General features: G+C 36.5%; 3 long non-coding RNA genes across 4 annotated transcripts; all 3 read right to left on the bottom strand.

Moving 5' to 3' along the window:
- Nucleotides 1-18209: 18209 nt before the first annotated feature.
- Nucleotides 18210-24111, bottom strand: LOC140891268 (uncharacterized). Of its 2 annotated transcripts, XR_012152475.1 has the most exons (5): nt 23975-24111; nt 21939-22031; nt 21396-21480; nt 20189-20836; nt 18210-18452 (listed from the first exon to the last, which is right to left on the bottom strand). It is a non-coding gene; the product is annotated as an uncharacterized lncRNA (long non-coding RNA). The 2 variants fall into 2 exon arrangements; XR_012152474.1 differs by lacking the exon at nt 20189-20836.
- A 17326-nt stretch (nt 24112-41437) lies between these two features.
- LOC140892532 (uncharacterized) lies at nt 41438-60658 on the bottom strand. The gene is made up of 3 exons (XR_012152849.1): nt 60401-60658; nt 54709-54827; nt 41438-41612 (listed from the first exon to the last, which is right to left on the bottom strand). It is a non-coding gene; the product is annotated as an uncharacterized lncRNA (long non-coding RNA).
- A 1345-nt stretch (nt 60659-62003) lies between these two features.
- On the bottom strand, nt 62004-65526 carry LOC140893518 (uncharacterized). The gene is made up of 4 exons (XR_012153173.1): nt 65297-65526; nt 64989-65039; nt 63313-63393; nt 62004-62380 (listed from the first exon to the last, which is right to left on the bottom strand). It is a non-coding gene; the product is annotated as an uncharacterized lncRNA (long non-coding RNA).
- Between the last annotated feature and the right edge of the window lie 6563 nt (nt 65527-72089).

Raw genomic sequence — 72089 nt, 5'->3', positions numbered from 1 at the left:
GACCCCTATTTATAGGCAAAGTTCAGAGCCTCCGAACTCGACTTCCGATCCCCCGAACTGGTTCGGATCCCCCGTTCCTAACTTCGGAGCCTCCGATCCTGACTTTGGATCCCCCGAAGTCCCATCAATGATGTCATCAATGACGTATTTTTCTCGAACAGCTGGCCATGCAGTTCAGAGCCTCCGATCATAGGTTCGGATCCTCCGAACCCGTTCGGAGCCTCCTAACCTGGTTCGGACACTCCGAACCCGCCGAACCCTCGGAACCTTCCAGGCCATTTTTGAGTGTCCTGGATCCATTTTTGGACTCCATTAACCCATTTGAAATTTCTTTAATCATGTTTTACTTAATCTAAACATGATTACATGATTAATTACTCATTAATTTGTAATTCTAGATACGGGTTACTACAGCCCTTCGCCTCAAACTTCGCTAGCCATTTCACACAACCTAGGAACTACCATGTGAGCTACGGTCTTACCCATGGTAGCCCCTAATTCACCATCCAAACAACAAGAAAAAACTTGAATCAACACGTACTCAGACTCAATGCAAGACTATCGAAACAGGGGATGCAACAATAACCGATACTCGCAAATAAATGCCCAATCAACACCAAAAAACAATGTATATCGATCAATAGAATGAGCAACACCCCAAATGGAATCTGAAACTCTCAATCAGCTATTCACGCGGAGAACAAAAACTCGAATAACCAAACAAATAACCAAAAAATTGGGGAAACTTCTATAAATCCAAAAAAAATCGAAATGTAAGCAAGAAATACAACACACGACGTAATAATCTACTTGGTGGCCAAATAAACTCATAATCTTGCCTCACGCTAAAAATATCAAAAATGGGAGCTCGGCGGCTGGAAATCGAGCTGAAGAAGTGGAGGTGAAGCTTAATAAGTGCATTTTGTATGCATTAGTTCGTGATATTTTTATGTTTATTTTTGTGTGCATTCATATTATTTTGTGTGTTAATATGTGTTTTATTGCATTTGTGTGCATTTCATTCTCCGGGTTTTATTTGTAGGAAAAATGAAATTTAAAAGAGTTTTGAAGAGAGGAGAAGATAAGAGAAGAGAAAAGAAAAAGAAAAAAAAATAAAAAGAAGCGTGTTTGCACAACAATCTTGTGCAAACGAATTTGTTTGAACTACATGTTGTGCAAACGCACAACAATGTAGTGCAAACAAGCATGAAGAGGCGCTAACGTGCAACAAGTTGATCTTTAGCGCACGGAAGAGTGAGTTTATCGCCTAAAGCAGCGCAATCGCGCAAGGGCTGTACTGTGATTAGTTTTTCGGGCAGAAACATGCTCGCTTGTGCTCGCTCGAGCGAGAAATACAGGAGCAAAAATCTTCAGAACAGAGAGTCTCTCGCTCGAGCGAGAGGAAGGTTGTTCTCGCTCGAGCAAGACGTCGGGATCACGAAAAAATTAAAATTTTCAGAATTAAAATCTCTTATTTTTCGGGCTTTCTTTCTTGGGTTTTTTTAGAACATATAAATAGGAGATAAAAGCCGCACAACGGAGAATTCATCAGGGATTTTTGGACGCACAACCAGAGCAAGGCGGCTGGATAAGAGAAGAGATTTCTGCACTTTCTCTTTTCTTTTTCTTTTAATTTTTTTTTAATTTTAGTTTTAATTATTGAGTAGTTTATTTTCAACCAAGACGGCGTGATTGGGCCGAACAAATTCATGTAGAAAACTTGGATGTTTGTTTGGGATTTTTCAAAGTTGATTTTATTTTATTGATTGTCAGATTTATATTTGTCTTGTGAATAGTCTGATCAACTGTTTGTTTGCGTGTTAATTGATTCCAAGTCGACAGAGGAGGTTTCAATTTTGATCACTTTGAAAATCAACATATTGTAAAACCGAATAGAAATAGAATTCGGTTTCATTGTGCGATTTGGGTGTAAACTGAATTTTCACAAATATTTAATGCATTCAAATTTGATTAGAATTACGAAAGATTAATCCGTCAATATTTTAATAGGTTTGATTGTTCTAGAAATAGTCCTTTGAACAAATTAGGAGAATTCCCATGAATTAAGATTAAATCTATGTCCTGAATCGACTACATGTTACATGATTTGTTCGGTACCTACGTGTGTCTTGGTTGTCTTTGTTTTAATTATTTTTATCTTTAGCTATTTTTATTCTTATTTCTTAAGCAATTTTTATTTTTTATTCTTATTTTATTTAATTCAAAATCCTTTCTATTATTTTGTCTAGATTAAGTAAAATAATTAAATCTTGAGAATTGACTACAGTCCCTGTGGGATCGATACTTGGACTCTCAGTCCACTTTACTATTACTTGACCTATTGCACTTGCTAGTAAATACCGAATTAAGCGGTCAAGTTTTTGGCGCCGTTGCCGGGGATTGTTCAGTTAATATTAGGATAGATTATTTGCTTGAGACTAGACATTTTTTTTCTTGCATTATTTTTTTTATTTTTAATTATTAATTTTTTTTTTCTTACTTGTGAGGTACTTGTAGATGGATCATCGACAGGTGTTCACAAGGTTTGGCCAACAATACTCGGATCCCTTCTATGCTGCTTGGAGGAGATTCAATGATTTGGCTAACAGGTTTAGAGGTCATGATTTTTCGAACTACACTTTAGTTCAAATTTTGTATGGTGGTTTGGATGAGCTAACAAGACGTTGGGTAGATTATGGAGCTTTGGCCACTGACAGTCACTTGTTCGGCAGAGATGAAAACAGTGCGATGCATTTGTTAAATGATATGGTAGATTTCGACTACTATTGGCATTATGATCCTTCACTGCAGGGTTTGAGTCACCAATATCCTCCAAATATCGACTCTAAAAATTTTTCGAATCAACCACCGGAGCGTCAAGAAGAGTGTGTAGGGTATTTTGAGGATCATGCGGCTCAGTTGGAGAATCTTTTGCAGAAACAGACAGAGACAAATCAATTCTTAGAAAGTCGTATCAAGTCTTGGGGTCTTTTGGATGAACAGATTGCGCTTCTTAGAGAACCAAATTTGGAGATCTGCCAAGAGAGTGAAGTAACTGAGCCAGTGCATGAAAAAATAATTTTTGAGGAATTTTCTTGTGAAGAAGAGCCAATAGTGGACTTGGAGGAGGAAGAAACATACAAGGCTACATATTTTACCTCGTCAATGGTCGTTCCATGTACACCGTTAGAAGATTCTTTCTTGACATTGACGCCACCTCTAGCATATTCCATCCTCTATGAGCTTCAGCCTAGATTTGGAGTCTCCTTCCAAAAGAAAAATTTCAGACTAAGTGTTGTTGGACCGACGAGCTTACAAAGTATATATCACGCCAAGCTTGAGGGCGAAGAAAATCAAGACCCATACGTAGAGTCGCATGATTCTTACTATGGGCGGCAGCCGCTCTTTGATGGTGGCTTCTGCATAGTCGGGCTATAGACTATAATTTTAGCGTTGACTGGGAGGCAACCCAATGTTCTCTTTTCATTTATTTATTTATTTTTATTATTTTATTTTGTAATCCACCGCCTTACCCGTCGCTTTTTGATAAGTGTATTTTATACACTTAATTTATATATGATTTTAATTATTAATTATTTGTTTCGAGCAGATTTATGTGGGTGTTTTGTTATTTTTGTGAGTGTAGGGAATTATTGATTTTATGTGAAAAAGGGAGGAAAAAGAAGAGAAGAAAATAAAATAAAGAGAAAAGAAGTAAAAGGAAAAGAAACGATCAGACAAGGAGAAAGAAAGTTATTGGGTTTTTCATTGGGCCAGAGATTAGCGTTTCTTGTTAGCGCTTAAACTAGAGCAATCGCGCAATGCTATGTTTCTGAGAGAATTGAAATCGAGACTAAGGCGCGCCCGCGCCTTCACTTGGAGCGTCCGCCCCGATCGTGATTTGGAAATTTTATTATTTCGGGCAATTAATTCGTGGGCTTGATTTTGTGGGCTTTTGCTGAGAGATATAAAAGGATTTTTATTTGACAAATTTAGGGGGTCGCCACAATCAAAATTACAGAATATCAGAGTTGATCGTGTGATTTTTTTGGAGGATTTTCTGGAGCTTATCTGAAGAACAAAGACGGAGTTCGATAGACCGGACACGGCGTCTACGACGGATTTGTTTTTTTATCTTTTATTTATTTAATTATGAATATGTTTGGATTTTTGAACATGTTTTGGTTTATTCATAATTTTATTATGAACTAAATTTTTAGAGTCTAGAGGTCAGATGGAACCTGGTGTAGACGCTTTCATGAATTTTTGATTTTATTGAATTGAGTTTCTTCTAGATTAATTGTTGTTTCTAGAATTGATTGTCTTTTCAATTATCTGATCAATAATTGATTTGTTATATTTATTTGAAATCATTGCTCGGGAGAGGGAATTTTGAATAGGACATTAGAAACTACACTGTTAATTATCTATACAGCTCGGGAGAGTGTATGATTTTAACAAAGCTTTTAAAAAGAACATTTTTTTGTGATAGATCACTGCGATAAATTCTTAATAGGAATATTGGAATTGAATTGTAGTTGATAAACATTATTTGTTTCTCGGGAGAGGGAAATAATAAACTTAAGTGTTCTTGACTATTAATTGACTGAAATTCATGAAGATTAATTATTTAGGATTGACTGTTGTTGAAACCAGGTGAAATCTATACCTCTAGAACAATTTTCTCTGATTGATTATATCTGCAAGTTGTGTGCGTGCTATCAAAAACATCCTGTTTATTTTTATTTATTGCAAATTTCTCAAATATTAATTTTCTAGATAAAGTTTAGACTATTTTAATTACAAGCACTGAATATTTTCATTTTACTCCCTGTGGGATCGATATCTGATTTTATCACTATATTAAAACTTGACACTCGTACGCTTGCGAGAATTTTCACAAAAGGTTTTTGGCGTCATTGTCGGGGAGTAATTTTGATTATTTTTTTTAGTCTTGTTACCAATTAGTCTAGATTTTAATTTAGAGTTTTTTTTATTTTATTTTGAAGTTACTAATTAAATTCTTCTTAATTTTAATTGCAGTTTATGCGACGATCTCAAAGTGCGAATCCTCTACTTTTTGATCCGGAGATCGATCGAACTGCACGTGCTTTGAGAAGAGCGAGAAGAGAAGAAATTAATAACATGGCTGAAGAGAATGTGAATCAAGCTCCCCTGGTGCCTATCAGAGATTACTTCAGGCCGACGATCCAGGCTCACTACTCTGGAATAGCTCGAGGAATAATCAATGCCAACAATTTTGAGCTAAAGCCAGCCTTGATCAACATGGTTCAATCGAACCAATTTAATGGGAGTGCCACAGCTGATCCTCACTTGCATCTCAAGACCTTTTTAGAAATTACTGATACGGTAAAATTTAACGGTGTTCCTGAGGATATTATTCGTTTACGCTTGTTTCTGTTGTCTCTCAGGGATCAAGCCAGAAGTTGGTTGCAATCACTGCCGCTTGGAAGCATCACTACTTGGGAGGGGATGGCAGAAAAATTTCTTGCTAAATATTTTCCACCTGCCAAGTCCACCCAGTTAAAGATCGAGATCAGCACTTTCAGGCAGATGGATTCTGAACAGCTCTACGAGGCATGGGAAAGGTACAAAGAACTACTTAGACGTTGTCCTAACCACAATTTTGCAGATTGGGAACAGATCGAGTGGTTTTACAATGGACTGAATGCGCCTACGAGGATGAACGTGGATTCTGCTTCTGGAGGAACTATTTTTGCAAAGGACCCCGTTCAAGCCTATGATATGCTGGAACAGATGACGATAAACAGTTTTCAATGGTCATCTAAGCGTGTGGGAGTCAAGAAGCCAGCTGGAGTGTATGCAGTAGATCCTCTCACATCTATCACGGCCCAATTATCTGCACTGACTACACAGGTAGCTTCTTTGAATAAGATCACTGTTGCAGATTCCATTGGAGTTGAAGGATCACATAACCCAGATAAAGTAAATTATATCCATCCTAATGGCTACCGAGGTTATGGATCTTACAGAGGTAATCCTATTCCCAATACTTTTCACCCTAATTTGCGGAATAATGAAAATTTTTCATATGCTAACAATACTAATAAGGGTGATGGTAAGCCATCTTTGGAGGATGTGGTTAGTACTTTTGTGCAGGAATCAGGTAAGAGGATGACGAGAACTGAGTCTCGCCTTGACAGTTTGGAGACCCACATGGCCAACATGGGCGCGGTGTTGCAATCCATGGAGACTAGCATTGGGAAGTTGGCGAATGCACTGAAGGATAATAACAGAGTCCATTTTCCGAGCAACACTGAGGTAAATCCCAAAGAGCAGTGCAATTCCATAGAGTTGCGGAGTGGAAAAGAAGTTGAAGTCCAAGAACCTGCGGTTGAAGAGAAGGAAGTCGAGAAGAAAGAGCCTGAACTGGAGCCGAAACCGATGTACAAGCCTCCACTTCCCTACCCGCAAAGGTTCAAGAAGAAGGCATTGGATGAGCAGTTCTCCAAGTTCTTGGAGATTTTCAAGAAAATTCACATCAACATCCCCTTTGCTGATGCGCTGGAACAAATGCCAAACTATGCAAAGTTTATCAAAGAGGTGATGTCCAAGAAGAGGAGGCTTCTAGAGAACGAGGTGGTGAGCTTAACTGAAGAGTGCAGTGCCGTGCTTCAAAAGAAGATGCCACAAAATTTGAACGATCCAGGGAGTTTTACTATTTCTTGAACAATTGGTTCTTTTTATTTTAATAATGCACTTTGCGATATAGGAGCTAGCATTAATCTCATGCCTTTGTCTGTTTTCAGGAGCTTAGGACTTGGTGAGGTGAAGCCCACAATGATTGCGTTGCAGTTGGCTGATAGATCTATCACATATCCTCTTGGAATCATTGAAGATGTTCTGGTAAAAGTAGATAAATTTATTTTTCCTGCGGATTTTGTTGTGTTAGATATGAAGGAGGATGCAAATATGCCCCTAATATTGGGGAGACCTTTCTTGTCCACTGCCGATGCCAAGATAGAGGTGAAGAAGGGTGCGTTGTCGATGGGTGTGGATGGTGAGAGTGTAATTTTTAATATATTCATGAAGTCATCTAACACCCCTATTGAAAAATTGTGCTTGATAGAGCCGATTATGAAACTAGAGGGATGTCAAAGAGCCGATATTGAGGTTGTAGCAAAGAGTAAAGTACCAAGTTCAACAAAGAAGACCACAAAAAAGAGAGCAAAATTTAAAAGGCGGTTCGTAGAATTTATATGGCGCGTGAAAGAGAAAGGAAATACTTAACACCGGTGAAAGTCGGGCTGACGACTTTAAACCAAGCGCTACATGGGAGGCAACCCAAGCTTTTTCTTTTATTTTAGTTTTAATTGCTTTTATTTTCATTTTTAGTAAATTTTTGTTATTTATTTAATTTTTTAAGTATTTTGCTATCATTTTTTTTAAAGCCTAATTCTTATTAATTTTCAAATTTTTTCAGGCTCCAGAAACTCAAATTCGAGCAAGAGGCGCGCCCGCCCCGTTAATCTGAGCGCCCGCACTACACAAGGGAAGAAAATAATGTTGAAGTGCGAACTTAAAGCGCGCCCGCGCCATTCCTATCGAGCGCCCACGCTCACTCTTCGATACAATGATGAAACATTAGCGCAAACAAATCTCTAACTGTGCAACACCCTAGCGCAAATGCGCACATTGTTAGCGCAACACAAAGCGCAAACGAGTTTCTTGTCAGCGCACGTTCTAGCGCAATCGCGCAGCTAATCAGCGCAATCCAGGTGCAAATAAGAGATTCCCATCTGCGCGTCCTAAAGCGCAATCGCGCAACAATAAAGCGCAAACGCGCATATGGAACGCGCAAATCTTGCGCAAACGGGATCCTGAGCATATTAAAAATTGCATCACAGCTCTTGTTCACGGAAGTCACTGTCTCTCTCTCAAATTCTCCTATTCGCGCACCAATTGCCTCCGAAAATCCTCCTATCATCCAAATTAATAGCATTTTTTTTGGGATTTCATCTTGATAACAGAGAATCTCCGATTTCATCTCCGATTTCTCCTTCATTCTCGCACAGAAACAGGAGGTTCATCGAGGGGTTGTGCAAATTTCTTGAATCGGTAATAAGCTATATTTTTTCTCGTAAATTTGATCCGTGTTGTATCAATTGTGATTGGAGGCGGGTTGTTTTGTATGAATTGCGGTAATGGGAGTAGTTGATGTCGTGTAATTGAATGGCATTGAAGTAGTGCATGAGACGTGTTTGATGAATTGTCTGGGCTAAAATCTTGTCAAAGTTGTAGCTCTATGTATTTGAAATTGTGATCAATTCACAGTGGCATTGGATTTGTGTTGAATTATTGTTATTGAGTTATAATATCGCCAAAGACTAAGGGTAAGGGAGCACTGTCTTCATCCTCCACTGCCTCATATGATCGCCATCGGTTTTGGAATGCTACAGCCGAATCTTATTATGTTGAGTTGAGTGAGAAGGGAATGCAAAAAGAAAGAGGAATGAGCCAGACAGAGCTTGATGCTCCGGCACTAATTGAAGCAAGAAGAAGAGGATGGGAAATGTTTGTTAAGAGTCCGTCAGAGGTCGTTATATCTTTGTTTTGTGAGTTTTATGTCAATCTAATGGTAAAAGATGTGAATTTCAAGGTTAGAGTTAGAGGTAAATTTGTGGCGTTTGATAGTCGCACAATTAATGATCTTTATGACATGCCAAACATTGAAGATGATGAGTATCAGGCATTCAAAAATGTGTCATTTCCCGATGATCTAGTACTTCAGACTTTATGTCATGAGGGAGCGGAATGGAAGAAAAATGCAAGGCACGAGCCTGTTACATTATCATCTATTTTTCTGCGACGAGAAGCGAATAACTGGCATGAGTTTGTAGCTGCCAGGATGTTGCCATCTGGGCATACATAAATGTGACAAAGGCCAAGGCTAATCTTGTTTACTGCATTGTGACCGGAAAATCTGTTGATGCTGGGAGGGTAATTCAAGAGTCTATCATTGCTGCTGCTAGGGGATCTTTGACTATCAGTTTACCCCATTCATCTTTGATTACTGAGCTTTGTCAGAATGCCGGTGTTGTGTGGGATGATACTGAGCATATTCTTCAGATACGGGGTCCTATAAAAATTACTGGTGCATTGAAACGAGATAAGAAGAAGAAAGCAGCCAGTACTTCTGAACAGTCAGTTGAAGCACCGCAGCCCTCTGAGCCACTACCACACTTTGATCCAGCACCTTCCCATGTGGAAGTACCTATGTCACTATCGACGCATCCGGCCACTGAGTATTCTACTCGTGATGATTCTACGGCCGTGCTTACTCAGATGAAGAAGCAGTGGAAGATGATGCGAGCACATATGACATACATGCATGATTTCACTGCCGCTCTTGCACAGAATTATCCTCCCACTGTTGTGCCTTATCCACCTCCTCCGCAGTGGTCTTCTGATGATACTGCTGCTACTGCACCTTCTTTCCATGGAAATGATGAGGATGATGCTGAGTCCTAATGCTCGGTGTCGAAGGTACGCGTCCCTCGTTCATTTTATTGTTTTTAATCATTAGGGACAATGATTACATTAAGTTTGGGGGGGGGGGAGGGGTGAATCAATGTTTGATTTAGTTGGTTGGTTGAGTAGTTGAATTTTATTGTTATCTTCATAGATTAAATTTTTGTTGAGTTTTATTGAGTTGAATTTAAAAGAAGTTGAGAAATATGTGGATGCATGGCTGAAAAATTTTTGTTTTGTGCTATAACTGAAATCCATGATTGTCTGCCTATCTGACAAATATTTTTGAGAAAATGGAACCAATTGAATGAACAATTTCCTATATACTCTGTGATTAATACTTGAATCTGAGTTGTGAAACATACAGACATAGATATGATTGAGGCATTGTTTGAAATTTTTAGGCCTAATTTTCATTGAACAAATTTATCCTTAGTTGCCATTTGAGCCTACACGTTTATTAGTACTTTGAGGTACGAGAAAATTCTGAAATTTGTGAAAATCATCATTTACTGCTGATGATTATTTTTCTGCATTGATTGAATTTGTATGATTTAATTGTGGATTGAGACTTGTCTAGAACTAGTTCAAACACTCTTCGAGGCAAAATACGGGCAAAACTGTGATTAGGAATGATTTAGGCAATTTTTCTGAATTCGTTTGAGCCTTTCAAGCTACCTACTATTTTATATGTATCCCTAGTACCTTGTTTGAGCCTAATTGAAAATCGAATGGCATGCGTGTAAACGTGTGATTAAACCCCCATTCGTAATTATTTCAAGGTCCTACATTGACTACCTGAATAGCTTATACACTAATTCCTACCTTTAAGGGAGTAGTTTGAATGCTAAAATGTTGTATGCTCCTAGTTTTATTTGTGAAAAAAGGATTGGTGTGGTGGTGAATTGAAAAGAAAAAATGAAAAAGGTAGTAGAAAAAAAAAATGATGAAAGTTGAAAAGAGTTGTGAAAGAAGATGAAGTTGAGAAAAAATTAATGAAGTGAATTGAAGAGAAAAAGTGTGAAATTGTGAATGAAAAAGGAGTTGTAATTAGAGTTTGATAAATATGAATTACTCATTATTTGAATTTTTATCCTTCATTTGTAGCCATGAGCCAGGCCTTACATTATAAGCTAATTAAGTCTTATTGACCGAGTCTCAGTTGCCCTATATACTAGTGGAGAAGAGTTGCGAGAATTTAGCCTATGGACTGTTGATTGATGCTTTTAATGATTATGAATTTTGATCGAAACACGCACACACTATTATTCTTTGCATTTACCTAATTGTGAGTGTTTTTGATTGTATATCCTTTTTTTGATCCTATGCCTTCTTGAAAAGTCCTCATGATCTATGAATGTTTGAATTGAACTTGGAGAATGGTGTTTTGAACTTGAGTTGCGGAGATTGTGAGTTTATGCGGTTATTTTGTTATGACTGAAACTTTCAAATGTTAGTAGGTTGGATGAGATTAGATTTGAAAATTCTTTGAAATCATTGTCGAGGCCATTGCTCCATAATATTTCTTGACTATTCTTGTTGGTTTATAGAATGAGTTTTTGGAATTTAATTATTTTGCTCGGGACTAGCAAAAGTCTAAGTTTGGGGGTATTTGATAAGTGTATTTTATACACTTAATTTATATATAATTTTAATTATTAATTGTTTGTTTCGAGCAGATTTATGTGGGTGTTTTGTTGTTTTTGTGAGTGTAGGGAATTATTGATTTTATGCGAAAAAGGGAGGAAAAAGAAGAGAAGAAAATAAAATAAAGAGAAACGAAGTAAAAGGAAAAGAAACGATCAGACAAGGAGAAAGAAAGTTATTGGGCTTTTCATTGGGCCAAAGATTAGCGTTTCTTGTTAGCGCTTAAACTAGAGCAATCGCGCAATGCTATGTTTTTGAGAGAATTGAAATCGAGACTAAGGCGCGCCCGCGCCTTCACTTGGAGCGCCCGCCCCGATCGTTATTTGGAAATTTTATTATTTCGGGCAATTAATTTTTGGGCTTGATTTTGTGGGCTTTTGCTGAGCGATATAAAAGGATTTTTATCTGACAAATTTAGGGGGCCGCCACAATCAGAATTACAGAATATCAGAGTTGATCGTGTGATTTTTTTGGAGGATTTTCTGGAGCTTATCTGAAGAACAAAGACGGAGTTCGATAGACCGGACACGGCGTCGACGACGGATTTGTTTCTTTTATCTTTTATTTATTTAATTCTGAATATGTTTGGATTTTTGAACATGTTTTGGTTTATTCATAATTTTATTATGAACTAAATTTTAGAGTCTAGAGGTCAGATGGAACCTGGTGTAGACGCTTTCATGAATTTTTGATTTTATTGAATTGAGTTTCTTCTAGATTAATTGTTGTTTCTAGAATTGATTGTCTTTTCAATTATCTGATCAATAATTGATTTGTTATATTTATTTGAAATCATTGCTCGGGAGAGGGGATTTTGAATAGGACATTAGAAACTACACTGTTAATTATTTATACAGCTCGGGAGAGTGTATGATTTTAACAGAGCTTTTAAAAAAAACATTGTTTTGTGATAGATCACTGCGATAAATTCTTAATAGGAATATTGGAATTTAATTGTAGTTGATAAACATTATTTGTTGCTCGGGAGAGGGAAATAATAAACTTAAGTGTTCTTGGCTATTAATTGACTGAAATTCATGAAGATTAATTATTTAGGATTGACTGTTGTTGAAACCAGGTGAAATTTATACCTCTAGACCAATTTTCTCTGATTGATTATATCTGCAAGTTGTGTGCGTGCTATCAAAAACATCCTGATTATTTTTGTTTATTGCAAATTTCTCAAATATTGATTTTCTAGATAAAGTTTAGACTATTTTAATTACAAGCACTGAATATTTTCATTTTACTCCTTGTGGGATCGATATCTGATTTTATCACTATATTAAAACTTGACACTCGTATGCTTGCGAGAATTTTCACAACACTTTTATTTGTGCAGTATATTGCCCCGATAAGTGAAGTTTCTATGGAGTTTGCAGATGGAGGAAGAGAAAGAATCGAAAACCAGGGGAGTGTTATTTTTGTTTTCATTGTGTTTTTGTTTGTCCTGCATTTGTGTGTTTGTTGCATTCTGTTCATTGTTCTGAAGCATTGAGGGCAATGCTTTGGATAAGTATGGGGGGTAGACTAGTATATTGCATTGTTTGTTATGTTTTTTTGCATTTAGTTTGTTTTTGTTGTTGTTTGCATTGTTATGAGTAGGATGAGCCATAATAGCCAATGATGATGAAGTTTATTTGAAAAATGGATTTTTGAAAAAAATTTGCTCTTGACTTGACATGAGAAACTGTAGGTTGAACCGTGAATATTTTTAAGCACTAATGTTAGACCAGTGAATTGTTGCGAAATATTTGATGAAGTTTCTGTCTGTTTGACCATTGCACGACAATAGGTGGTTTGTGGATCTTGATTGTGTTCTATGAATTTTGATGAGGTTCTAGTTTATACTTATGATCTTGGGCGCACCTAGAAAAAAAAATATTTATTTACAATTTCATACGGGCCTTGAAAGGATTAAAATCCTATAAAAGATTAAATTTAAGGCTAAGTATGCGGGTTAAATGGGATTGATGCTCCATCCGGGCTATAGACGAGAGGATTAGAAAGAAAAAATAGAATGATTTTTCGTATCCTAGCAAGTTATCGCTAAGTCAGCGGGTAATTATTGGGGCTAAAGCAATACCGGGTGTAAAATCCGGAGGTGTGTAATTCATTATCTCAAGGGAGGTGGGTTTACTCTAGAGGTCGTTGGAAGGAATGGGCACTTGTTGTGAAATTTCCTCGCAAGTGTACGAGTGTCAAGTTTTAATTTACTGCACTAGATTGTGATACTTGCACTGATTTGTCATAGGTCCCTAAATAGATTTGAGACGAATTCGATCAAAGTTGCATGAAACCGGAATAAAATTTCACACACACACGTTCACGTTAAACCGAAAGTGTATTATGAAAAGTTGAGAGCATGTCTGTGTTTTTTTGTTTTGTGATTGAACTTCTCGGAGGCTGTGCACATTTATGAATCATCCTTACTTATGTTGTTGTGTGCATATTGTTTTTGCATGTCTTGCTCGAGGGCGAGCAAGGTTTAAGTATGGGGTGTTGATAAGTGCATTTTGTATGCATTAGTTCGTGATATTTTTATGTTTATTTTGTGTGCATTCATATTATTTTGTTTGTTAATATGTGTTTTATTGCATTTGTGTGCATTTCATTCTCCAGGTTCTATTTGTAGGAAAAATGAAATTTAAAAGAGTTTTGAAGAGAGGAGAAGATAAGAGAATAGAAAAGAAAAAGAAAAAAAAATAAAAAGAAGCGTGTTTGCACAACATTGTTGTGCAAACGAATTTGTTTGCACTACATGTTGTGCAAACGCACAACAATTTAGTGCAAACAAGCATGAAGAGGCGCTAACGCGCAACAAGTTGATCTTTAGCGCATGGAAGAGAGAGTTTAGCGCCTAAAGCAGCGCAATCGCGCAAGGGCTGTACTGTGATTAGTTTTTCGGGCAGAAACATGCTCGCTCGAGCGAGAGCTTGTGCTCGCTCGAGCGAGAAATACGGGAGCAAAAATCTTCGGAACAGAGAGTCTCTCGCTCGAGCGAGAGGAAGGTTGTTCTCGCTCGAGCGAGACGTCGGGATCACGAAAAAATTAGAATTTTCAGAATTAAAATCTCTTATTTTTCGGGCTTTCTTTCTTGGGTTTTTTAGAACATATAAATAGGATATAAAAGCCGCACAACGGGGTATTCATCAGGGATTTTTGGACGCACAACCATAGCAATGCGGCTGGAGAAGAGAAGAGATTTCTGCACTTTCTCTTTTCTTTTTCTTTTAATTTTTTTTTAATTCTAGTTTTAATTATTGATTAGTTTATTTTCAACCAATACGGCGTGATTGGGCCGAACAAATTCATGTAGAAAACTTGGATGTTTGTTTGGGATTTTTCAGAGTTGATTTTATTTTATTGATTGTCAGATTTATATTTGTCTTGTGAATAGTCTGATCAACTGTTTTCTTGCATGTTAATTGATTCCAAGTCGACAGAGGAGGTTTCGATTTTGATCACTTTGATAATCAACATATTGTAAAACCGACTAGAAATAGAATTCGGTTTCAGTGTGCGGTTTGGGTGTAAACTGAATTTTCACAAATATTTAATGCATTCAAATTTGATTAGAATTACGAAAGATTAATCCGTAAATATTTTAATAGGTTTGATTGTTCTAGAAATAGTCCTTTGAACAAATTAGGAGAATTCTCGTGAATAGATTAAATCTGAGTCCTGAATCGACTACATGTTACATGATTTATTCGATACCTACGTGTGTCTTGGTTGTCTTTGTTTTAATTATTTTTATCTTTAGCTATTTTTATTCTTATTTCTTAAGCAGTTTTTATTTTTTATTCTTATTTTATTTAATTCAAAATCCTTTTTATTATTTTGTCTAGATTAAGTAAAATAATTAAATCTTGAGAATTGACTGCAGTTCCTGTGGGATCGATACTTGGACTCTCAGTCCACTTTACTATTATTTGACCTAGTGCACTTGCTAGTAAATACCGAATTAAGCGGTCAATGCTCGTGCAGCTCGCCTGAAGGATAGCCTCACCGGGAAAATGCCCTGTTGAGACGGTCGAAAACTGGTAATGGAAGGTAAAAATCTGAGGATGCCGATCGCGAAAGAGATGGAGAGGAAATGGGAAGTGAGCTATCGGCTACTTGGAGAAGGGGAAAGAAAAGAGGCCGAGTAATTGATTAAGTGTAAACCCTTAATGGGTCGTAACTGGGTTAGGGAAAAATAGAAATTGGGCCGAGAAAGCATATACATTTTTAAGTGGGTAAGAAAAATAATGCATAACATATAATAGGTAGTATTTTAAATGGTGTGCATAAAAGTGTTAGCCCCAAATTTCCCGCAAACTCTCTAAGTTTGAAAATTCAAGAATTAAATACCTAAATTTCATTCGTCGGGTTTGAAAATGCTAATTTTCAAAAAAGTTTAAAAATATGCTCAAAATTGTGATAAAATAGATTTTTGACACCAGAAAAATTCTAAAATAACATTTCATCTATTTTCCTCAATTCTCATAAAAATTATCTCTTGATATAATATCTAGGAATTTACCGCCAAAAACCACCATCGCCGAAAGCCGGTACCGGAAGCCGGTGAACTCAAAAATCCCATGAATAATTAACTTAAAATATTTGAGCAACTATACTTTAAAAGGAATTTAAAGCAACTAGATCCAAGAAATTAAAATCAATACTTAAATATTTAGATGTCGCAGCAATAAATAAAATATTTAAATAATAAACAGAACGATTAAAAAAATTTAAACAAACTTGACAAACGATTAAAAGTCATTTAAATAAATACACAAACAGAATAAAACCTTTAAAATGACTCAGACAGTTAAAAGATTTTAATTAGATAAGCTACATATTTAAAATAATTTAAAGTGACTAACCGCTAAACATAAGTTATTTAAAATAAATAAATTGGACAATCAAAATATTTAAATAAATAAGTTTAATAGTTAAAATCATTTAAATAACTATCCAACAACTCAAGTAATTTTTTAAATAAGTAAACGAAATAGTTAATATCATTTAAATAAGCAGACTTAAACTTTTAAAATCTTTGAAACAAATAAGTAGTATAATAAAATAATTTAAATGAGTAAACTTAAACAATTAAAAGAATTAATTTAATAGTCAGTAAAATAAAATCCTTTAAATAAATATTTAATATTTTTAAACACGTAATTAAAATAAAGAATTTAAATCAATTAAACTTAAAAATAATAAATTCTAATATTTATTAAATTTAATGCATGCGATTTAGTAGATTTTAGGTACTACAAACTGTCTTTGCATGGACATTGTTCAACAACAATTCCGCTAATTCAAGTGCATATCCCCAAAAGGATGGCGGAAACTCCGTGAACTCTATCATAGACCAAACCATATCCATCAATGTCCCGTTACGATGTTCTGAAACACCATTCAACTAAGGTGTGGCAGGCGGAGTCCATTGTGAGAGAATCTCATTCTCCCTAAGATACTCTTGGAATTTAGCACTCAATTACTCACGCCTCGGTCCAATCGAAGCGCCTTGATGCTTTGTCCCAATTGTTTCTCTATTTCATTTCTAAATTCTTTGAACCTTTCAAAATCTTCAGATTTGTATTTCATCAAATACACATACCTATACCCTGACAAATCATCAGTAAAGGTGATGAAGTAGGCATGTCCATGTTTAGTGGTGATGCTAAGTGGACCGCACACATCTGTATGGATCAAATCCAATAGTCCTTTGGCTCGCTCCACATGGCCCTTAAAGGAAATCTTTGCCATATTTCCTTTTAGACAGGGTTTACAAGTAGTGTGAGAATTAATATCAGACATATCAAACATATCTTCTCCCACTTACTTATTCATCCTTCTTACGGAAATACCTAATCGAGCATGACACAAGGGTGCCATATTCAGAGTTTTTTTTTTGTTTTGGCTTGTATGTTGTTGTTATTTCTTGGACATTATTCAATGGATATCTATCAATTTTAAATTATAGAGATTGTTTTTCAATTTAATTACATGTACCAATTAAACATTCATTCTTGTAAATATTGCAAACATCTTTGTCAAATAAACAAGAATATCCATCTTTATCAAGCATAGAAATGGAAACAATGTTTTCACAAAATCTGGTAATAATAAAACATCTCTTAACACTAATTTAAAATCATTTTTCAACAATAAGTAAACATATCACACAGCTTTGGCAGAAAATCTAGCCCCATTGCCCATCCTCAAGAAGATCTCACCTTCCCTGAGTCTCCTACTTCTTGTCATCACCTAAAAATCATTAAAGAGATATGAGCCAAATCTGGTATCCAATACCCGAGAATCATAATTAATTGAAATGTTTACTTCAATGTAGAACATACTCTTTTCGTAACCATTCTAGGTAAGATATTCTTTGCCGTTAAGCCTCCAATGTCAAGGTTTCTTGCAGTAATGACAGATGTCACTAGTCTTGTCAGCCGTTACTGGTGTGGCTGCCACAATAGGACTCAGAGCTTGCCTCTTTGAGGGAACGTTCTTCTAGGGAGGATAGGTAGAACGCTTCTTTCCCTTCCCATTTGATCTATTCTTCGCACCAAATGAAGAACCCACATAAAGAATCTGGTTATCCTTCTTGATTGTGGACTCATACGTAATATGTGTACCAACTCCTCAAGGTATTGTTCCATCTTATTCATGTTGAAGTTGAACACAAAAGAATCAAACGAGCTCGGCAGTGACAAGAGCAACACATCCTTGGTCAACTCGGATGGCAACACAAGATCATGCCAAAGAGCTTGTCCACAAGCCCAATCATCCTCGGGGCATGCTCATGGACCGAAGCCCCATCTCGCATGCGCAAAGTGATAAGCTCCTTGATTGTCGAATGTCTATGAAACGACCCAACCTCTAAAATTAATTAAATAATAAAATAAAATACGGATTTTTTTAAAAAAAAAAAAATTGTCATGACTTGTTTGTAAGTAGACAAGCCAACCTGTCTCAAGCAACCATACAAGCATAAAAGACAAGAAGAAGACGTAGAAGAAAAGAAGGTTTCAAACTACGACAGTCATCCATAAAGAAAATAAAGGAAACCCCACACGGTTGCAATAATATCGATAACAGACTTTAAAAACAAAAAAACTCCAAACACAGGGAAAACACATCATGGCTATCACCAAAAGTACTTAAGTTTAAACTCATTATTACAATCATAAACTAATGCGAAAACATGAAATAACAACGGTCGTAGGGCCTCGCTCCGCCGGAGACCTCCCCTCAAGGACCCTGCCCCTCAGTCCCTACAAACTCCTCCTCACCTGGCAATCAAACAAGCATAGTGAGTCTAATGATCCAGCAAGTATAAACAGTGTAATAACAAGGGTTTAAAATAACTGCAGTAATACTAAAAATACAATACATAATATACTTGAAACATAAGCTGTAAAGATGCGCATGCTACAAAAGAATGAGACAACATATAAACGATGAACACACGTCAACTCAAGCTATGAAACTCTGGAACTTTCTTAACTTTATTGAAACTCATGCATGACTGAAAACTAAATGAAATAAGACGAGTCAAACTTATACTGAAAGTGAAACTGTAAACTTAGATCCTTGAATTGTGACCCTCTGTTTTGATCGATCAATGGCTGCAGTGCACTATGCCGGCAAGACGCCGAGATTTCTCCCGACTGACGTTGCCCCATTATGGCAAGGACACCGAAATTTCTCCCGGCCCCACATTGCCCTCCTTGGCAAGGATACCGAGATTTCTCCGGCCCCACATTGCCCTTCTGTTTTGGTAGGGATCCCGGGATGTCTCCCGATCTCGATCTACCCGTCTATGGCAAGTGAGTGAGGCATCCCCTACCCATCAATACTCTGTCCCGTCACAATCAAATCACTTCGTTCAAAAATATTTTTATTTTTTTTTCCTTCTTTGACTCGGCATTAAAATACTTAGCATGCATGAAAGAGCCTTTCTTTGTAACCTTTTTGCTTGACCCATGACCAAGGCTTAAAGACACATGTATGCATTTATATGAATGAATACTCAACACATAAATGTGGGTATTAGGTGAGTAAGTTGCTGCCCCTCGGTGCTAACCCAACCTTAACTCAAAATTCTCAGATACAAGGCACAACCCGAGCAATTGCACCGAAAATCGCTTAACTCTATCTTCCTTTAACCAAATTTGACACTGCTCAAACCGACACTCTCCAAACACTACAAACTAATCATAGGACCTGTTTTCAACCTCATTTGACAGTCTATGCAACCTGAACAAAAACCCATTCCGGACAGCCCACTTTTGCCCTCTAAAATTCTGCATCGACACCTTAACTAAAAAAATCCATAACTTATTGAAATCTTACCCGAAACAAGCCCATTTTATACCGACGCGGCCACAACATCATTAACTTGACCTAGGACCAGCCGTAACCACGCCCAGACCTCATATGACACCTCCCCTGCCCCAAACTCAGACTGCTCTGCCCAATGCCAACCTCATCTTTCCACACTTCTACTTGGAGGAAACACCACCAAGCCCTACTCCCTTTCCCCCCCACCTACTTCCAAACCACCAAACACACTCAAAACCATTTCTTAGGACTTAGCACAAGCACCTTGGCAGCCCCTTACCACACTTCAACTCCACAATTCAAAAATAACAAGATTATGCACCAAAAAGCCTTCAATCTTTGTACAATCAATGGAACCAAATTCCAAACCACAAAATGCATACTCAACCTTCAATTTCAGCCCTAACATCATGCAAAATACGAAATTTAAAGGGCATGAACTTCTGAATTTTCGAAAATTATCAAATGCAACCAAGACCCCTCATGCTTTCAATCACAAACCATCATGCAACTCCTTAAAATCTATAGCAATTCCAATTTCGAAAATTACACATGAACCATACTGAAATTATGCAAAAATTCGAACCCTACAAGCATATAATATCAAGCATTTTCGAAAATTAAAGGAGATTATGAGCAAGAACATATATAGCTTGAATGAGCCCAACAAATTGCCTATACTTGCCTTAGCTAACTTTTACCCACAAAATCGAAGAGAAGGAGGGGAAAGTGGCTGGAGACTCTTGACCAACACCTAGAACAACCTCCTTAAAGGGTCTTCCGATGACGGCGGCGGCGGCAGGAGGCGGCGGCGGCGGCGGCGGCAGCTGGAGCTGAAGGAGAGGGAACAGCCGATGGAGGGGTAGAAAAGAGTGAGAGAGATCGGGTAGTGAGGGGTTTGGGTGGCTAGGGTTCCAATTAAAATAATTTATGTGTTAAAAAACTTGAGTGTGTTGTGTGCACATGTGTGTGTATGTATAGGTGTAAGTAATTAAAAGTAGGTGTGTGTGTGTTGCTTTTAAAAGTACAACTTTATAGTACAACTTTACCTACTAACTTACCCTAATAAAATTCCTAAGTTTAAAAACCCCAAATTTAAAATAATAAATTGGGTTTTACTAATCCGGGTTTATGAAAATTCTAACTTTTGAAAAAGTTAAATAATAAGCCCAATATTGCAATAACAATAAAAATTATTTCTGATACCCGAAAATTCCTAACTTTTGAACTCTCATCTAAATTTCCTCCTACCTCCCTACTAAGCTTTTAAAATAACAAATCTTGGAATTCACCGCCGAAATCCACCATCGCCATACACCGGAACCGGAAGCCACTGTCTCAAAAATTTTAATAATAAATAACTTAAATATTTGAGCACTTAAACTTTAAAGGAAACATAAGCAATTAATTCAAAGCAATTAAAATCATAATTATAAAAAAAAAAAAAAATTAGGCACTATCTTAGGAATTAAAATCAACACTTTAAATATTTTGATGTCACTGAAATAAATGGAATATTTAAATAATAGCAAAGCGATTAAAATAATTTAAACAACTAGACGAACGTTTAAAATTAATTTAAATAAATACACAAGCAGCATAAAAACCTTTAAAATGATTTGGACAAATAAAATAATTTAACTAAATAAGCTAGACATTTAAAATCATTTAAATAAGCAATTTTATACCTTTAAAATATTTAAAATAAATAAGTTGCACAATAAAATCATTTGAATAAATAAATGATATTCTATTAACACATAATTCAAATAAAGAATTTAAATCAATTAAACTTAAAAAAAATAATAATCATAATATTTATTTAATTTAATATATGTGAATTAGTAGATTGGATTTTAAGTACTACATTCTAAGTAGGTGTGCTTGCTCACCTAAAAGCTCTTTGAGATTCATATGACTCTCAGCAGCATTCTTAGCATCCTCAAAATGCCTCTACACCTCATCAGACATAGAAGCCTGCATATAAAACTTGGCTCTCAAGTCATGGTCACAACAATCTTTAAACTTTTGTAGCTCCTCATGAATGCAACCAGCCGAAGCCTCAACAGAGAGTGGCTTCTCAAGTGTATATGATATCTGAAACGCCCGAAAACTCGAAGAAATTTTTTTTTTTTAAATATAGATTTAAATACCACATATATGCACATACATATATGCGTCATTACTAAAAATAATTTTATTCAACGTGATATAATATATAATAAATTGATTGAACTCTAGCAGTTTAAATTGTTCGAATAATTTAAAATAATGTAAGCGCGAGAAATACGATATCGCAAAATGCGAAAATACATAGTTTAAAAATACTCGAACATGGTAAAATCATAACGTGAAAGGTAAAAATAGCAAACATGCACTGTAAATAGTTCAATACAATCCTCAGAATAATCTCATAAAAGTGCGAAAATAAATACTGCAATGGTCATGGGCAAGCAAGCTAACAGTAGATGCTCAGAGATCCTCGCCGCCAGTCGGGACCACATCATCAGCTACGGAATCAGACTCACCTGCACCATTTAAATCTAGTGAGCCTAGAGGGCCAGCATGTTCTATAATATACATAACGAATACTACTAAATAAAACCACATGCAAGCACGACGCATATAAAATAACATGAGGATTTAATGCATGCATGAACGTAAAATCATATGCATAATAATAAATCGTAACATAATCATATCATAATTACATAACATAAATATGGCATGTCATAGTCATAAAAATCTTTGCTGTAGGTCATATCAGTGAAGTGTAACCTAATTCGATTGATCGATCTAAATCCATCGTACGTGGTGGCGGCCTGTGGGGTGTAACCCCTAACGCCCTATGCCACTTCACCCAACCTTTGGGGATCCATAGGCTCATAATCGTAAGTGAAAAGGTCATCGGGCCCGGTATCCCGACTAGGGGTGCAAACGAACCGAACCTATTCGTGAGCTTTACGAGCCCGCTCGATAAATATTTGATTCGTATTCGAGCTTATCGAACTCGAGCCGAATTCGAACATATTCGAACATTTTTTCGAGCCGAGCTCGAGCATAAATTACTCCGTTCGATAGTTCGCGAATAGTTCGCGAGCCTTAATATTTAATTAATATAATATAATTATATAATAATATATATACATTTCGAGCTTTCGAACCATAATATCCGAAAAATTCACGAATAGGTTCGAATATTTCGAACCGAACTCGAACTCGAACTTCATTTCGAGCCGAACTCAAGCCAAAATATTTGAAATTATCGAACTTCGAATCGAGCTCGAACTCGAATATATTCTTATCGAGCCGAATTCGAACCTTAAAATTTACCATTATTCGGCTAGATTCGATTCGTTTGCACCTCTAATCCCGACCTCCAGTCCCGTGTTTGTCACAAATCACATCAATTTTCCCAAAAATTATTTTTCTTCACATGCCATCAATTTAACGTACATCATATGCATGAATCGTGAATTAAAATATTAATTTTCCTTGAAAACTTTGCCCGTAAATACATATTTAAATTCTTTTTATAAAAATAATATTCATATCAAAATATTACATATACTTCTATTAAATATATATTTACGGACTATTATTTTATCACGGCTGATTCGAGTTGTTGCCCCTTAACTTAAGACCTGAAACTAAGTCTAGCCCAATAACCAAATTTATTTCCTCCGGCCCAATTAAAAATTTAACTTAAGTCCTAATAATACCTTAGGCCCCAAATACTTATTTAATCCCAAATAAAATTAACTTAACTCCTAATATTATCCTAAGCCCAATTATTTAATTAAACCCACTGCAACAACCTAGGCCCAAATAATAATTAAACCCATGACTTGAACCACTAACCCAAAACCGGCCCGACTTGGACCCGAACTTGACCCGGACCAGCCCACTATGACCCAGACCAAATCCTAGCCCAACAGAAAAGCCTAGCCCACGTCTCACCCCCATCTCCCTTGCGCCACCCCGGCCGATCACCTCTAGACTCTCCTTCTCACCCCCTGCTCCGACCACCCATGGCCGGAGCCCGGCCGGCAGGACCATTACGCACAAGCCCTGGCTCAAACCATGCTAACCATGGCTGGGCCGAGGGCTTCATTCCCAGCCCAACACACCACGGCTTTCACACCCCTGCAACCCACCGCTCAACCAAACTCCATCGGCCCCCTTTCACCCTAATCCTTACCTGACCACCACCATCTCAAAACATGATCCTAAGAGGTCTAGCCCTTTAGCAAAATGGGGAAAATAGGCTCGAATCAGTCATGAGCCGTAACAAACGAAGGAAAAGAGAAAAAAAAAACAGAAAAGAGTGGCCATGACGCAAAACGTGAGCCGTGCGGTGAGTATGCTAATTCTTGAGCTCCAAAACCAAATACAAATGCAAACACATATTTTTCCACATCAAAACAGTGAGTATACGAACTAAATGTCGAGAAAAGAAATCGAATCATGCCTCAAACCGGAAAATAAAGGTATAGAAACGAAGATCAGGGCGTGGTGATCAATAATCCGCAAAAATCTTGAAATTTGATAAAGATTTCGTGTGAGGTGTGTGCTAGTGAGAAGAAACGGCGCAAGGTTCCCCTTCTCAGACAGAAAGATCGAGTGAAGGAGATGAAGGTAGTGTTAGGGCTTTTATCGGGCTTTAAAACGCCATAGACTTTGGGCCCAATGAGTATTTTGGTTAAAGATTATGGGCTCAGAAAATAATTAAGGGGTTAGCCCAACACTAACATTTTGAATCCTAAATAAAATGGTAAGTTTTCGGATTTATTAAAAGCCCTTTTTAAAAAGTGCCCTAAAAGTCCATAAAATGGCCCGATTAGGTGAAAAATGAATTTTAAAATATTTATATATATAAAACTGAAATTTTTCAATAAAATAGATCTTAAAATAATTATATTAGACTCTTAAAATCCTTAGACAAAAATATCGATAAAACATTTATCTCGATCGGTCGCCGTCCCGTCAACTAGCTCAAAATAATATTTTCCTAAAAAATTTCATAACTCCTAAAATACCCGGATTAAAAATCCTAAATAAATTTAAAACAGCTAATCATGATAAATGAAAGTCGTTTAAACCTTTAATTTAAATTATTATATTATTCTATTTAAAATATTAATTATCCTAATTATGCATACGGTTTATGTAATAGGAAATTCTAGGCGTTACAATTCTCTCCCCCTTAAAAGAAATTTCGCCCTCGAAATCGAGATACGTACCGAAAAGATCCGGATAACGCGTCTGCATGTCGGTCTCAGCCTCCCAGGAGGCCTCCTCCTCAGAATGATTTAGCCACCGGACCTTGACCATGGGAATATCTCGCGTCCTCAGTCTCCGCTCCTCACGTGGCAAAAACTGCACCGGTCGCTCATCGAACGACAAATCTGACGCCAGACGTAGAGGTTCAAAATCCAGAATATGCGAGGTGTTGGAGATATACTTTCTCAGCATCGAGACATGGAATACATTATGCACCGCTGCAAGACTAGGAGGCAGTGCTACACGAAAAGCCAAGGTACCAATCCTATCCAAAATCTCAAATGGACCGATAAACCTCGGATTGAGCTTGCCCTTTTTACCAAAACGCATCACGCAGTTCATGGGCGCGCTTCTCACAAATACATGGTCTCCTACGGCAAACTCAAGGTCGCGTCGTCGTCGATCAGCATAACTCTTCTGACGAATCCATGCGGTCCTCATCCTGTCTTGAATCCGCAACACAATATCTGCAGTCTGCTGCACCAACTCTGGCCCTAAGAGAATCCGCTCGCCAACCTCATCTCAGTGCACGGAAGATCTACACCTTCTCCCATAAAGAGCCTCATAAGGAGCCATACCTATAGACGCTTGATAACTGTTGTTATAGGTAAACTCTACTAGAGGTAGCCTCGACTCCCATGAGCCCTGAAAGTCGATCACACAGGCTCTCAACAAATCCTCAAGGACCTGAATAACCCGCTCCGACTGTCCATCAGTCTGGGGGTGAAAAGCAGTGCTGAACTGCAGCTTCGTCCCTAAAGCTGCATGTAGACTCTTCCAGAAAGAAGAAGTAAACCTCGGATCTCTGTCTGACACAATCGAAACTGAAATCCCATGAAGTCTGACAATCTCTTGGATATACAGCTCTGCATACTGAATCATGGTGAAATTAGTCCTCACCGGCAAGAAATGCGCCGACTTGGTGAGTCTATCGACATTCACCCAGATCGCGGTGCATCCTCTAGCACTCCTCAGCAATCCAACCACAAAATCCATAGTAATGTTCTCCCATTTCCACTCAGGGATAGGGAGTGGTCGAAGCAACCCTGCTGGTCGCTGATGCTCTGCTTTGACCTGTTGACAGGTCAAACACTCGGATACGAAGCGCCTAATGTCTTGCTTCATCCCTGGCCATCAATACAATGACAGCAAGTCTAGGTACATCTTCGTACTCCCAGGATGGATGGAGTACGGAGACGCGTGCACCTCGGTCATGATCTCAGTCCTCAACTATCCCAAACTCGGCACCCACATCCGACCTCTATACCGTACAATGCCATCATCGACTATATAAAGTAGGCCTCCCTTGGCCTCATCCCTCTGCCTCATAAGAACCAACTGCTCATCAGAAAACTGTCCATCTCTAATCCGATCTCGTAAGGTAGGTTGTACTGTTAAAGCGGATAAACTCGGCGTGAGACCACACAAGTAGACCTCCAAATCAAACCTCTCTATCTCCGCCTGGAGAGGCCGTTGCACCGACAAACAAGCCACTACTGAAGTTTTCCGACTCAAAGCGTCAGCCACCACATTAGCCTTACCCGGATGGTAGCTAATGTCACAGTCGTAGTCCTTCACTAACTCCAACCATCTGCGTTGCCTCATATTCAACTCCTTCTGCGTGAAGAAGTATTTGAGGCTTTTGTGATCAGTGAAAATCTTACACTTCTCACCATACAAGTAGTGCATCCATATCTTGAGTGCAAACACTACTGCAGTAAGCTCTAAATCATGCGTCGGATAATTTTGCTCATGAATCTTCAGCTGTCTCGACGCATAGGCAATCACCCTGTCACACTGCATAAAACATGATCCTAAGAGGTCTAGCCCTTTAGCAAAATGGGGAAAATAGGCTCGAATCAGTCATGAGCCGTAACAAACGAAGGAAAAGAGAAAAAAAAAACAGAAAAGAGTGGCCATGACGCAAAACGTGAGCCGTGCGGTGAGTATGCTAATTCTTGAGCTCCAAAACCAAATACAAATGCAAACACATATTTTTCCACATCAAAACAGTGAGTATACGAACTAAATGTCGAGAAAAGAAATCGAATCATGCCTCAAACCGGAAAATAAAGGTATAGAAACGAAGATCAGGGCGTGGTGATCAATAATCCGCAAAAATCTTGAAATTTGATAAAGATTTCGTGTGAGGTGTGTGCTAGTGAGAAAAAACGGCGCAAGGTTCCCCTTCTCAGACAGAAAGATCGAGTGAAGGAGATGAAGGTAGTGTTAGGGCTTTTATCGGGCTTTAAAACGCCATAGACTTTGGGCCCAATGAGTATTTTGGTTAAAGATTATGGGCTCAGAAAATAATTAAGGGGTTAGCCCAACACTAACATTTTGAATCCTAAATAAAATGGTAAGTTTTCGGATTTATTAAAAGCCCTTTTTAAAAAGTGCCCTAAAAGTCCATAAAATGGCCCGATTAGGTGAAAAATGAATTTTAAAATATTTATATATATAAAACTGAAATTTTTCAATAAAATAGATCTTAAAATAATTATATTAGACTCTTAAAATCCTTAGACAAAAATATCGATAAAACATTTATCTCGATCGGTCGCCGTCCCGTCAACTAGCTCAAAATAATATTTTCCTAAAAAATTTCATAACTCCTAAAATACCCGGATTAAAAATCCTAAATAAATTTAAAACAGCTAATCATGATAAATGAAAGTCGTTTAAACCTTTAATTTAAATTATTATATTATTCTATTTAAAATATTAATTATCCTAATTATGCATACGGTTTATGTAAGAGGAAATTCTAGGTGTTACAATATCCTTTCCGAATTCAAGACGATTTTCATATTTATTAGCCAATTGAGGTAATTCGGACCGGTCAGTACATGTTTGTTGAGTATTGCAGACAATGATTGTGAATCGATGACATGTCAAAAAATTTGTACCGAAAAATAATAATAGATAAATGTTAATTACTATTTTAAAATATTTAATAAGATATAAATTATGGACTTTTACTTCATAAATTTGTGCTCTTACAGTTTTTGACATTTTCACTACCCTCTAGCGAAAAACGGGAAACTCGTTTCCTCAGTAGGTATGTAAGGTTGAATTAGCCAATCATGATCCCGACTAATATCAGCTAATCATAATTCCTAAAAGGTAGTTTTTAATTGTATCTCCTTGCAACCCTCTACGTAAATTTTTGCCTCAATCTTGATGAGGACCCAATAATATAACGTCGATCATATTTACGTGTCAAGCCTTACCCATCGATGTCGAACCTTAATGGACGGTCGTCATGAGTTTCCCAAAAAATATGAGCTGAAATCATGGGAGTTCCACGAAGTTCTCATCACCGTGTCAATGGATGTCACAACTTTCCGACATCCATGCACCCTAATAATATGAGCCGAGCACTAACCGCGCATAGCATTCATCATGCATTCATCGTCGATGAAAAACACGAAAATTATAAACATCTTTATAATTGCCCTTTTCGGGCTTGATATTAATTTTGAATCTTATTCAAATGAGGGTTTTTCATTTTGAAATGGTCTCATCATTAATTTAAAAACTAATCATGTTTGTTCGTATGATTGCCGAATTCATGCAACTTTGTTATTATAAAATAATAACGCACATAATCATTATTTATAATATATCATGCATATATTATAAATAGTAAACTAACAAGGATGATCAATCGTCCCAACACCATTTGACTAGTGTGAGCCAAACACGGGCCTAGGTGCAATACTAAAAAATGCATAGGATACAAATACACAATTACATAAGCTTCCAATATTTACATGTCTTGAATCTTCATAATTCATCATTGCCCATTATCTTCCAATCTTGATCTTCAACTATAAAATATTTTAAAATAAAATATCCATGAAAAATAGGATACATATCATGGGATGGGAACGGGCTATAAACTAAGCCCATTTTTTAAATTTGAAATGGTCTCATCATTAATTAAACACTAGTCATGCTTGTTCGTATGATTGTCGGATTCATACAACTTTATTATTATAAAATAATAGCGTACATACTCATTATTTATAATATATCATGCATATATTATAAATAATAAACTAACAAGGATGATTAATCTCCCTAACACTATTTGGCCCGTATGAGCCAAACACGGGTCTAGGTCCAATCCTAAAAAATGCATGGGATGCAAATGCACAATTACATAAGAGTCCAATATTTACATGTCTTGGATCTTCATAATTCATCATGGCACACCATCTTTCAATCTTGATCTTCCACTATAAAATATTTTATAATAAAATATCCATGGCAAATAAAATACATTTCATGGGATGAGAATTGGATATAAACCAATCCCACTTTAAATTTGATAATTATTACAACTCATTCAACATAAAATATCCTAGCATACACCTCAAAAATTACGCTTAGGATTTTGATCATCTTTCATGCATAATATCCCATATCATACACCATCAATTAATCAATTGATCAAATATTATATATCTTGGTCCAATCACTAACCGTCACTATTATAAATTAAATTAACAAAATAAACAAACTCCTTTGTTTACTTTCCAATTAAATTATTTATAACCGAATTTCTTATAAATAAACATTTACTATAAATAATCAAAGTCCCATTATAATAATTTATTTCATGAGAAAATGCATATATTTTATAAATTTTGAATTTTCATAATAAATCAACTACTTCAATGGCTCAACAACTTAGAACTCATAACACTTAGATATTCCAAAACATCTTTTAGAAACCCTAGTCGTCATAGTCGTTTCCGGAGCTCCGTCTCCAGATTCCGGCCTACAAAAAAAAATTTCTTAAAATGTGCAGCCCGTAGGCTGCCTTTGCTTCCCAAAGGGAATCTTGAAACGCGGAGCAACATTTTTCCAAAAAAAATGAAAAACAACCCCTAATTTTTGTAGATTCGGTTTTTTCATGCGGTTAGAAATTGACCTCAATACAATATTCAACACATGCTATACAATAAAGAGAAACCATGGCTCTGATACCACTGTTGGATCTCGGATCTCTTGTGCCCAAAAACGCGGCGGAAGTTTAAAATATTATGTAAAAATCGAGCACTTGTGTAGCATTGAAAATCATAAACATATATAGGGTGTTTAAGAACTTATACCTATCAATCTTAAAAGATTGATGATGGCTCCAACCAAAGTGTAAAAAACTTAGTTCTTGAAATTCTAGGCCACCTCTACAAGCTTCCAAGAGCACGCCTTGCTCAAAAATGGAACAAGCTTCCAAGAGCACACCTTGCTCAAAAATGGCTTCTGCTTCAAATTAGGTTCACGACTAGTCAAAATAGATCCACCCTATATATGCACTAGAATATATAAATAATTTTTCATTGAGAATCCATTGCCTAAACTTCATAAGATGAAAGGAAAAAATTAGAGAATAAGTGAACAGGGTGTTCGGCCATATGGTGTAGAGCAGAGAGGGAGGAGAGTTTTTTTGTTCTTGGAGAAGTGTGTTATGAAAAAAGTTCAAGCATGAATTTTACATTGTGCATCTTGTCTTGTAACCCTTATTCTACTCTCTCACATGTATTGTATGTATTTTTGGTCAAACATATACATACAAGGACCATAAACTTAACATTTAATTAATTAAAAAAACTCAAACCCATTTAAGTCCAATAAATTAATTAAATTCTATTTGAACTCATTGAAGACTACTAGTAGAATAATTATTCAACATTATTTTCATTTGGGCTCTATAAGACCCAATAGTCTTTAATTAATCCAACACTTGAATTAATTTTTTTATTTGGACTCTACAAGGTCCACTAGTTTATAATTAATTCTAGAATTAATTTAATCAAGTTCATAATTATAGGTTTGAAAATCACCATGTTCAAAAACGAATTATTTATTAAGTCAACTTTTAATCTTGGAACACTTTCACAAATTAAAAGTTACTTCCTCTTTATTCTCATTTAGAAGTCATAATTCTAATTTATCTCGCTTATAAACTCTTTTATAAGCCGTTCAACTCATTAAACTAATTTCATTCGGATCTTGAAAACTAGTACTTGTGTGAATCTCAATGGTTCAATGATACAACTAGCAGTGAGTTCACATCTCCATGTTATTCGGGACCATCAAGTCCCTATATGAGCTTACCCTATTGTAGTGAAATTTTCTCGCAAGCGTACGAGTGTCAAGTTTTAATATAGTGATAAAATCAAGTATCGATCCCTCAGGGAGTAAAATGAAACTAATAGTGCTTGTAATTAGAATAATCCAAACTTTATCTAGAAAATCAATAATCAAGAATTTTGCAATTAAAATAAATAATCAGTTGATTTTAGATAGCACGCAAACAACTTTCAGGAGTAATCAATCAGAGAAAATGGTCTAGAGGTATAGATTTCACCTGGTTTCAACAACAATCAATCCTAATTAATTAATCTTCATGAAATTTCAAAGAATTAATAGCCAAGAACACTTACGTATATTATTCCCTCTCCCGAGTGCCGAATAAAATATATCAACTACAATTTAATTCCAATATCCCTATTAAGAATTTACTTGCAGTGATCAATTCAAAACAATGTTCTCTTTAAAAGCTCTGTTAAAATTATAAGCTCTCCCGAGTCAGATAAACAATTAACAGTGTATTTTCCAATGGTCCTATTCAAAATCTCCTCTCCCGAGTGCCAGATTTCAAATAAATATTACAAATCAATTATTGATCAGATAATTGAAAAGACAATCAATTCTAGAAAAAACAATTAATCTAGAAGAAATTCAATTCAATAAAATCAAAAATTCAAGAGATTGTCTACACCAGGTTCCATCCGACCTCTAGACTCTAAAAATTTAGTTCATAATAAAATTCTGAATAAAACAATAATCCATAAATTCAAACATATTCAGAATAAAATAAAAGATTAAAGAAACAAATCCGTCGTCGACGCCGTGTCCGGTCGATCAAACTCCGTCTTCGTTCTTCACGATGAAGCTCCAGAAAATCCCAGGAAAATCTCTCGATCAAACCTCTCTGATATATCGTATAATCTGTTGTGGCGGCTCCCTCTTAGTCTGATGAAAAATTTCCTTTTATAGTGTCTCACAAAGCCCACTCAAAAGCCCAAGAAATTATAAAAATTTCCTTCCGAATAAAAATTTCCAAGTTCAGAATTTAACGACAAGCGCCCGCTCCAGAAATCACGCGCCCGCGCATAGGCCTCTGTTCTCAAGTTTCTCCTTCATGTGTATCTTGCGCGTTAGCTCTTTCTCTTCCATTCTTTAGTGCTTCATCACGCGCTAACTTAGGCCCAATAATATGGCCCATCACTGTTCCTTTCTTTTTAGTCTGTACGTTTCTTTTCTTTTCTTTTCTTCTTTCTTCTTTTCTTTTCCTTTCTCTTCTAAACTTCTTATTTTTTCTCCTCAAAATTCCATAATTCACAAAATCTCAATAATTCCTTACAATCACAAAAACAAAACAATACCCACATAAATCTGCTCGAAACAAATATTTAACAATTAAAATCATATATAAATTAAGTGTATAAAATACACTTATCAAATACCCCCAAACTTAGACTTTTGCTAGTCCCGAGCAAAACTATTAAATTCCAAAAACTCATTCTATCAAAAAAACAACAAGAATAGTCAAGAAATATTATGGAGCAATGGCCTCAACAATGATTTCAAAAATATCAAATCCAATCATATCACACCCAACTAACACTTGAAAGTTTCAATCATAACAAAATAACCGCATAAACTCACAATCTCCGCAACTCACGTTTCAAAACACCATTCTTGTCCAAATTCAATTCACACATTAATAGATCATGAGGTCTTTTCAAGGTAGCAATAGGATCAAAAATAAGATACTAATCAAAAACACTCACAATCAGGTAAATGCAACGAATAATAGTGTGTAAGTGTTTAGATCAAAATTCATAATCATTAAAAGCATCAATGAACAGTCCATATGCTAAATTCTCGCAACTCTTCTCCACTAGTATATTGGGCAACTGAGACTCGGTCAATAGGACTTAATTGGCTCATAATGTAAGGCCTGGCTCACGGCTACAAATGAAGGATAAGAATTCAAAATAAGGAGTAATTCATATTCATGCTCATTCTAACTTCAACTCCTTTTTCATTCACAATTTCACATCCTTTCTTCCTTCATTTCATTTCTCAACTTTTTCACAACTCTCTCACAAATTTTTTCTTTCTTTCACAACTTTTTCAACCACATTTTTCAACTCTTTTTTCTACTGCCTTTTTTTCATCTTTTCAATTCATCCACCACACCAATCCTTTTTTTCACAAATAAAGCTAGGAGCATACAACATTTTAGCATTCAAATACTCCCTTAAAGGTAGGAAATAGTGTTTAGGCTAATTAGGTAGTCAATGTAGGATCTTGAAATAATGACGAATGGGGGTATAATCACACATTTACATGCATGCCATTCGATTTTTAATAAAGCTCAAACAAGGTACTAGGGATAAAATAGTAATAGGGTAGCTTGAAAGGCTCAAACGAATTCAGAAAAATCGCCTAAATCATTCCTAATCTCAGTTTTGCCCGTATTTCGCCTCGAAGAGTGTTTGAACTAGTTCTAGACAAGTCTCAATCCACAATTAAATCATACAAATTCAATCAGTGCAGAAAAAGAATAATCATCAGCAGTTAAAGATGATTTTCACAACAAATTCAGAATTTTCGTACCTCAATGTACTAATATACAAGTGTAGCTCAAATGGGCAACTAAGGATAAATTCAATGAAAATTAGGCCCAAAAATTTCAAACAATGCCTCAATCATATCTATGTCTGTATGTCTCAAACATCAGATTCAAGTATTAATCACAAAGTATATAGGAAATTGTTCATCTAATTGGTTCCATTTTTTCAAAAATATTTGTCAGATAAGTAGACAATCATGGATTTCAGTTATAGCACAAAAATATTTTCATCAGCCATGCATCCATTTCTTTCTCAACTCAATTCAACTCAACTCAACAAAAACAACAATTAAAAATTTTATCTATAAAGCACACAATAAAATTCAACTACTCAAATATCAACCAAACAACCAAATCACTAAATCAAAAACTAATTCTCCCCCCAAACTTAATGTAATCATTGTCCCTAATGATTAAAAATCAATAAAAAGAACAAGGGACTCATACCTTCGACACCGAGCATCAGGACTCGGCGTCATCATCATCATCTCCATGGAACGAAGGTGCAGCAGCAGCAGTATCATCAGAAGACCACTGCGGAGGAGCTGGATAAGGCACAACAGTGGGCGGATAATTCTGGGCAAGAGCGGCAGTGAAGTCATGCATGTATGTCATATGTGCTCGCATCATCTTCCACTGCTTCTTCATCTGAGTAAGCACGGCCGTAGAATCATCACGAGTAGAATACTCAGTGGCCGGATGCGTCGGTAGTGACATAGGTCCTTCCAAATAGGAAGGAGCTGGCTCAAAGTGTGGTAATGGCTCCGAGGGTTGCGGTGGTTCAGCTGCCTGTTCAGAAGTACTGGCCGCTTTCTTCTTCTTGTCCCGTCTCAATGCACCAGTAATTCTTATAGGACCTCGAATTGGAAGAATCTGCTCTGTATCATCCCACACAACACCAGCTAACCGGCAAAGTTGAGTAATCAAAGACGAGTGGGGTAAACTGATAGTCGAGGAACCCCTAACTGCAGCAATAATAGACTCCTGAATTACTCTCCCAGCATCAACGGATTTCCCTGTCACAATGCAGTACACCAGTCCAGCTCTAACCTTAGTCACATCGGATGTATGCCCAGATGGCAACATCCTGGCAGCCACAAACTCATGCCAATTATTCGCTTCTCGTCGAAGAAATATGGATGGAAATGTAACAACTTCATCCTTCGCATTCCTCTTCCATTCCGCCCCATCCTCACACAAGGTCTGAAGTACAATGTTATTTGGATATGACTGATTCTTGAATACCTCATACTCATCATCTGCAATGTCCAAATCTGGCATTTCATAAAGGCTGTTAATTGTACTCTTATCAAAAGGCACCAATTTTCCTCGAACTCGAACTTTCAGATTCACATCTTTGACCATCAATTTTGCATAAAACTCATGAATCAATGATATAACAGCATCTGGTGGACTCCTAACAAATGTCTCCCAACCTCTTCTCTTAGCTTCAATTAACGCCAGCGCACTATGCTCTCTCAAACTCATTCCTCTTTCTTTGTGCATCCCTCGCTCCATTACATCAAAACAATACTCCTCTGCTGTGGCATTCCAAAATCTGTGTCTATCATAAGAAGCAGCAGAGGACGAAGAAATTGCTCCTTTCCCTTTGGTTTTCGGTGGCATTGTAACTCAATAATTCAACTCAATTCAAATCAAATGCCTCAAACAATGTCTCAAACAATGTAATAAACTCCCAACAATTCCAGCAACCATGTTCAAATATAACCCAAGCAATTCAACAAACACTTGGTAGGCACTAATACAATGATATAGAATTTCACTGCATCAAACGTACTCCACTCCACAACTCAGACAACCCAATAGCCTCAAATCACAACATTTATCAAAAATCAAATGTAAGAGATAAACTTTCAGCTTTTGTACCGTTCACGAATACATTTTCCAAATTCTTCAAATTCCCAGAAACAAGCGAATTCCCAGAAACAAGCGTAGATGGAGCAAGACCAATTCTGAGAATCTCTGCCTTGTAATTAAGATCACAATCCTTGAGATGATGATATTTTGTTGAGCCGAAGATTTACGATGATCACGCCAGTGGGTGAGATTTAGAGATGGACTTGAACGAGGGATCGTGATTTAAGTCTGGGAGGAGTAGACTCTGGAGTGGGCCTTTAAACTCTTGAAGTCATGCATGCGCGATAGCGCTGTTCAATCGCGCGTTAGCGCTTGATGTTGCGCTAGTGAAGAGCGCGATAGCGCCTAATGATGTGGTATTACGGAGCGCGATAGCGCCTGATTTGGAGGGGTGAAGGAGCGCGTTAGCGCTTGGAGCAGCGCCGATGGTGGTGCTTGTTAGCACAAGGTATTGATGCGCGATAGCGCTTAGGAAGCGCGGTTGAACAGCGCGATAGCGCTTAGGGAAGCGCTATTGGCATGGCTTCGGTGTGTGGAGTGCGCGCGGGCGCGCATGAGCCTCTGGTATGAACTCCAAAATCTTGAGCGGGCACCCTCAACTCTTGAGAGAGCGCGCATAAGCTACTGCCACAAGTCAAAATCCTGAAAAATTTAAAATTTTATAATATCAAGCTCCAAAATTATCAATACTAATTTCAAAGTCAAAAATAAAAAATAATGAACAAAAATAAAATTAAAGCATAAACTGAATAAAAAAAAATATAACTAAAAAAAAAAAACAAAAATTTTGGGTTGCCTCCCAAAAAGCGCTTGGTTTATAGTCGTCAGCCCGACTTTCACCGGATTAATTCTTCCCTTTCTCTTTCACTCGCCAAATAAATTCCGCGAACCATCTTTTAAATTTTGCTTTCTTGTTCTTCGTGGCTATCTTTGGTAGTAAATTTGGCGGTTTCTCCTTCGATGAATCAACTGCTAAATCAGCTCTTTGACAACACTCCAACGTCATAACCGGTTCAATTGAGCACAAATCTTCGATGGGTGGATTAGGTGATTTCGTAAATAAGTTGAAGATTACCCGTTCACACTCCACACCCATTGACAACTCCCCTTTCATCACTTCAATTTTTGCATCTGCCGTGGCCAAGAATGGTCTCCCAAAAATGAGCGGAGCACCATGATCTGCTTCTATATCCAATACCACAAAATCCGCTGGGAAGATGAATTTATCCACCTTGACTAGAACATCTTCAACAATTCCTAGTGGATATTTAATGCTCCGATCCGCCAATTGCAATGAAATCTTAGTCGATTTCATGTCTCCCAACTCCAAGGCCTGTAAATAGATAATGGCATTAAATTAATACTGGCCCCTAAATCACAAAGTGCATTATTAAAATAAAAAGAGCCAATAGAACAAGGAATAATAAAACTCCCTGGATCCTTAAGCTTTTGTGGCATCTTCTTTTGCAGCACCGCACTACACTCTTCATTCAAATTGACCACCTCGTTCTCTAGCAGTCTCTTTTTCTTGGACATCATCTCCTTGATAATTTTCGTGTAGTTCGGCATTTGCTCCAAAGCATCCTCAAAGGGGATGTTGATGTGAATTTTCTTGAAAATCTCCAAGAATTTGGAGAACTGCTCGTCCAATGCTTTCTTCTTGAACCTCTGCGGGTAGGGAAGTGGAAGCTTATACATCGGTTTTGGCTCCGGTTTTGGCTCCTTCTCCTCAACTTTTTCCTCAAATTTCTTCTCTTCAACAGCAGGTTCTTGAACTCCAACTTCTTTTCCACTTCTCAACTCTATGGAATTGCACTGTTCCTTGGGATTTACCTCAGTATTGCTAGGGAACTGGCCGCGGTTGTTGTCCTTCAGTGCATTCGCCAACTGCCCTATGCTGGTTTTCATGGACTGCAACACAGCACCCATGTTGGTCATGTGCGTCTCCAAACTGTCAAGTCGAGACTCAGTTCTTGCCATCCTCTTACCTGATTCCTGCACAAAAGTACTAACCACATCCTCCAACGACTGCTTGCCCTCATCCTTGTTTGTATTGAATCCCGAAGAATTCAGCACATTTTTATTGTTAGCATACGAAAAATTTTCATGATTACGCAAGCTAGGATGATAAGTATTTGGGACAGGGTTACCTCTATAGCCTCCATATCCTCGGTAGCCATTTGGATTTATATAATTGACTTGCTCTATGGTCGGTGATCCTTCAACTCCATTTGAATCTGCAACATTAATTTTATTCAAAGAAGCTACCTGTGTAGTCAGTGCAGATAATTGAGCAGTGATGGACGTGAGAGGATCCACTGCATACACTCCAACTGGCTTCTTGACTCCTATACGCTCAGATGGCCATTGGAAACTATTGACCGTCATCTCCTCCAACATATCATAAGCCTGAACATGATCCTTCGCAAATATAGTACCTCCAGCCGCTGAGTCCACATTCATTCTCGTAGGCGCATTCAGTCCGTTGTAAAACCACTCAATCTGTTCCCAATCTGCAAAATTGTGGTTAGGACAACGTCTAAGTAATTCTTTATACCTTTCCCATGCCTCATAAAGCTGTTCAGAGTCCATCTGCCTGAAAGTACTGATCTCAATCTTCAGTTGGGTGGTTTTGGCAGAAGGAAAATATTTTGCAAGAAATTTTTCTGCCATCACCTCCCAAGTAGTGATGCTTCCAAGCGGCAGTGATTGCAACCAACTTCTGGCTTGATCCCTGAGAAAAAACGGAAACAAGCGTAAGCGTATAGTATCCTCAGACACACCATTAATTTTTACCGTATCGGTTATCTCCAAAAAGGTGCGTAGGTGTAGATAAAGATCGGCAGTGGCGCTCCCATTAAATTGGTTCTGTTGAACCATGTTGATCAATGCAGGCTTCAGCTCAAAATTGTTTGCATTGATAGTTCCTCGAGCGATTCCAGAATAGTGAGCCTGGATCGTCGGTCTGAAGTGATCTCTAATAGGCACTAGGGGAGCTTGGTTTGCTTCTTGTTCAGCCATTCTTTCAAGTTCTTCTCTTCTAGCTCGTCTTAAAGCACGTGCAGTACGCTCGATCTCCGGATCAAACAGTAGAGAATTAGCACTTTGAGATCGTTGCATAGACTGCAATTAAAAGATAAAAAATTAATCAGTAACTTAAAATAAAAGAAAACTCTAAATTAAAATCTAGACTAATTGGTAACAAGACTAAAAAATAATCAAAATTTACTCCCCGGCAACAGCGCCAAAAACTTGTAGTGAAATTTCCTCGCAAGCGTACGAGTGTCAAGTTTTAATATAGTGATAAAATCAAGTATCGATCCCTCAGGGAGTAAAATGAAACTAATAGTGCTTGTAATTAGAATAATCCAAACTTTATCTAGAAAATCAATAATCAAGAATTTTGCAATTAAAATAAATAATCAGTTGATTTTAGATAGCACGCAAACAACTTTCAGGAGTAATCAATCAGAGAAAATGGTCTAGAGGTATAGATTTCACCTGGTTTCAACAACAATCAATCCTAATTAATTAATCTTCATGAAATTTCAAAGAATTAATAGCCAAGAACACTTACGTGTATTATTCCCTCTCCCGAGTGCCGAATAAAATATATCAACTACAATTTAATTACAATATCCCTATTAAGAATTTACTTGCAGTGATCAATTCAAAACAATGTTCTCTTTAAAAGCTCTGTTAAAATTATAAGCTCTCCCGAGTCAGATAAACAATTAACAGTGTATTTTCCAATGGTCCTATTCAAAATCTCCTCTCCCAAGTGCCAGATTTCAAATAAATATTACAAATCAATTATTGATCAGATAATTGAAAAGACAATCAATTCTAGAAAAAACAATTAATCTAGAAGAAATTCAAATCAATAAAATCAAAAATTCAAGAGATTGTCTACACCAGGTTCCATCCGACCTCTAGACTCTAAAAATTTAGTTCATAATAAAATTTTGAATAAAACAATAATCCATACATTCAAACATATTCAGAATAAAATAAAAGATTAAAGAAACAAATCCGTCGTCGACGCCGTATCCGGTCGATCAAACTCCGTCTTCGTTCTTCACGATGAAGCTCCAGAAAATCCCAGGAAAATCTCTCGATCAAACCTCTCTGATATATCGTATAATCTGTTGTGGCGGCTCCCTCTTAGTCTGATGAAAAATTCCCTTTTATTGTGTCTCACAAAGCCCACTCAAAAGCCCAAGAAATTATAAAAATTTCCTTCCGAATAAAAATTTCCAAGTTCAGAATTTAACGACAAGCGCCCGCTCCAGAAATCACGCGCCCGCGCATAGGCCTCTGTTCTCAAGTTTCTCCTTCATGTGTATCTTGCACGTTAGCTCTTTCTCTTCCATTCTTTAGCGCTTCATCACGCGCTAAACTTAGGCCCAATAATATGGCCCATCACTGTTCCTTTCTTTTTAGTCTGTACGTTTCTTTTCTTTTCTTTTCTTCTTTCTTCTTTTCTTTTCCTTTCTCTTCTAAACTTCTTATTTTTTCTCCTCAAAATTCCATAATTCACAAAATATCAATAATTCCTTACAATCACAAAAACAAAACAATACCCACATAAATCTGCTCGAAACAAATATTTAACAATTAAAATCATATATAAATTAAGTGTATAAAATACACTTATCACCTATATAGCTCCATTCTTATTTATCAACTCCTTGATAATAAGAATGTCAGAACTCAAGTTTGATAGTACCCAATCAATCATGTTAAACATCTAGCAGCATAACTTACATTATTCCCTAGTTATCAAGTGATGGTTCTGACAAGAACCATTCAATTATGGTTAGCGTGCAGTACGGTCCTTTCAACTCATATATCCCGACCGACTCGACAACCATTGGTTTATTGAGTATTGTCATAAAATTGATAAATATGTGTCATGTTGTATTTGAATCGAATGTGTAATTAAAAAAACTCCTTTCTTAATTACCACCTACTTTGATTAGATATTTCAAATTACAAATACATGAGATCACATAGGATATCCATACCCGAAAGTAAGCGGTGAATCCCTGACTACAATGCATCAAATCCTACATGTTTCGACACAAGTAAGCTGTGATAATTTGCTTTATGTTGTACTTAGCAACAATTTTTATAAAGGTAGGCTTGATTGAGATGAGAAAGACACATGAGGGCGATAAAATATTTCGTTTTATCAAAACGCGCAACGGAAGAATGGTTATTGGGATGTTGAGATTTGGAAGCTAGACATGTAAACTTGGATTTAGTAGATCATATTTTTTAGAGGCTCTGTTAATGGACTTTTGGTCAGTCAAATTTCGAGAACGAAATTCTTTTTAAGGAGGGTAGATTATAACGATAAAAAAATCCATAAATCCACTCACGAGCATTAAAGGAATTTTAAATGAATTTTAAGTGATTTTATTTATTTATGAATTAAAAGTTATGTTTAATTAAATGATTTTATGTGACATTATTGATTTAAAAGTTATGTTTAAAATATTTTGTATTATGTATATTGCATGAGATTTCGTGTTTCAAAGATAAGTTTTAAAAGTTTTAAAAGATATGTTTAAATATCGTGTTAAATGATTGAATGTTATCTAAAGTTTTTTGATGTTTAACGATTGCGAAAGTTAACTTTTGATGTTTTTCAGGTATAGGTTTAATTCCGGTAATGAAGAGAGTTGAGACTAGCCTACAAACGAGGTTAAGTAAATTTAAATTAAAATGTGTTGGCTGTACAGATTTTATGTTAAAAGTTGTATGTGGCATTTTTTATTAAATCTAGAAGGGAAAAAGTTTAACAAAAAGTATTTTTAAGTCAACGAGCCAGATTTGGCCCATTAGCCAAAGTTTTTTTTCACGTCAAAAATTTTCTCCTCTCCCCCTCTCTTCTCACGTCAAACTTCGCCTTTCACCATCTCCTCTAACCCTTTCAAAAAATTTGTAAACTCCATGTAGTGACCCGCACCGTGATCATCTACTAATCAAAAGCTTAAGCATTCGATAATCTTAATTAAAACATAATCAAAATTAAACAGCGGAAAACACCAAAGTTATACAAACCCAAGAAAAAGAGAAATCCGAATACTAAAATTAATACAACCAAATCGAACCAGATTCTTACTACCAAATTAACAAGTTCTGATACAACCCTCAGAAAACTCTCCAACAGCTGTCACAATCCTGCAACTAAGTCCGTCGTGAGCCTCCTGCTACGTCCAACCTAAGACATGCCCCATCGAATGGGGTTTACAATAAACACAGAAATATGGACGTGAGTGAACTACGCTCAGCACGAGAGTATGAGTATACAAATACTATATGAGCATGAATGCAAGTGTACGAGGTACCAAGACTCAAGGCCAAGAAATTCTGATCAAACAGACTCAGTGCCAAGGTATGTAGCACTCTATCGCACCATGAGGTGGCTCACTCACCTTACTATGGATATCGGTGACCTGATCCTGAGTACACGTGTCCAAGCATCCACTAACACATTAGGGTAACCTCCCCAATACAGGTTATCTCAAGGATAAAAGCTCAATATGATAATGCATGAACCATAATATCATGACATAATATATGAAGATAAAATCATGTCATATAAATAATGCAGCACATAATACATGCATACTCAGTCAGGATATCTCGAACAGTACTTTCGTACCTCAATAATATTAGATAAGCTACACCAGCTCTACTGTCCAAGCCTATAATCACAAGATTACTATATCACTAATCATCATCTAAAAGACTTAACTAAGCTAATAGATACTCCAAAAATATTTATAGAAACTCGGATTATACCTTCGTCCGTCATTATCCTGTTGTTTTCGATTGCCCCATAACTTGGGCACAACTCCTCTACGACTCCGGAGAGGTCGCCAAGGCCCGTTCCACGACAAAGAAGGCTGGAAACTACTCAAGAAATGAGAGGAAATCAAGTGAATTTGCAATTGAAATGGGCTCCCAAATGCTCTATTTATAGGCGGAGATCGGATGTTCTGAACCCCTGATCGGACGTTCTGATCTCTGCATACAGGTCACATCCCGAATGGCCATGATCGGAAGTTCCTCTCCCACGCATGCAGCTACGTGCGACACGTCACAAGTGCGCATGACCTAATTCGATCGAAAGTTCTGATCTCACATTCGGACGTTCCGATCTAGCTTTTGAACACCATCGCTTGATCTAATCACTTCGGATCTTCCAATCTCGTTCAGACCTTATGAACTTGTCCAAGTCCACATTTACCCTGACCATAATCGACGTACTACAGTCGATTTATTGGCCCGATTAATCAAATCACTTAATCTTGTAGAATGAGATTGGTTACTACATTCTCGCCCATTTAAGAGATTTCATCCTCAAAATCAACATAAGTAAACGAACTCAAAACTAAACAAAACATCCTTTTATTACCACCAAATATTTTACAAGATACAGTACTCAAAACAAAAGTAATATCAAAACAACTCAGGATGTTCCAAACACATGCGGCTCTCTAGTTCCCAAGTGGCTTCCTCAGTGCCTCGATGCTGCCACTGAACTAGAACGAGAGGAATGACGTTTTTATGCAACACCTTATCCTTATGATACATAATACTAAAAGATATTTCCACATATTTCAAATATGTGTCCAATTGTACCTCAGACAGTTGTAAATTATGAGACTCATTTGCCACATACTGTCGCAATAGTGATACATGAAATACATTGTGGATGCTAGATAGATACGACGACAATGCTAATATGTAAGCTAAATCTACCAAACATTCCAAAATATCGAATGGACCAATGAATCTAGGAGATAACTTCCCTTTGAGACCAAATCTCAAAATCCTGCGGAACGGTGAAACTTTTAAGAACACCTTTTCACGAACCTGGAACTGCAAAGGTCTATGCTTGGTATTAGCATAACTGGCTTGTCGGTCGTGTGCAGTTCTAATGTGCCTCTTGATCTGATCAACTATATCCATAGCCTGCTGAATTAGTTCTGGTCCTTCCACTTGTCGTTCCCCAACTTATTCTCAGAACAATGAAGTACGACATCGTCGCCCGTACAACGCTTCAAATGGTTCCATACCAATACTGTGGTGATAACTGTTATCTTACGTGAATTCAATCAATGGCAAATGATCTTTCCAACCTAAACCAAAATCCACAGTACACGCTCGTAACATATCCTCAAGAGTACGGATCATACGCTTTGTCTGCCCATTTGCCCATGCGATCAAAATTATAATCTTGATTATACGGAATAAAATGTGCTGACTTGGTGAGTCAATCCACCACAACCCAGATAGCATCACATTTCCTCAAAGACATCGGCAAATGGGTCCCAAAATCCATCGTGATAAACTCTCATTTCCACTCCGAAATGGACAAACTATGAAGCAATCCTCTAGGTCCTCGATGTTTTGCCTTAACCTGTTTACACACCAAACATCTTGAAACATATTGGTAAACACCACACTTCATTTTTTTCCAACATAACCGAGTTCGCAAATCCTTGTACATCTTATTTCTCCTCGGGTGAATACTCAACTTGGTACGATGTGCTTGAGATAGAATCTCCTCTCTCAGAGTGTCATCCTCAGGTACCACAATACGTCCGGATAAGCACATAAAGCCATCTGAATGGCAATGGAATCCAGAAGTACTGTCACTGTTGGCTAGCCTAGCCAATTTCTGAGTCTTTGGATCAGACATCTGATCATCACGAATCAAATAATACAAAGTTGGCTCAGATAGAATCTCAAAAATCTGAATACTCACCATTCCCTTCTTTTGCTTAAAGGTGAATCCCAAAGAACAACAATCCTGAATCGTACTAGAGATATTTGATAGGTTCATAATATTTTTATTTTCAATATCATATTTCTCGGGTTTTTGTCTTTTGCATATGTTAATTGGTGCATTTTTGTTGTGTTTTGTAGTTGGAGGAATTTTGATTATATTGGACAAAATTTGGGCTAAAAGAATTGAATTCTATCACATTTGGAGTTGCCAAGAAAAATTTTGAGAAATTGAGCAAACTAAAAGAGGTCCTGAAGCAAGGCGTGGGTGCGCTGTGTTACTACGCTTTTACTGTCTGGTGGGAATTGAAGATTTTAAAATTTGATAAGAAAATACCGTATTTGAGGAATTATAAATATGGTATTTAATTTATGGAAGAATTTTGAAGAGAATATTTTTAGATAAATAAAGATAGTTGGAGATTTTCTATTTAAAAACAATATCTCTACATTATCTTTTTAGTTAGGCTTTATCTCTTTTTGAATTTTTTGGGATTTTATTTTTTTTCCTTTTTTCTTTGTTTTAGACGTTAGTTAATTAGGGATTTGAGGGAGATAGATTTAATTTTTCTATTCTGCACGTTAGAGACAGATTTCTGCTCTTCTTCTGGACGACTTGAACGACAGAGAAAAGCGCAAGAAAGTGAATATTTTTCTTCTTTTTTCTCTTCATAATTTCTAGGTTTAATCTTTTATATTTCTAGGGAATTATGAAGCCAACTATGCTTGGCTAAGTTTTTATTTCTGATTCAAAGAATATTTCTTGTATTTCAATTTATCACTATGAGGTTTTGAGTTTTAAATTGATGTTCTTGCTTGTTTCTGGTATTTGTTGATTTGTGATTTATTTTCATGAAAGTTGTAGGCCGATTAATCTAACAAATTAATTGATTTTACGTCTTTTGAATGCTATCCATGAATTCAGTGATCCGTAATTGTCATGAATGATTGGTACTTGAGTAGCGATAGATTAGATGTGTTGTGTTATCATAGCATGTTTGATCTAAAAATCAACGAAACTAGATTTAACAATTGCATCTATCTCGATTGTTAGATTTTAGGATTAACTGTTTTCACAAATTGAAAGGCTATTTTTAATCAATATGAAACGCTATCGTGCCCAGTTGGTTATTGATAAGTTTTGACTGGATGTTGGGTTTGGTCAATTAATATAGGAGAACACAAAAATCTTAGTAGCTATCCCTATGATTTTAAGGTTAATTGCTAGAACTGCATGAATAAATTATTTGTTAGCCAATGACCAGTGATATAATTGAAATACGAAAATTCCTTGAATCAGAGTTTGGTAAAATATTTGAATTTCTCATTTAATTATTTGCTCCTTTTTATTTATTAAATTCTCACATTATTTTTAATTTGTTATTTTTATTCAAAACCAAAAACCCCCCTTTTAATTATATTTACTTGAAAGAAATAAATATCTGTTCCCTGTGGATTCGACCTTGCTCATTATTATACTCGTTTTTGTTAAGGAGTAGGTATTTTAAGTTTGTTGGCTGACGACAGGCCTACCAAATTTTGGCGTCGTTGCCGGGGAACGGTGTTTATAATTATTTCTTTCGAGTTATTGTTAATTAATTATATTTATTTTATGCCTCGTTCTTCCCGTACAGATGAATTAGAATATATTCCAGAAATCGAGAAGACAGCTAAGGGGTTGAGAAAAGAGGCGAGGCTACGACGTAACCAAGCATCAATTCCATCTCCTAGTTTGAACGCGGAATTGAACTCGAGCAAATCTGAAAGGGAATCTGACCCCGAGTTTGAAACTGAAGAAAGTGAGCAAGAAGAAACAATGGCAGAACCAGCACAGAGAACCCTCAGGGAGTTGGCTAATCCTAATGTTACTCAACGGCCATTATGCATTCAATTTCCTACTACTGAAGCCAATTTTGAATTAAAGTCTGGTTTGATCCATTTATTGCCAACTTTTCATGGTCTTGCAGGTGAAGACCCACATAAGCATTTGAAAGAGTTCCACATTGTTTGCACAGCCATGAAACCTCAAGGAATTACAGAGGAACAAATTTCACTGCGAGCTTTTCCATTCTCTATGGCTGACAAGGCTAAGGATTGACTCTACTATTTGCCATTTGGAACAATAACAACTTGGAATGGAATGAAGCAGCAATTTATGGAAAAGTTCTTCCCAGCTTCGAGGGCAGCAAACATTAGGAAGGACATTTGTGGGATCAGACATTTACAGGGAGAGACTTTGTATGAGTACTGGGAGAGATTCAAGAAACTGTGTGCGAGTTGTCCGCAACATCAAATTTCTGAACAACTTTTGGTTCAGTATTTTTATGAGGGACTCTCAGTTTTTGATAGGAACATGGTTGATGCCGCAAGTGGAGGCGCATTAGTGAACAAAACACTTCAAGAAGCAAGTGATCTGATTGCCAACATGGCAGCTAATGCTCAATAGTTCGGAACAAGAGAAGACAACGCTCGACGACAGGCCTACCAATATGACAAAACTGTAGTGCAGATACTCGCACTTTGTGACGCAAAGCATCAGCAATAAGGTTAGCAGAACCTGGATGATATTTAATCTTGCAATCATATTCCTTCAGCAAATCCATCCAACATCATTGTCTCATGTTCAATTCAGCCTAGGTGAACAAATACTTGAGGCTCTTGTGATCAGTGAAGATTTCAAATTTATCGCCATACAGATAATGACGTCAAATCTTTAGTGCAAAGACGATAGGTGCTAGTTCAAGATCATGCAGTAGATAATTCTTTTCGTAAATATTCAACTGTCTAGAAGCGTATGCAATCACATGCCCATTCTGAGTCAGGAAATAGCCTAACCTTGCAGAGAGGCATCGGTATACACAACATACCCTCCAGAACCAGACGGTAGTGCCAACACAGGCGCAAAAGTCAATCGTCGTCGAATCTCACAAAAATTCTCCTCACACACTGAGGACCACTCGAATGTTACGCCGTTCCAAGTAAGTTGCGTCAAATGTTGAGCTAACTACAAAAAATTCACGATGAAATGGTGATAATATCTTGTCAGACCCATAAATCTACGGATCTCAGCCACTGTCATCGGGCGCGACCAATTAAACACAACATCAATCTTGCTCAGTTCAACTGAAAATCCCATGCTGGATATAACATGGCCAAGGAACACCGCGTGATCAATCCAGAACTCACACTTACTCTTTGCGTAAAGTTTCCTCTCCCAAAGAGTCCACAAAACGAGCCTCAAATGATATGCATGTTCATCCAAATTACAAGAATACACCAGAATATCATCGATGAACACAACCACAAACTTGTCTAAATACTCCCTGAAAACATGATTCATCAAATCCATGACTACAGGAGGCGCATTAGTCAACCCAAATGGCATCACCAAGAACTCATAATGCCCATATTTAGTCTGGAATGCAGTCTTGGCTATATCCTGATCCTTAACTCGCATCTGATGATAACCAGATCGCAAGTCAATATTGGAATATACCGAAGTACCCTGAAGCTGATCAAATAGGTCATCTATACGAGGCAAATGATACTTATTCTTGATGGTCACACGGTTCAACTATTGGTAGTCAATACACAGTTGCATAGGCCCATCTTTCTTCTTCAAAAAAAGAATAGGAGATCCCCACGGAGATATACTAAGACGAATATATCCCTTGTCCAAGATATCCTGCAACTGTTGCTTCAACTCACGCATCTCTGTCGGAGCTAGACGATATGGTGCTCGCAAAATAGGTGACGTCCCTGGAATTAACTCAATGCCAAACTCAACTTCCGAACAGGAGGAAAACCTGGAATCTCATCAGTAAAAACATTAAAAAATTCATTAACGACTAGCAAATCTCTTATACCAACAATCTCAGTGGACAAATCAACTGCATAGATGAGGTAGTTTTCCCTGCTTGACTCCAGAGCTCGACAGCCTCTCAAAGCAGATACGAAAGACATCAGAGGTCGCGCTCCCTCACCATAAAAAAACCAACTATCATCCCCAATCGGATGAAACCGCACAAGTTTCTGGTAACACTCCACTGAAGATCGATACGTGGTTAACATATCAATACCTAATATGTAGTCAAAATCTTCCATCGCTAACACCATGAGATTCGCTGTCAAAACATTACCCTCAAATTCTAAGGGACAACCCAAAACTAGAAGTTTTGGCAATGCTAACTGACCAGTTGGTGTAGAAACAGAAATTACTACGTCTAGAGTGATATAGGATATTTGTGAAGCTTGACAAAACGTGCAGATATGAAGAAATAAGATGCACCAGTATCAATAAAAACAAAAGCAGGTATACCGCATAAAAGAAACGTACCAGCAATAAACCTCTAATTCTCCTCCACAGCTTGATCATGACTCAAAGCAAACACTTGACTCAAAGTAGGGATGACAATTTCCTCCGAACCCGATGAAGAATCCGATACCCGACCCGAATGAAGAAGGGTATGGAGGCGTTTTTTGGACCCGATTAAATAAATGGGTAAATGGGTACGTGATCTCTTATATGGGGATGGAGAAGGATGTAGTAATATCCTACCCATACCCGACCCGATACCCGATTAAATATAAAAATATATACATATTAATTTATATTAAATAAATGCTAATTTAATTTTTTTGTTGAATTATGTTAGTTGGATGAAAAATGAAAATTATTAGTATAAATCTAATGTTATTTTGTAGAAGTTTTATTTTTTATATAATTCTTAGGTTGTAGATTTTCTTCTATGTTTTATTTTTTTTATTGTTCTCTTAAAAATTTTGGTATAAAAATCTAGTAACTAAGTATAGTTTTATCAAAATAATTCAAATTTGAAAAAATTTATTTGTATGGAGTAGATACGATAAATGGGGATATGGGTAGGGTATGGGTATCCGATCCTCCGACAGGTATGGGGACGGGGATGAAATTGAATACCCGATGGGTATGGGCATGGGTATGGAGATGAATTTAATAAATGGGTATGGGGATGGAGACACGATATCCTACTCATACGCGACCCATTTCCATCCCTAACTCAAAGCTCATGGTCGCAAATTAAAACCTCCCAATGATTGCCCGGGTGGCCTCTTCTAACTGTAGTCTGAGAACTAGAACCTGATCCTACTCCCCCAGCCTGTGGACAATCCCTCTTGAGATGACCAATCTCCCCACAAAGAAAACAAGCTACTGCAGCCTTACTACATTTATCCGTCGAGTGATTCTTCCCATAGTGAGCACACTGACCCTTCTTCCCAAAACGCATAACTCCACTGGATCAAGAATAAGAAGCAGTAGAAGTAGACTTCTTAAAATACTGGGCACGAGGACCCAAAGAACTCGCGGGTAGAGAATACTGAAGCTTCCTACCACGGTTCTCACTGATCTCTGCCTGCCGACAACGATTTACCAAGATCTCGTAAGAAGTGGGGTCATCACAGACAACGACCCGGTCAAAAATCTCCTGGTTCAATCCCTACATGAAGTAATCGTACTTCGCCTCAGAACTGGTGACAATATGAGGAAAATACGGGAGGAGGTCACTAAAATTTTTCTGATACTCATCAACAGAAAAGGATCCCTGATTCAAATTAAGCAACTCAATCGCTTTCTCCTGGTGGAGAGCTGGAGGAAAATGCAACTGACGGAACAATCTACAGAAATCCGGCCACCAGACATGCCCATGATCCCGAAGTAACTGTGAAAACACTGATCTCCACCACTTACGAGCACGCCCCTCGAAGAGGAAAGTAGCAGCCTCCATCTTTTGGTCCTCCACAGAATCAAAAACATGGAAACAATTCTCCATCCGCTCGAGCCAGTCCTCATCCTCCTTAGGAGTCTCGCCTCCTACTAAGTGCTTAGGTCATATTTGCAAGAATCTATGCATCTCGAAACGGCGTCTGCCCTCTCGATGATAGCGGTGTGCACGGGGACATCTCGGAGCATCACGATCTCCCCACCGACCAACACTACCCTGGCTCTCCTCGTCTCTATCAGCCATCTAAAAGGATTAATTCACATCAAAAACCCAAAGAACCAAGTCTATCTCTCAGACATATTCTATGCATGCTCTGATACCATAAATGTAGTGACCCACACTGTGATCACCTACTAATCAGAAGCTTAAGCATGCAATAATATTAATTAAAATATAATCAAAATTAAAAAGCGAGAAACACCAAAGTTTTACAAACCCAAGCAAAAAAAAAATCAAAATAATAAAATTATTACAACCAAATCGAACCAGATTCTCAGTACCAAATTAACAAGTTTTGATACAACACTCAGAAAACTCTCCAACAGCTATCACAATCCTGCAACTAAGTCCGCCTTGAGCCTTCTGCTCCGTCCAACCTAAGACCTGCCCTGTCTAATGGGGTGTCCAATAAACACAGAAATATGGACGTGAGCGAACTACGCTCAACACTAGAGTATGAGTATACAAATACTATATGAACATTAATCCAAGTCTACAGGGTACCAAAACTCAAGGTCAAGAAACTATGATCAAACACACTCGGCGCTACTCTGTGTCGTCGCACTAGGATGTGGCTCACATACCCTACTGTGGATATCGGTGACCTGATCACGAGTACACGTGTCCAACCATCCACTAACACATTAGGGTAACCACCCCAATACAGAATATCTCAAAGATCAAATCTCAATATGATAATGCATGAAGTATAATATCGTGACATAAGATAAAATCATGCCATATAAATTATAAGTGCATTTTATGCGCTAAATTTTTTTATGATTTAAATTGAACTTTGCGTTGTTTCGAGCAGAATTATGTTTTTTTGTTGTTGTGTGTGTGCTATGCAGGAAAATACAAAAATTGGTTGAAAAAGAGAAAAAATGGAAAAAAATTAGCTTTTGAGCCAAGCGATCCTGCACTAGGAGTAGCGCTGTTGCACTTGATTTACAAGAGAAGAGCGATTCTGCGCTGCTTGTTCGAAGTGGAAGCGCAGAGGCGCAAGAATGAAGAGATTTTGCACTGACTGCTCGAGAGAGTAGCAACTCAGTGCTAGATGAGTAGAGATCCTGCGCTACAGCGGGAATATGGAAATTTTTGCTGTTTCCGAATTCGGAAACTGAGATTTTGGGCTTTGATTTATGGGCTTTTTTAGTATGTATAAAAGGAAATTAAAAGAGCAATAGAAGGAGGAATTAGCCGCATACATGGAGAAACATAATCACACACAAGAGAGATTGATTGAGAGATAATTCAAGGCTGGAAATCTGCACAAAATTTGAAGAACTTCAAGGAACAAGGAAGAAGATCGCGCAACTGGACACGGACGATACTTCGGATTTATTTCTCTTCTTCTTTTCTTCTTTAAATTCTGAATTGATGTTTAGTTTTAAGAACAAGATTTGTTTTTGCAATATTTTTATCATGAACTCAACTTTTAAATCTAGAGAATGATGTAGTTTAATGGAGACAACTTCTACAACCTTTTAATTTATTTGATTGAATTTAATTTAATTGTGTTTTCTAGAATTGATTGTCTTTCAATTACTTGATCAATAATTGAATGGTCATATCTATTTCAAATCGGTGCTCGGGAGAGGGGATTTTGAATAGGAACATTAGAGAATACACTGTTAATTATTATATAGCTCAGGAGAGTGTATAACTTTAACAAAGCTTTTGTAAGAGCATTGTTTATCACATATCATTAAGCTTAGATTTTTAATAGGGATATTGGAATCAAACATTATTTGATACATTCTATTTGTTGCTCGGAGGAGGAAAATAGAAATACTTACGTGTTCTTGGTTATTAGATTAAAGGAATTCATGAGCATAACTAATTACAAGGAGTCGTTGTCGAAACTAAGTGAAATCAAATCTTCTAGATATTTTTCTCTCAGTGATTTTTATCTCAAGTTTGCGAGTGGTTTACTAGTTTTTCTTAATTATTTAAGTTTAAAAAACCAATTCTCTTATTTAATTTTCTAGATAAAATATAGCCTATTTTAATTACAAGCACTAGTATAATTTTCAAGCATACTCTTCGTGGGAACGATACTCTATTCACTCTATATTAAAACTTGACAATCGTGCGCTTGAGAGCAAGAAAATACGCAACAATAAATAATGCAACACATAATATATGCATACTCAGTCAGGATATCTCGAACAGTACTTACGTACCTCAATAATATCAGATAAGTTACAACAGATCTACTGTCCAGGCCTATACTCACAAGATTACTATATCACTAATCATCATCTAAAAACCTTAACTAAGCTAATAGATACTCCCAAACTATTTATAGAAACTCGGATTATAACTTCTTTCGTCGTTAGACCGTTGTTGTCGATTGCCCCAAAATTTGGGCACAACTCCGCTACACTCCGGAGATGCCTCGCTAAGGACCGTCCCTCGACAAAGAATGCTGGAAACCCCTAAAAATACTCAAGAAACGAGATAAAATCAAGCAAATTTGAAATTTAAATGGGCTCCCAAATTCCTTATTTATATGCAGAGATCAGACGTTCCGAACCCCCGATCGAACGTTCCGATCTCTGCATGCTAGCCACATCCCGAACGGCCACGATCGGAAGCTTTGATCTAAACTTTAGAAGTTTCGATCCCATGCATGCAGCTACGTGTTCAAACGTCAACGACAAGTCACATGTGCGCATGACCTAACTCGATCGGAAGTTCCGATCTCACCTTCGGACGTTCCGACCTAGCTTTCGAACACCATCGCTTGATCCGATCACTTTGGATCTTCCAATCTAGTTCGGATCTTCCGAACTTGTCCAAGTCCACTTCGACCTTTTGACCATAATCGACTTCCTAGAGTCAATTTCTTGGTCCGATTAATAAAATCACTTAATAATGTAAAATGTGACTGGGTTACTACACTCCAAGCGTAGAGATTTCTCGTTCGATCGTTCGTGTAAAGGCTAGATTGCATCCAAGAGTTCGGATTTCTCCCTACCAACGAAGGAAGAAAAGTTTTTTTAACGTTTTGAAATCACCATTCAAGAATATGTGTATTTTGTTATGAAACTTATTTGTGTTGATGTGTATGTATTGATTTATTTGAATTCATAATTTAGCATGTTATTTTAAGATCTAACCATGTTTTAAATACGTTATTTTGAGAAAGAATATTTTATAACTTCGAGTTGTATGAGAGAGGAAATTTTGTTGTTCCTGTATACGTTAGCATCATTTTTGTTCAATGATATATTAAACGAGTTTTGAGTCTTGAGGTTGTGAGTCTTTTGATTGAACTTAATTTTACGAATGTTATTTTGTTTCTACGAGCACGATATATGTTTACAAAAAAAATGTATTCCATATCATAATTCTTGAAAATGTCCAAAAATACGGGACGTCACACAACATGAAGCATATAATCTCCAGAAAGGAAAACCAACTAATCATGTACAATGTACTATAACCAAAACCCTAGTTTTATATCTCAAGAGTAACACTCCTGTGAGACGGGTCAACCCTACCCATATTTATAATAATAAATAATACTTTTGGCATAAATTGTAATATTTTTTAATGGATAACCCATACAAGAGATCCGTCTCATAAAAATGACCCTTGAGACCGTCTCATAGGAGTTTTTGCCATATCTCAAACCCTTTCTCTACCTAAAAATCAATTACTTTGAACCTACAAACTCCGTGTCAGTACCCTTATTTGAGTCCCAACGAAAAGGCTTATAAGCCCTAAATCAAACACTAATAAAAAAAATTATAATAAAACAAAGTCAATTATGGATCAGATTCAAAATTGACCTTGAAAAATAAATTAAATAAGACAAGGAAATGTGAGAGAAGCAAGCCAGCCAGCTCTGAGTTTAAAAAAAGGTCCACCCAAAATTTTATTTGAAATTTCAAATTCCAAGTACAAAGTATACTCTCTCAACTTTTGTGGATTTAGCAAATATTTTTTAAACTGAAGTCATCAAGCTGAAAAAAAAAAAAACAAACGCAAACTTGACCTTCCTACATAATAAACGCATTCTGATAATTTTTTTGGCATCCCTTAACTTTTAGCATATAAACATCCACTTGCAACATGTTAAGTATTGAAGAACCAGAGCCGAAAGGCATTCACTACCATCAGCTAAATTAGCTATAAGTAAAAAAATGTTTATAAACAACAAACATGTTGGCAAATTAGAACATTGACAACCAATAATGATAAAAGTGCAAAAATAACTAAAAAAATAAAACCTTAAGGGTCATGTTATCTCGACTAAGAATATATCTTTTATCCTTCGCAAACTTAATATCTGAAATCAAAGCAATTATCTCAGTGAAATATGATCTTTTGAACCAGGTGCCTCATGTTCCTCGAATCTATTCATGAATGAACATTGACATCTCATCCAAAAAAAGCACAAGAAATCAGAGGAACTTCAAATTTCCCACAATTAACGTCAACTTCTTGATAAATTTGATTGAGTTTTATTGAAATGGCAGATAAAGTACAAAATGAATAATCAAAATACCGATACAACGCATCACTTACATTTTATGATGTGAATCGCATAGGGCGGATTTCCGCAGATCAATTAGACGACCCCTTAGAACTACTATATGTAAACATGTTACAATGGCGAGGATGAAATTCAGCTAAAGTTATCACCTCTGCAAAAACAAAAAAAAAACATATATATGGCTTGACTGCCTTCAACATCTAAACATCCAAAGTATGAATTATACAGATCTAAAATGCAAAATATCCAAATAATATATGGTGGAAAATCGTAATAAATCCAAAAAATTTTGGAAATTTGAGCGGTACCTTCAATTGTCTCAAAAATTGTACCTAAAGCCAATAATACGTCAAATATTAAGTATTGGAACATATCTGAATCAGAATCCCCAAAATTTCAAAACACTAAATTCGAGTTTACCTCCAAAAATTTTCGAGTCTTGAATAAACTTATGAATTCAAGCTTCATAAGCCTAGAGAACAAGAAATCGACAGAAACTAAAGGCTGGAAATCGGATTCAGCTCACGCGCATCAGTTGGAGATCAAAATAATACAAGAAGAATGAGTACAAAACCTTCAAATCTTGTTGTAGAAGAACTCAATAACATCTAAGATAGCTTCAAGCATACTCAGCGCACCGTTTCTGGTGGTTATCGGCAGTGACAATTTCCGGGAAAGAAGATGGGAAACGGGATGGGGCAATGATAAGTGCAATTTATGCATTTAATTTTCGTATGATTTGACTTGGCTTTTGTGATGTATCGAGTGGTATCATGCGTATTTTGTTGTTGTTTTTGTCATTCGTAGGAGACGAAGAAAGTATGAGGTTTTATGTTGCGTATGGATTGCAAAAGAACATGAAAATGATGGTGGAAGAAAATAATGGAATAAGAAAGGAAGTTCAAGAAGTTGGAGGCAGCACAACCAGTGCACCCACGCAGAAACAGTGCCCTTGCGCCTTTGTGTGAATTTCGGAACGCTTAAATCAGTACCTACAGTACACCCACGCAATTTCCAGCGCCCCTGCACCTCTGCATGCGTATGAAGGGAGAAAAATCAGCAGGCGCAGTGCACCCACGCAGAAATCAGTGCCACTTTTCTGTGCCTAACTCTGCAGCAACGAGAGAAAGGCTCCCAAAACAGAATTGGTCGTGCATCTGTGCGATTTTCATAGCGTCGCAACGTTACATGGAGTGCAGAATTTTTGTAAATTTGGACTCCTAAGTTTATAAAGATTTCCTCACCTATTATCAAGAGGGATGAATGGTTTCACACGGAGAAAAAATCTGACGGCGGCGACTGGGGGAAAAAATGAAGAAGGGAAGAAGAAATACTTGAAGACGGACGAATCCTGGACGAAAACGAAGAACGCTTTTCAATCTTCATCCTCGTTTCTTTCCTTTCATGAATTACCTTTTTTGATGGATTATTTTCATAACATGTTTTACTATTTTATCAAATTCATCATGAACTAAACTTCTCATCTAGAGGGATGACGTAGCTTGACTGATACCATGTTTTTAATCTTTTGAACTATAAATTAGAATTTTTCATTGGCTTATTTATGTTTTCCTGATTTGATTAATTGCATTCAATTAATTTATCACTAATTGAATTGTCATATTTATTTGAAATCTGGCACTTGAGAGAGGCGATTTTGAATAGGACCGTAGGAAAATATATCATCGGTGTTTGTAGAGTTTGAACTGCCTATAACGCTAGTGAAACCATTAGAGAATTTATGTGCTATTTACCGGATTTGATATATGATTTTAGATAGGAATATTGAAATCAATATTGGATACAAATGTTCTATTTTCCACTTGGAAAAGGGAATAGAAAATATCAAGAATTCTTGGTTAGTAAACTAGAAGAACTTCCGATTAGATATGTTTAGGAATTGAACATGGTTAAAAGTCAAGTGAAATCGAACCTCTAGAATTTATCTCCATTTGATCTTCGTTATGCAAATTCGTAATTATTTTCCAGCAAATTTTAGAAATTCAAATATCACTTCTCTTTTGTAGCTCTAAATAGGATTAATATTATTTTAGTTTCATATATCTAGTGCAATATCAATTATTCATTCTCCGTGGGAACGATACTTTACTTATTTTATATTAAAACTTAACATTGTGCGCTTGCGAGTGAATAAATTACACAACAAGCAACACATCAGTCGGGTTTCTTTAAAATAAAAGGAGAGAGAAAGGAATGGGAAAATCATCGTGTCTAAAAAAAATTGAAATACAATGGTTTAATATAAACCGTTGTGTATTTGACTTAAATAATTTTATAAAACACGCTTAGAGACAACGATTTTTTAAAACCATTGTCTTTAAGCGTTTTTTTTAATTATATTATTAGGCTCAAAGACAATGGGTTGTCTTTGACTCCTAAAAAAATGGTAATAGACAACGGTTTTTGAAAAACTGATGTCTTTGACCCAAAAAATCAGGTAATAGACAACAGTTCATAATAAAAATCAACCCATAAACAACGGTAATAACCTAAAGGACAACGGTCATAACCGTTGTCTTTCGATTGTTGTTTAATGGAGTTTTTTGGTAGTACAACTTCGAGGTCTCATTTTTGGTCATCAGCTATATTTTGGTTATGAGGAATCTACGTAAAAAGGCACCGTGGCGACGAAAACTTTTCAATGCTCTTGATGGATGTTAGAGGTAGATGTTATGACAGTTGTACATGCCCTCCAAAGCAAGGGCGGAGCTACATTTGTAGCTACCTGAGCTTTAGATCGGGTAAGGAAAAAACTTAAAATTTTTATATATTAATTTTAGATCAATTTTTTAGTAGCATTTTTTAAAGAGCTCAGCTCAATCCATTAAACACAATGGGCTAAAAATACTTATAAAAGTAGGGCGCTAAAAAAATACTTATAAAAGTAGGGCTTTTTTTCCGTTCACCCTACTTTTTTTCCGTTTACAATTGAAAATTGTAATTGTGTATAGAAGAAGAAGAAGAAGAAGCTACATTTGTAGCTACCTGAGCTTTAGATCGGGTAAGGAAAAAACTTAAAATTTTTATATATTAATTTTAGATCAATTTTTTAGTAGCATTTTTTAAAGAGCTCAGCTCAATCCATTAAACACAATGGGGTAAAAATACTTATAAAAGTAGGGCGCTAAAAAAATACTTATAAAAGTAGGGCTTTTTTTCGGTTCACCCTATTTTTTTCCGTTTACAATTGAAAATTGTAATTGTGTATAGAAGAAGAAGAAGAAGACATTTTTATTTTGTAGATGTGGACTTCTAGTTTATTTAAAATTAACTAAGAAAAAGCATGTGAGCTGGACGTGAAAAAAATTTATAATTAGATTTATGTTTATTAATAACTAATACATAACAAAGAAGATATATTTGATGGACAATATTAATTAACCATACAATATGATTAATTATTGGTCGGGTAATAAAATAGAAAATGAATGATATAAAAAAAAATTTACAATTTAAAGTGGTATATTTATATGTAATTTAGATTTAAATTTAGATTTAGATATTTATATTAAATGTTTTTATTTAACGTGCACTTCTAGTTTTAATATTTTGGGATGACATATACTAGAGTTTCATGTATTATGTGTTTTGGAAAACATTATATATATAATGTATTAATTATTGATTATTCATATATATTATATTTTACTATTAATGGATTTTATATATTTTTTCAATGTTCCGCTAATTTTTTAATTTATTTAAAAACTTTGATCCTGGATGGTTTAATGAAATAATATTAGAACTGAGACGATAGTCTTTGCGACCGTTAGAGCCGTCAATTTGGGTTAGGTCCATCGGATCGGCCCGTCCCACCACACAATTTAAGTGGATTATTTCAAACCAACTAAAGGCGGGCCTGAAATTTTTTAACCTTGTATTGTGATATATATATATATATATATATGTATTTTTTAATGAAAGTTATGAATTTTTATTGTATTAATTACTTTATATAAAATTTACATGTGAAATCAATAATTAGAAATTTTATTATTATGTTTCTATTAATATTTATTTATAAATAAAATTTATAATTAATTATAATAATTTTATTTTTATTTATTTATTTTTATTTGTAGTGAGCCAACCCGCAACCCACCTTAGGTTGGGTTGAGTTGAGAATTTCCAGTCCGTCGGGTTGGTGGGCCGGCCGGCCCTCGACTCGCCAAATGGTGGGTTTTTGGTAGGCCGGCCCGCCCCGCCATGGATTGGCCCGTTTGACAGCTCTAGCGACCGTTATTGCACAATGTGTTTGGTGGCTCAAGTTTAAAAGTAAAAATAGCTCACTTCAACCCATAAAAAAGAAAGACTTAACAAGTGAGAAACGATTAAAATCTGAAGAAAAAAAACGAGTGGTAAATTGATCAAAGAAAACATAAACATTCTTGAAATTCCGACATATAGAAGTGAATTATATCTCTAGTAGAGCTAAAATTCTGACTCCATCATTGCTCCAAAGGCCTCAGTCATTCTCAATGGAGGCACATCTTGTTACATCTATTCAGTCGGCTTGCAAGCACAAATGGGGCTTCTGTTTAGTTTACACTCATGACGCAAACTCAGTAGCTCATGTTTTAGCATATAAAGGGCTCACCTTTCAAGCTAATTTGAACTTTTGTGACTCGATCCTAAAAGATGTTTATAAGGACTTTGTTTCATGTTAAAAGTTAGTGGAATTATATTCCCAAATATATATAGGGGAAATTGCATATATTATTCTTGTGAAATCACGGGTTTGCTGATAACCCTTATAAAATTTTTTTAAGCTGATAACCCTTTGAGATTCTACATATTTAGCAAACAAACCTTTACAACTAAAAAATGACGAAAATACCCTTACTTAAAAATGATTAAATTAATTTTAATAATAATTTTATATTTAATATAATAAAATAATGAAATTTTACTTAAATAACTATGAAAATTATGTATAATTATTTTATATTAGTATTTTCATTTTTTTAAGTAAGGGTATTTTTGTCATTTTTTTCGTTATTTTTAACTAAAAAAAGTGTGCATGATACATATCTAAAATCATAGGGGGTTATGAACTTAAAAAACTTTCATAGGGGGTTATCAGCAAACCCGAGATTTCACAAGAATAATATATGAAATTTCTCCATATATATATATATATATATATATATATATAGATAAGTAATTATTTATTGATATTACAAACGCAATAAGAGTTGCACATAGTTACATATTATTTTTGAAATTACAAAATTATCGTAATGAAAAGATCTTTCAAATAAAATGTATTTAAAATAGTTTTATAATTTCAAAAATTATATGTAACCTTGCATGCGACCTTCATGACATATATAGACTAGCCCCGAAACACACACGTTGCGTGTGCAATGTCTACATAAATATCAATGCCTTATTTTTTTATTGTGCAAAACCTGATTCAGAACAAATAATAATAAACCATAAAAAAAAAACAAATATAATGGCCTAGAAAAATAAAATTCGATACAGTAGCATACAAATGATAAATAACTAAGAATTTAAGTTTTCATAAACGAATCTGACGTGAAAAGAGGGAAAAAAAAGAAAAAAAAAGAAAAAAGAAAAGGCAAACTGCACAATAAAATAACGCAACATAAACTTTAGAAAGCAAATGAAAAGTAATGAATCAATTAAATTAGTAAAAAGAAGTATAAGAAAATTTCAAATTTTTTAAGCAGACATTACCATGGGATGAGAGACGGACCTGCGACCCGAAGTTTTCACGGATTGAATCTTCCATGGATGATGAAATTTAGAAAACAGAACAACAGAGTCAACAAAAGCAACCGATATATTGCAGTGAACCTGATGAGAAAAAAAAACATTCATTAAAAATCCTCCATAACGACGAAAAAAAAAAAAGAGTAACCGACTGCCCTCTTTTTGGGATAAGAGTAATTTGAAAATTTTTGAAAACAATAGAGATTATTATGTAGAAGTCGGTTGAAGGGAAGATAGGTGAGAAATTGAGGGGAAGGTGGTGAAGAAACGTGGGGTTAAGTGAGTTTGTGAAGTGGGCACGCACGACTTTGATGACAAATTTGGGCTGTGGTTTTGTAAAGATTAGTTATCATTCCTTTATAATTGTATCGTAATTATAATTTTAAATGAAGGGTAATTTAGTCTAAACATTAATTTGGACAAAATAATTAGTCAAAGATGTTTATCAATTATTAAATAGTGAAGATAACTCTTATTTATTTATTTTAAGATAAAATTTTCCATTAAACATAGATCAGATCAGTATTTACAATATTACACAAAAAAGATGGAATCGAATCAATAAAATCAACCGACTCCCTATCGGCTAGAGCTTCTACGAGCTAGGAAATGGGCTACGAAATTGGCCGAACTTGGGCAATGTTTAATAAAATCTCGAGGCCTGGAGAAACAACCACTCAAAATATCTGAGACCGGCCAATTGAGCGTCCATAGCATAAAATGAGGGTTTATAAAGCGATTAAACAAACGTCCAGTGTATATCCCATTAAAACAGCAACTGAAACTCCTTCTTTGACATTAATCATTTCAGAAATATGAGGGGGAAAACATCTTGGATACACTTGATTCGTATAAAAAGTATATGTCAGATTCGTCTCGTACCACCACTCCTATACCAAAGAATTCCGAATTTGGTAAAAGTTGCATCAACATTAATTTTTACAAAGTTTATAACTAGTTGTGCCATCTACCATTCGAAATCATATTCCTGGAGCTACGACAATTGTCCCAATCGCACCTAGAATAATCGTCCCAAATCCTCCCTGCGCGCTCAATAATCCCTTGAGGAGTTAACTTCAATCCGCCAAAAATCATTTTGTTCTTTTCTTGCCAAATACTCTAACAAACCATAACAAAAACACCAAGATCATCACCTCATCCAAAATTCTAGACTCAACAGAATAAATCCACAAAAAACCCCTCAGGAAAAGCTGCTAATAAAGGCCATAAAGAAGTAATTTTCCGGCAAGCACAAACCGTAGGCCAAGACGATAAAGCATGTAAACAATCTTCAGGCATAACAATCTTCAAGCATAACTCTTATTTATTGACCTATAAATAAAGGAATAAAATTGAAATAGGACTGGATCGACCACATGCGTGTGTGCGTGTGTCACACCTCCGAAAGAGAATCAAACCCTTACAAAAATTAACAATGGACTCTAATGTAAATTTGTCACCGATTTTTAAAAGTTGGGTCCCAAAATATTTACTCAACGGATTATTCTATTGTTTATGATAGTGTAACGGAATGATAAACAGGAACCAAAAATACCAAGACAATTCATAAGGAAAATAGTAGCTTTTCCATAAATCATCAACTTCATCTCTTGGCAAATGCGTCCATAAAATGACAGTCTTCCAAGAACAATACTTCACTCAATTCACATGATTGTAAGTCTAGGATCAAATAGTTTATGAACATGACCAACAACATAGCACGATAATATAGTTACTCCGTTCTCCAACACAACCAAGATTTAGAGGAGTTTAGTCCATATTAACATCCAAGTTCATTTCCTTGTGCATATCTGCATAACTTATCCCTTGCTGAGCAGACGAAGATGGAGTTGTCAGCTCTGCATGAGATGCGCTTGCACCATTCTGATCAGTTCCACAACCCCATTGTTCTGCATGCCCCATCGTCGGTCCATTCATCTTATCCTATCAATTTGGCCGGTATCATCATTTAAAATCAGAGATCTAATCATATTTAAAGAAACAAAAAGTTTTTGCCATATACCTTACATGGCTACGAAGCTATGAACTTAATTACCAAAAGTCAGATGAGCAGCAAACTTTCAGAAAAACTATAGCTTCAAGACAATAAGAAGTTATTAAAAAGAATGCTACCTCCGACAAGTGTTTTAGATACCACAATAGTGATTTAGAGTTATGCTCAGATATCATCTTATAAGCCTATTTAGATTTCATTTTTTTCTGAAAAACTCGAATGGTAACTCAAAGGGAATGTATTACCATGCATTTAGAAGTACTTTTAAAGTAAAAAATGAATGTTTAACCCAAAAAGAATCATTATGTTGATGTTTCATGAGGTAAATAACACTCCTTAGCGAAATTAATGATCAAGAAATTATTTGAATGCACCAACTGTTATGAACAACACGCTATGTATCAGTACCATTGGTTCTGGATCAGAATAATCTTTTAAATGGCCAAGTTTCAATTCTTCAATCTGTATGAACTGCATAAAGAACTCGGCTGCATGTTGTAATATCCAACAAGGAGCTGAATGTAACTTCACGATTATGCATACTTGAAAATTACAATCCATTTTTTATAAGTTTGAGAAAAAAGAGCTATTTCACAGACTATATGTCATTATTAAATAATTATTCTGATATATATATGCATATATAATCATTTATCCAAAAAATAATAATAATAATAAGTGTATTTTGTAAATTTGGTATGGTTGACACAAAGGAAGTCAGAACCATCTAAAGGTTTCTAGGTTTGAAATGCATGTTACGATTTAACTTCATCCACGTGTAGAAGAATTATTCAAGCCAAGTATGCGAACTGATAAAGAGGAGATTGGACAAAATAAAAGTAAATGAAGGTTTTGGAAGAACCTGCATATAGCCGAGAATATCAGCCACAGTTAACTGTTTCCCTTCTTGCAGCTTTGCTGCAATCCATTCATGCATTTCCACCTTGGAAATGATATAAAAATATTGTTAGGCAACCATCAATTAACGCATTTCCCTAAAACGCATACATAAACATGGCCAGTTATGATATCATGCCAAACCCCCATGTTATCAAGAACTTTTTCAATGAAGATGAACGAATTATTAACAAGTCAATGTAATGGGCCTGATGCAAAGGCTTGAACTCAGTAATCAGTACAAAAAAATTTCAGCAATTTGAAGATATATCTTTCTGTTTCACTCTTATGCCTCAGGGAGTCAACAAATATAATCGAAACACTTTCAAACTGAGGAATTCCGAAGCTCTAGATTACAGGGATCTCAATAATCTATGACCCTTACATTAGGATCTGCACCGGACACCAGTGCAATATAAGCATTTTGCTTCTACAGCAAAAACAGTCTTTAGATCATAGATAGAGATACCTTCAAAATCATTCAATCTCGGTGGAATTATGCAAGAAAATACATAGGTATCTTCAGAGGACAAACAGTCTTAAAACTCACCATTGGAATTGTTTGATCTTAACAAAAATTGCACAAAAGAGTAGACTGAAATCTCTGGTCCCAACCTCCGACAGAGAATTTTAACTTTTCGTGATTGGTGTAACACTACTGCTTCTGTATTTACCATCACTTTCTTCGAGCCGCATATTAACTTTTCGAAAAAGGCAGCAGCTTGTTGTGTTCGGAAAAGATACACTCGTAGTTTTTCATCTTCATAAAAGATTCACTTTAGCTTCTCGACAAGTTTTGTTATCTTGATTGCCTTTTTAAAAAGGTTTAAGTAATAGTGAATCAATTAAAATCCCATTCTTAATAAATGCGACAAAATAAAGAGCTGCCAAAACAGAAATTTGATAACCTTCATCGAGCCCATAAGGTAAGTTAGATTAAGAAATAACAATTTAGCAAATTGATTATTGCACCGCCTTTTCCAGATTACCCGGATCACAGGGTTTTAACAGCACACAAACATCATAGCTAAAGCAAGATACTAGTATAAATGCAACATGACTGTCATAAAACAAACTCTAATAAGATAATATCTACACATAAATGTAAGTGCAGGTTCAATTAATCACTGAGACATGACTAAAACATCCATAACCACTTTAATTTCTCATCAAACATCATATGATCATCACTCAATAATTCAGACATGCTTTAAAAAAATTGGTCTCAAATTGAATGTGGAGCATGCAAATCAGATAATGAAGCCTTACACAAAACCAATGAAGGAACATCAAAATTTTCAAAGAAATGGCATGCAAGTACTCAATCCCACAATCCAAGAACCAACGAAAAAAAACTGAGAAAAGCAAAAAAACGAGGAGTCTCAATATCAGAAACCCTTGAAGAATCTCAGATCACAATAAAAATCAACCAAGCATTACTGAATCAATTCAATTAATTCAGGAATAAATAAAGATTATAAACAAATCAAGAAAAATGAGGGGGAGAACCAAAATCTCAAGCCACATGAAAACAATCAGCAAAGCCAACTATTTCTGATCTGTTGACATTGAAACCAAAACTGAAAAATTCAATCAGATAATAAAAAAAGATAAATTCCATAAAAAGGGTCAATCTCTTACATAGGAATAGTGCTGCCCAGCCTCAAAAGCCAGCTTTTGGTTGGCAGAAGCCTGTGCATATAATTGGCAAAGATTGTTAGCAACATTCTGGAAAATAGAGAATAAACCCCTTTCATTCTCATCAACAACAGTGATTTCCATCTTTCTCTTGGGTGCCATGAAATTCTTGCTCTCTCTCGATTTTTATTTATTTTTCTATTTCCCAATATAACTTTTAAAGAAATTGCTTCTCCTTCTCCGATCCCAACCCCCAGGGTTTGCTTTTAAACATGGAATGAATAGAAAAAGACAGAGTAAAGAAAATCAACCTGGAATCTTTAGCACACATGTAATCTGATGCAGATTAAAGGCATCCGCTGCTTTAATTACAGCCCAGCCAAGTGAGAAAGCAAACACATACACTCTAACGGCCTGCGCTTAATGTTTTGGAAAACCAATCTCCCCACGTCTCTCTCTCTCTCTCCCTACAATTCTTTCTACGTATTAACAACTCCGAATTGCAAAGCTCAAATGGTTTCTCTACTGAATTAAAGACGAAGATGAGTTCTCTTTTCCAATTACTGTTTATCAGTACCATGGCTGCATGCAGACGCAAGATGGCAAATTTTTTTTGAGGAAATTTAAAATATGATTTCTATTTGTTAAACAATACTTTCATCTTTTGGTTTTTTGCGTTTACCTTTGTTTAGTGTTTGGTCTATTGTTAATTTGCACCATTGTTTTAGTGTTTGGTTTATTGTTAATGTGCAAAACAAATATATATAAATATAAAAATAAAATTTGTAGATATATATATATATATATATATATATAGAGTTTTGCTATCCTGCCCACCCACCGTGCCCACCTAATGTGCTCACCATGAGGTGGCACTCAACTATTGGACGCACAATTCATCACATCCAATAGTTGAGTGCCACCTCATGGTGGGCACATTAGGTGGGCACGGTAAGTGGGCAGGATAGCAAAATTGTATATATATATATATAAAAACTATGATAATGTTTGGGAGATCTACTAATAAGTACTTCTGAGTTTCCATTAATAAAATTCTGAAACGCTACCTATATATATCTTATTATATTTAATAAAAAAATTTATACTTTATATTAACTAATTTTTAATTAAATGATAAAATTTAAATAAAAATTACAAGTTTACTTGCGCAATACAAAATATGTATATGATTATCATATCAAATTTATTTTGAATTTTGAACCTATGTGGAATAGGGACAGTGAATGTGAATCAATAATAAGTAGAATCGTCAATTTAGGTTCGGTCTGTCGGGTTGACTTGAGTTTATATTTTTTCAACCCAATTAAAAACGGGTCAACTCGAGGAAGACTTGGGTTGGCCCGCGGGCCTATAGAAATTTTTAATTTTTTTATCCTATCTTCAGTTGAGTGAATTTGGCAAGTGAAAAATATTTTGCAAGAAACTTGACTGTCATATCCTTCCGAGTAGTTATGCATCCCAACGGCAGTGATTGTAATCAACATGTAGTCTGATCCCTGGAGAAAAGGAAAACAAACGATGAAGTAACCTTCACGGATCACCTACTAACTAGCAGTCTTAAGCACGCTTGCTTAATATAAAATAACAAGAATAATTCAAACATAAACAGAGTTTATTGCCCGGAAACTAAAATCCCATACTTACAAGAAAACCGGCAGGATACAACCGGTAAAACCAAACCTAAATGTTTATTCCCAAAAATATACACAGACTGTAGTAAAAACCCTAGAGCCTCCTAAACCTGCAGCTAGCCCTGCCTCGATCCACTCGCTCCGTCCAGATTCAGACTTGCCCCTTAAAATGGGTTGTCCATAACATAACCAGGACGTGAGCGAATAACGCTTAGTACGTAAATATGAGTAAACATATATATATGATGCATGCAAGTGTGATGACTGGGTAATTGGTCATCTCTCAAGTCATGCTCAGACAAGGCCCCCTGAGTGTAGTACTAGCTGTGAGTCAAACCACGTGGTACATCCACACTCGTCTATATCACTATAGTATCACTCTTCGCTCACGAGATAACTCCCGGTGTCAGACAATATATCTAGGTGTAGAGATGTGCGTCTCTACTATAATGGCTATCTCCAAGGAAACAGGCTCAACGTGTATGTGCACATGAAATATGAATATAAAAGCAGTAAAACATATATCATGCCACATAATAATGCCACGTAAATTCAATATATAAGCATGTATACTCGCTAGATATCTCAGTCAGTACTTACGTACCTCTATTAGTAGATCAAGTATATCAGAGTCTAGGTTCCAAGCCTACAGTCAAAAATATATATCGGATCACTAATCATGCTTTACTAGCCTTAACTAAGATAATATATACTCCTATAAATTTAATAGGATTCTCGGACCATACCTTCATCCGTCGTTAGCCCGCTGAGGTCGAAACTCTAGTTTCTACTCTCAACTGGATGTTATTAGTCTAGTACCTCACTTATACCATCGGGCCCTCAATATACTACTGATCAAGAGAGAAGTCAAGTGAATTGGCAATTCATTTCTACGTCTGAAGACCCCTATTTATAGCCCCAATCTCGTCTGAGATCGGAAGCTCCGATCAAGGGATCGGAAGCTCCAATATCTGCCTGTCTGACACGTCATCGAACGTCGAAGATCGGAAGCACCAATCGGAGTTCGGAAGTTCCGATCTTTGCATGGCATACACATGTCAAACTTCATGGATTAGTCACCGATACACATCATCGGAAGCTCTGATCCTGTCTTCGTACGTTTTGATCACGCTCGGAAGTTCCTTTTCTACGATCGGACGTTCCGATCTGCCTTGCTTCCGAAGCCTTCGTTGCTTTCGAACTATGTGTAGTTCGGATCTTCCGAACTTAGTTCTGACCTTCCGAACTTACCAACATATTCGAAGTCCATAATTCATATTTTATTCTCATTTAATCCCTTGATTATGTGTTTAGTAACACTTTAATCATGTTTATCCTTTCATTAACTTAAAACAAGATACATGTTACTATATTCTCCCCAACTTAATAAATTTCTTCCTCAAAATTTAAGTCTGAGTAACAATCAAAGAACTAAAACATCAAATTTTATTCATAAGTTAATACTGTACATGTCATACGTATACTTAAAAGATATTGTACATGTCATATATATCAACAGAATATACAGCAAACAACTCAGGGTGTTCTGTCCGCATTCGGGTCTCAAGTTCCCAAGTTTCTTCTTCAACACCTCTACGTTGCCATTGTACCATCACCAATGGTATGCGTTTATTTCTGAGGACCTATCTTTCCTATCAAGAATCTTCAGTGGTCGTTCCATGTATGACAAATCAGGTTCAAGCTGCATATCAGTCGGATGTATCACATGCAACTCGTCAACTATGTATTTCCGAAGCAATGATACGTGAAAAACATCATAGATACCAGATAGATATGGCGGTAAAGCCAATCGATAAGCCACATCTCCTACCTTTTCCAGTATTCAAAGGGTCCAATGTAACGTGGTACAACTTACCTCTCACACCAAAATGCATTACTTTAAGAAAAGGTGATACCCGAAGAAAAAGAAGAAGTAGATCCAGAAGTAGAATCCTTCTTCTTGTATGGCTATGAGCGGGGTCCAAGTGATCCACTGGGCTGGGCTGGCATCAGTGTCCTTGCCCGTCGAAAACTATTTTCCACCTGTCAACATCAGTTAACCGGAGTTTCATTGGATGTAGGCTCGTCACAAATCACCACCACCTGTGCATAAATCTCCTAGTTCAACCATTGGAAGAACATGTCATATTTTGATTCATCACCAGTATTGATATGTGGGCTTTAGGGCAACAAATCTAGGAACCGCTGCTGGTATTTATCGATAGTCATCGATCCTTACTTCAGAGTAAGCAATTCCATAGATCTTTCCTGGCATACATCTGGAGGAAAATAAAACTTCCGGAACTGCTGGCGAAAGTCCTCCCAAGTCACTCGGCCTCTCTCTGTATGAAGCTGAGTAGACTTCGCTTCCCACCACTTGAGTGCCCAGCCTTCCAGAACAAATTCAAGTACTTCCATCCTTTGTTCCTTAGTGCAATCAAAAGATCGAAATGTACTTTCGATTCTGGTCATCCAATCCTCTGCAACCTCAAGAGTTTTGCCTCCCACCAAGGGTTTCAGCCCCACCTGTAGAAACTTATTAATCTTGTAGCAGTGTCTACCCTCGTGGTGATGGTGATTATGATTTCCATGCTGCTATCTCGGAGCATCTCCTGTTCCTGCAGGACCTAATGGAAGATTCTCCCTTTGATCGGCCATAATACTGCAAAGATTATTAACCAATCACATCCTAAGTCAGATTACTAATCCCAAAAGACCCAAGTTTTCTTTTTTCATTCTCTGATACTATAAATGTAGTGACTCGCACGGATCACCTACTAACTAGCAGTTTTAAGCATGCAAGTTGCTTAATATAAAATAATAGTAATAATTTAAACTTAAACAGAGTTTATTGCGCGGAAACTAAAATCTCATACTTACAAGAAAACCAGAAGGATACAACCGATAAAACTAAACCTAAAAGTTTATTCCCATAAATATATACAAACTGTAGTAAAAACCCCTAGAGCATCCTGAACTTGCAGCTAGCCCTGCCTCGATCCACTCGCTCCGTCCAGCTTTAGACCTGCCCTGTCGAATGGGATGTCCAGAATTAACCAGGACATGAAAGACTAACGCTCAGTACGTAAATATGAGTAAACATACATACATGATGCATGAAAGTGTGATGGATGGGTAACTGGTCATCTCTCAAGTCATACTCAAACTAGGCGCCCTAAGTGTAGTACCAGCTGGGAGTCAAATCACGGGGTACATCCACACTCGTATAGATCATTGTATTATCAGTCTCCACTCACATGGTAACTACCAGTGTCAGACAATATATACAGGTTTAGATCTGAGCGTCTCTACTATCATAGCTATCTCAAAGAAAACAGGCTCAACATGTATGTGCACATGACGTATGAATATAAAAGAACTAAAACATATATCATGCCACATAATCAAGCCACGCAAATGCAACATATAATCATATTACTTGATGGATATCTCAGTTAGTACTTACGTACCTCTATAAGTATATCAAGTATATTAGAGTCTAGGTTCCAAGCCTACAATCAAATATATATCGGATCACTAATCATGCTTTACTAGCCTTAACTAAGCTAACATATACTCCTATAAATCAAATAGGATTCTCGGACCATACCTTCATCCATCGTTAGCCTCCTGATGTCGAAACCCTAGTTTCTACTCTCAACTGGATGCTATTAGTCCAGTACCTCACTTATACCGTTAGGCCCTCAATATACTAGTGATCAAGAGAGAAGTCAAGTGAATTGGCAATTCATTTCTACGTCTGAAGACCCCTATTTATAACCCCAATATCGTCTTACATCGGAAGCTTCGATCAGGGTATCGGAAGCTCCGATCTCTGCATGTCTGACACGTCATCAGACGTCGGAGATTGGAAGCTCCGATCGGAGTTCGGACTTTCCGATCTCTGCATTGCATACACATGTCAAACTTCATGGCTTAGTCACCGGTACACATCATCGAAAGATCCGATCCTATCTTCGGACCTTCAGATCACGATCGGAAGCTCCGTTCCCACGATCGGACGTTCTAATCTTCCTTGCTTCCGAAGCCTTCGTTGCTTCCGAACTATGTGTAGTTCGGATCTTCTGAACATAGTTCGAACGTTACGAACTTACCAACATATTCAAAGTCCAGAATTCATATTTTAATCTCATTTAATCCCTTGATCACGTGTTTAGTTATCCCTTAATCATATTTATCTTTCATTAACTTAAAACAGGGTATGGGTTACTACAAACGCAGTCTAATAATGTATTCAAAAACCCCATTAATTTTTACCGTGTCTGTTATCTCCAGAAAAGTCCTCAAATGCAGGTGAGGATCAGTAGTAGCACTTCCATTGAATTGGTTCTGTTGAACCATGTTGATCAAAGCAGGCTTAAGCTCGAAGTTGTTGGCATTAATATTTCCACGAGCAATTCCAGAGTAGTGAACATGGACTACAGGTTTGAAGTGATCTATAATTGGAACCAAAGGAGGTTGATTATTTTCAGTCATTGCTTGCGCCTTGTAGTGACCCGCATGTCTAATTAGTGATTAAATGAGTAATTAATCACGTGATCATGTTTAGATTAAGTAAAACATGATTAAGTAAGTACCTGTTGGGATAACGGACTTCAGAAATGGATTCAGAGCACTCGAATTAATTGAATTGGTTCAGCGGGATCGGACGGTCCGAAGAGGAGATCGGACGATCCGAAGTGGATCAAAAGCTCCGTGCCAGGATCGGAAGCTCCGTCGGCAAGATCGGAAGCTCCGATCTGACTCAGTGAATACGCCATCGGTTACGTCATCAAGGTGACGTCATGGCTGACGTAATATCGGGCGATCGGAAGCTCTGAAGGGGCGATCGGACATTCCGATCGAGTTCGGACGTTCCGAACCAGGTTCGGAGGCTCTGATCGTTGCCTATAAATAGAGGGTCCGAGAATTCATTTCTCACACCAATTTCCTCTCTTCTCTCTCGATTCCTAAGCCTTCTAACTCAGATCTAGGGAGATCTAGGTGTCCTACGGGGAATCCGGAAGTGGCTTAGTGATCTAGACGTCGTCGCGGAGCTACGGCCTAGTTTTGAGGCTATCATCAGCAAAGGGCTAACGACGGATGCAGGTATAGCTTTGGCATCCTAAAAATATTTAGGAGTATGCAATAGCTTAGTTAAGGCTTTTAGAGCTTAATTGTTGATGCATGGATATTTGCATTGTAGTAGCTAGTAGACTGGACTAGTAAGCTTGGAGTCTAGACCAGCAGAGCTAGGTTTGATCAGCAGTGTTAGAGGTACGTAAGTACTGACCGAGATAGCCGGCATGATATATTTGCTTATATGATGCATGAGTATGTTCTATATGTTTTATCATGTTTTACCGCCTTAGCACATGCATGATTTTACGTATGACTGCATCCGGAGAGATGTGAGTCATTGACAGTCTCCATAGGGAACGATGATCTCATT

Source organism: Henckelia pumila, chromosome 3, assembly GCF_033568475.1.
Source record: "Henckelia pumila isolate YLH828 chromosome 3, ASM3356847v2, whole genome shotgun sequence".
NCBI classification, from domain to species: Eukaryota; Viridiplantae; Streptophyta; class Magnoliopsida; order Lamiales; family Gesneriaceae; genus Henckelia; species Henckelia pumila.
Note: the sequence above shows the minus strand (reverse complement) of the source record. Positions and strands in the feature narration are given on the sequence as shown.